The 72,089-nt window shown below is 43.4% G+C and overlaps 1 protein-coding gene across 1 annotated transcript; it reads right to left on the bottom strand.

Annotated features, from left to right (window-relative positions):
- Positions 1–31,179: 31,179 nt before the first annotated feature.
- Positions 31,180–60,893, bottom strand: LOC117510049 (calcium release-activated calcium channel protein 1-like). Its single transcript, XM_034169665.1, has 3 exons — positions 60,518–60,893; positions 31,950–33,894; positions 31,180–31,870 (listed from the first exon to the last, which is right to left on the bottom strand). The coding sequence occupies exons 1-2, from the start codon at positions 60,629–60,631 to the stop codon at positions 33,346–33,348; spliced, it is 663 nt and encodes a 220-aa protein (XP_034025556.1). The 5' UTR covers positions 60,632–60,893; the 3' UTR covers positions 31,180–31,870; positions 31,950–33,345.
- Between the last annotated feature and the right edge of the window lie 11,196 nt (positions 60,894–72,089).

Here is a 72,089-nt window from a genome sequence, read left to right as displayed (position 1 = left end):
AACCTCTCACGTCCGGAACGCGAATCAATGGAGACCTACATCCGGGACTCCTTAGCTGCCGGGCTGATCCGGAACTCCACCTCCCCGATGGGTGCTGGTTTCTTTTTTGTGGGCAAAAAGGATGGCGGACTCCGTCCATGCATTGATTACAGAGGGCTGAACGAGATCACGGTTCGCAACCGATACCCGTTACCTCTGTTGGATTCAGTGTTCACGCCCCTGCATGGAGCCCAAATTTTCACGAAATTAGATCTTAGAAACGCGTACCACCTGGTTCGGATCCGGAAGGGAGACGAATGGAAGACGGCATTTAACACCCCGTTAGGTCACTTTGAGTACCTGGTCATGCCGTTCGGCCTCACTAACGCCCCCGCGACGTTCCAAGCTTTGGTAAATGACGTCTTGCGGGACTTCCTGCATCGGTTCATTTTCGTATATCTGGACGATATACTCATCTTTTCCCCGGACCCTGAGACCCATGTCCAGCATGTACGTCAGGTCCTACAGCGGTTGTTGGAGAACCGGCTGTTTGTGAAGGGTGAGAAGTGTGAGTTCCACCGCACTTCTTTGTCCTTCTTGGGGTTCATCATCTCCTCCAACTCCGTTGCCCCTGATCCAGCCAAGGTTGCGGCGGTGAGAGATTGGCCCCAACCAAGAAGCCGCAAGAAACTGCAGCAGTTCCTCGGCTTTGCAAATTTCTACAGGAGGTTCATTAAAGGCTACAGTCAGGTAGTTAGCCCCCTGACTGCCCTGACCTCCACCAAGGTCCCCTTCACCTGGTCGGATCGGTGCGAAGCCGCCTTCAAGGAGTTGAAACGCCGGTTCTCGACTGCACCAGTTCTGGTGCAGCCTGATCCTGATCGCCAGTACATAGTGGAAGTGGACGCCTCTGACTCAGGGATAGGAGCCGTGCTGTCCCAGAGCGTGGAGGCTGATAAGGTTCTCCATCCTTGTGCCTATTTTTCCCGCAGGTTGACCCCAGCTGAACGGAACTATGACGTCGGCAATCGGGAGCTCCTCGCGGTGAAGGAGGCTCTTGAAGAGTGGAGATGCCTGCTGGAGGGGGTGTCGTTGCCTTTCACAGTTTACACGGACCATCGGAACCTGGAGCACATCCAGACCGCCAAGCGGCTGAACCCCAGGCAAGCCCGCTGGTCTCTGTTCTTCGGGCGCTTTGACTTCCGGATCACGTACCGCCCCGGGACCAAAAACCAAAAATCGGATGCGTTGTCCCGGGTGCACGAAGAAGAAGCCAAGGCAGGGCTGTCGAACCCCACCGAGACCATCATCCCCGAGTCCACTGTAGTGGCCTCCCTCACCTGGGACGTGGAGAAGACCGTCCGGGAGGCCCTGGCAAGGAGGCCGGACCCGGGGACCGGCCCCAAGAACAGAATGTACGTCCCACCAGAGGCCAGAGCTGCCGTATTGGACTTCTGTCACGGATCCAAGCTCTCCTGTCATCCCGGAGTGCGTAGGACCGTGGCAGTGGTCCAGCAGCGCTTCTGGTGGGCGTCCCTGGAAACCGACGTTCGGGACTACGTCCAGGCCTGTACCATCTGCGCCAGGGGCAAGGCAGACCATCGAAAGACCTCGGGACTCCTCCAACCCCTGCCGGTGCCTCACCGCCCCTGGTCTCACATCGGCCTGGACTTCATCACGGGCCTCCCGCCGTCCCAGGGCAACACCATCATTTTCACGATAGTGGACCGGTTCTCCAAGGCGGCCCACTTCGTGGCCCTCCCGAAGCTCCCGACGGCCCAGGAGACGGCAGACCTCCTGGTCCACCACGTCATGCGGCTGCATGGGATACCATCGGACATCGTATCAGATCGTGGTCCCCAGTTCTCTTCGCAGGTTTGGAGGAGTTTCTGTAAGGAGCTGGGGGCCACCGTGAGTCTCTCGTCCGGGTACCACCCCCAGACAAACGGCCAGGCAGAGCGGGCTAACCAGGAGTTGGAGCAGGCCCTTCGCTGCATCACCTCCGCGCACTGGTGGCCTGGAGTCACCATCTGGCCTGGATCAAGTACGCCCATAACAGCCAAGTCTCGTCTGCTACCGGCCTCTCCCCTTTTGAGGCATGTTTGGGGTACCAGCCCCCATTGTTCCCGCTGGTGGAGGGAGAGGTCGGTGTGCCCTCGGTCCAGGCCCACCTCAGGAGATGCCGCCGGGTGTGGCGGACCGCCCGCTTTGCCCTGTTAAAGGCCCAGACGAGGGCCAAGACCCATGCGGACCGCCGGCGTTCCCTGGCCCCCACATACCAGCCCGGGCAGGAGGTGTGGCTTTCGACAAAGGACATCCCTCTCTGTGTGGACTCCCCGAAGTTGAAGGACAGATTCATAGGACCCTTCAAAATCCTCAAGATCATCAACCCGGCCGCAGTGAAGCTCCGACTCCCAGCTTCACTGCGGATCCACCCTGTGTTCCATGTGTCCCGCCTCAAGCCACACCACACCTCGCCCCTCTGTGCTCCTGGACCTACGCCGCCTCCTGCCCAGCTCATTGACGGGGAGCCTGCTTGGACAGTCCGCAGGCTCCTGGACGTCCGTCGTAAGGGCCGGGGGTTCCAATATCTGGTGGACTGGGAGGGGTATGGACCTGAAGAACGCTCCTGGGTGAAAAGGAGCTTCATCCTGGACCCGGCCCTTCTGGCCGATTTCTACAAGAGACACCCGAACAAGCCTGGTCGGGTGCCAGGAGGCGCCCGTTGAGGGGGGGGTCCTGTTATGTGGGCCGCTGAAGAGGAGGTACTGCTGGCCCACCACCACCAGAGGGCGCCCTGCTTGGAGTGCGGGCTCCAAGCACGAGAGGGCACCAGACCCAGAAGAAGTGACAGCTGTCACTCATCACACCAGCTGTCACTCATTTACACCATTACATAAGCCGGACTGCAACTCCACCTCCCCGCCGAGAAATCAACTACCAAAGAGGTAATATTCTCTGCTGTGACTATTCATTATTATAACAGTGTTCTGTGTGCAGCCGTGTTCCTGCGGGCTCTATCTGAAGCTGGGTTTGCGGATAGTGGGAGTGCAACGGTCCTCGCCTCTCACTCCATCCAGGGAAGAGACTAGCGGGAGCTGCACGGGTGAAAGTGTTTCTGGAGGTGGAGGTTTCCCCTCCTAACTGAGTGCAGACTGTGGATTACTGAGTGTGCGAATTCACACTCATCCATCCTGTCTTTGTTTTCTGCCAGCAGTACCAGGGTCGACAGCCGAAGACAGAGGCCACCTGGGGACTCGGGACTTGGTGGCTCCAGTGTTCTTCAGGCCGTTGGTGGTGGAAGCCGTGTGGGACGCGGCTCATCTCTTGTCGGGGGTCTTCTATCTTCGAGCCTGCCCACACGTCACCTGGTGTTAATTGTCTATTCATATCTTGTGTGTTTAGTTGTGTGTTGTCACAACATTAAATTGTTACTTATTGGCTTATTCATTGTCCGTTCCTTTGCGCCCCCTGTTGTGGGTCCGTGCTACGACACCTTCCCAACAGTTCTTGGTCCAATGAGACATCGGCATAAACTTGACCAGCTAACACTTAGCCTAGACTCGTGTCATACATCACACTGACAGAGTGAGGAACCTTGGGGTAATTTTTGATCCTACACTGTCAACTGACAGGTGGTGAGGACAAAGAGATCCGGGATGGTGCAGGACGAGCCCGCTCAACCCTGACACAAGCAGGTGATAACACGAGGGAAACACAACGCTTCACACCCACACATCAGGATGAGAAGGAAACATCGATCCATGCACACCTGCTGGACACATCACACATACACACCAACCGACAGAAACAGATAACACATAGGGAAACCCACATATGCAGGATGTGGAAAGAGACTGAAGGACCGAGAGGACATATGCGTATAGTGTGGGAGGACAGCCAGCAGAACCACGCATTCCCACTTACACGACTCACACCAATCCATCCATCCACATATGTCCAGAGCGCGCACACGCACACATAAGGACAGGAAGGCAGGTGTGACGGGACACACCCATTCATCTATCCACACACATCAAGAGCACTCACACGCACACAGAAAGACACGAATGAAGGTGCGACGGGACACACCCATTCATCCATCGACACACATCGAGAGCACTCACAAGCACACATCCACAGACCAACGGCGGACAAACTCGATCAGGTGGACCCAGAGAGAAATCATACCAAACACCAAAACCAACCCGACTAGGCTGGCACCTAACAGAACCCCTCCCCCAGGGCTGGCACCTGACAGCCAAAAACAACCCCCCCCCCCCAAAAAAAAAAAAACAAAAATAAAAAAAACAAAACCACCCAACTACAAAAGGAAAAACCAGGGGCAGGAGACAAACATAGGGAGAAAAACCTGAGACCCCCCAAAAAAACCACAACCACCAAACAAACACACTGGATGTGAGGCGGGGGCTGGACAGGTGGTAACGCCTCTAAACCAGGGCTCACCACCCCGGAAACCCTGAGTCACAAACCTGTGAAACATAACATCATACAGAGAAAGCAACAACTGACCACCGCCAAAAGCGGAAACCGACGGCAGGCCAGAGGACCGTGCAAAACCAAACACTAAACCCGGCCGGACGGGACCGGCTGAAAATCTCAAAACTCACAGAAGATCGGCACGTAGGCCGATCAGAACCCACCGACATGGTTGCAGTTCAGCCCTGTGGCCGGCAGGTGTCCTCAGCAGTGGAGATGATTATCCCTGCTGCACTGATGTCTTCAGAAACAGAGGCACTTTGCTCCCTTCCAGCTACGTGGTCAAGTACGGGGACATCCAGCCCCACCCCTCCTTGGTTGTCACTCCCGGAGATGTCCAGTCCTGCCTGGGTGATGTCACCAACCTCGAAGACTGGTGACACCGCAGTGGTGCAAGCAGCAGTGACAACAGCAAAATCCACTACATCTCCTGGCAAGGGAGGTGGCTTTCCTGTGCCGGCATTTCCTGCGGAAGCGGCTGCAGTCATGACCACATGCCCAGATGCAGGAATGGCGGACTCCCCTGTAGCCATGACCGGTCCGGAGACAATCGGCCTCCTCGTGGCACCACCAGCAGCCGGATCACACCACTCCGCTCTGCCTGGCTTGTCTCCGGGCACATCCTCTGTCCTGAAAAACATGCCACAGCAATTAGAAAGCCCCACCCCATTCTCTGAGCCCAGAGGCTGCACCGCAGAGAGCTCCGGCAACCCCTTGGTAACATCTTCAGGGGCGGAGACAGGGAAATCCTCCATGATGGCTCCGGAGGCAGAGACAGGGAACCCCTTCATAATATCCCCAGGGGCGGGGCAGTCCTCACTCGCCTTCGCCAATGTAATACGGGACCCCTGCTCAGACCTGTAAGAGAGCATAAAGCCATTAACCCCCTCACCCATGCCCACCCCGGAGTAAAGGGAGACATCCTCTGGGAGGGCAAGTGACTCCTCCTACCCCGGTTCCGAACTTGGCACCATCAGGGTAGCTGGAGCCTCGGTGAGAGCCGTTTGAAGCTCTTGGGTTCCGGTCTTGGAGCGGCCCTTCCTTCTCTTTTTCCGGGGTGCACCTGCACCACTAAGGATTTCTGGAGAACACAGAGATCTGGGGAGAGCCGCTGGACCCGCTGGTAGTGGGGCAGAGGAGTCGACTGACGGGCAGCTACATGAGAGATGAGCTGGCTGCTGACTGTCCAAGAGATCAGGAGGCGCTGTTGATCCAGGGCAAGACTCCAACCCAGGTGTGCCGGACTGAGGGATTACTAGGGGGGAGTGGCTGAATGAATGATACTAAGTACTGAATGAAATGTGGACAAAAATAAGGTTATGGTGACCGGATCTGGCATGAAAGCAGGGGTCTGCAGTTTAGGTACTAGTTTACGCAGAGTTGCAGTGTCATGGAGAAGAGACACCAAATCAATAGACATAATGTGCTGTGCGGAGGCGATTAGTGGCTGCACAGCAGTAAGGAGGGTGGCACCAGACAGATCACTCAAGTCAACTTCAATGGAACTAGCTTCCAACCGGCTCTTGGAAGGGGGGACCCCTGGTGAGAGTGCACTGTCCTCTCGGTGGTGTTTGACCAGCGAAGGATCTGTGTCATCTGCAGCACTTAACTCAGAGGCCAAAAACCTGCCGGGTTATAAACCCACTCAGGAAGATTTTCTTGTTTAAACAAATTATCTAAGGAGTTCAGCTCAGAAAAGTGGTCTAAGAACCAATGATTGGTTTCCAGTAAGCCCCACACCTCACTCATGAAGTCCTCTTTCTTTCTTTGATCTGAACAGCAGTGTACACATGTGTAGAAGAGTGTTGTGTGGGCCGCTGAAGAGGAGGTACTGCTGGCCCACCACCAGAAGGCGCCCTGCCTGAAGTGCGGGCTTCAGGCACGAGAGGGCGCTGCCGCCTCAGGAACAAGCCGTGGTGACAGCTGTCACCCATCATCCGTGACAGCTGTCACTAATCAACACATCTGGTATAAAAGCAGGAAGACACCTCCACCAAACTGCCGAGATATCATCATCATCTGGAGGTAATACTCTCAGCCCTTTTTGTGAGATTTATAAATCTGTTATTGTGAGTGTTCGCAGGAGAACCGGTCGTTTTGCGGAGGCTGTGCAAGACGGCGCTCCTTTTCATCTGAGACCGCTGCAACGTGTTGAGTGAGAGGTGGAGGTGGCATTCCCACCATTGTTACTGGGTGTTCACACACCCACCCTTTGACTGTCTTTTGCTTTCTGCCAGCAGTACCAGATCCGACACGCCGGGAAGGTGGCCACCCGGGGACTCTGGGACTTGGCGGCTCCAGTATTCCTCGGGTTCAGGTGGCGGTGGAAATCGTGTGGTTCCGGTTCGTTTCCAGACGGGCGTCTCTTATCGTCGAGCCTGCCCACACGACACCTTTATTAATTGACTGTTGCACATTCTGAATCTGCTGTGTTTGGTTGTGACATTCACAACAGTAAAGTATTATAATTTGACTCCTTCCATTGTCCGTTCATTTACGCCCCCTGTTGTGGGTCCGTGTCACTACACTTTCCCAACAAAGAGTCTTAATTGTTCACAGAAGGACAAAAACATGGGGAAGTTGGGGAGGCTACCTGCAGAGTCCATTTTGTGGCTGGTCGTTCTGTTATGGTTTAGTCCACTAAGACGGTAGGACCCCAAAAACGCAGAGTAGCCAGACACAGGAAGGTTGAGTGAAAAAACAAGGTGTTTAATGTTCCAAACTGGACTGGTGACCAACAGAGGTATTAATAACTGAGTGACCAAAAATCCCAACAGAAAAAGAATTCTTTTCAACATTAAACAATGGTAACAAAAAACAACTGTCACAAAAACTGACAGTAACCAGCTACGGTACTTACAACATGATGATCAGAGGAACAGATGGAAACAAAGTTGGAGCAGGAAACGTGCAAACACTGGGAGATAAACATTAATGACCAGCCAGGGAAAACAAACGGGCGTGACATAAATAGACACTAATGAATTACACTGATACAAATACAAATACAGGTGCTCTCAAACGTGAATGTAGTAGCATACCCTGAACACAAGAGGGCGACAAATCATTATCTACATAGTGGACTGAACGTAAAGCATGACAGTGACGTAATATTACCAAGGAAACCAAAGACATGGGTGCAACCTGAAAACACCAGAGAACACTGTACAAAACTGAAAGGCAATAAGCCCAGAATGGCAGCAACAAATCCAAACATCACATGAACTGACATCCTGTGAAGAACGGAGCCTTAGGAAGAGAAATAATAAACCACCACCACGAGTAACCCCGAACACATACACACCAACACACAGAAACAGATAACACATAGGGAAACCCACATATGCAGGATGTGGAAAGAAACCCGTGAAGAGACTGAAGGACCGAGAGGACATATGCGTAGAGTGTGGGAGGAGAGCCAGAGGAACCACGCATTCCCACTTACACGACTCACACCAATCCATCCATCCACATATGTCCAGAGTGCGCAAAAGCACACATAAGGACAGGAAGGCAGGTGTGACGGGACACACCCATTCATCCATCAACACACATCGAGAGCACTCACACGCACACATCCACAGACCAAAGGGGGACAAACCCGATCAGGTGGACCCAGAGAGAAATCATGCCAAACACCAAAAGCAACCAGACTAGGCTGGCACCTAACACATACTCGCACATAACATACATACAAGCACGTAATATAGAGACACACATGTAACATACAGACACACGTAACATACATACACACACATTATAGACACCTACACATAACATACAGACACGCATATTACATACAGACACACAAACATAACATTCATACACAAACAAAACATACAGACACATAACATACAGACACACACAAAGAACATACATACACGCACATAACATACACACATATAACATACAGAAACGCACATAACACACATACACGCACAAAACATACACACAACATACAGACATGCGCGTAACATTCAGACACACACATAACTACATACATACACGCACACTTAACATACACTCAACAAAAATATAAACGCAACACTTTTGGTTTTGCTCTCATTTTGTATGAGATGAACTCAAAGATCTAAAACTTTTTCCACATGCACAATATCACCATTTCCCTCAAATATTGTTCACAAACCAGTCTAAATCTGTGATAGTGAGCACTTCTCCTTTGCTGAGATAATCCATCCCACCTCACAGGTGTGCCATATCAAGATGCTGATTAGACACCATGATTAGTGTACAGGTGTGCCTTAGACTGCCCACAATAAACGCCACTCTGAAAGGTGCAGTTTTGTTTTATTGGGGGGGGGGGGGGGATACCAGTCAGTATCTGGTGTGACCACCATTTGCCTCTTGCAGTGCAACACATCTCCTTCGCATAGAGTTGATCAGGTTGTCAGTTGTGGCCTGTGGAATGTGGGTCCACTCCTCTTCAATGGCTGTGCGAAGTTGCTGAATATTGGCAGGAACTGGTACACGCTGTCGTATACGCCGGTCCAGAGCATCCCAAACATGCTCAATGGGTGACATGTCCGGTGAGTATGCCGGCCATGCAAGAACTGGGACATTTTCAGCTTCCAAGAACTGTGTACAGATCCTTGCAACATGGGGCCGTGCATTATCCTGCTGCAACATGAGGTGATGTTCTTGGATGTATGGCACAACAATGGGCCTCAGGATCTCGTCACGGTATCTCTGTGCATTCAAAATGCCATCAATAAAATGCACCTGTGTTCTTCGTCCATAACAGACGCCTGCCCATACCATAACCCACCGCCACCATGGGTCACTCGATCCACAACATTGACATCAGAAAACTGCTCACCCACACGACGCCACACACGCTGTCTGCCATCTGCCCTGGACAGTGTGAACCGGGATTCATCCGTGAAGAGAACACCTCTCCAACGTGCCAAACGCCAGCAAATGTGAGCATTTGCCCACTCAAGTCGGTTACGACGACGAACTGGAGTCAGGTCGAGACCCCGATGAGGACGATGAGCATGCAGATGAGCTTCCCTGAGACGGTTTCTGACAGTTTGTGCAGAAATTCTTTGGTTATGCAAACCGATTGTTTCAGCAGCTGTCCGAGTGGCTGATCTCAGACGATCTTGGAGGTGAACATGCTGGATGTGGAGGTCCTGGGCTGGTGTGGTTACACGTGGTCTGCGGTTGTGAGGCTGGTTGGATGGACATGCCAAATTCTCTGAAACGCCTTTGGAGACGGCTTACGGTAGAGAAATGAACATTCAATACACGAGCAACAGCTCTGGTTGACATTCCTGCTGTCAGCATGCCAATTGCACTCTCCCTCAAATCTTGCGACATCTGTGGCATTGTGCTGTGTGATAAAACTGCACCTTTCAGAGTGGCCTTTTATGTGGGCAGTCTAAGGCACACCTGTGCACTAATCATGGTGTCTAATCAGCATCTTGGTATGGCACACCTGTGAGGTGGGATGGATTATCTCAGCAAAGGAGAAGTGCTCACTATCACAGATTTAGACTGGTTTTGTGAACAATATTTGAGGGAAATGGTGATATTGTGTATGTGGAAAAAGTTTTAGATCTTTGAGTTCATCTCGTACAAAATGGGAGCAAAACCAAAAGTGTTGCGTTTATATTTTTGTTGAGTGTATATACACGCACATATACAGACACACATAATGTACAGACACACACACAACATACAGACACACACACAAGACACAGTCACACACACAAAATACATACACACACACAGCATCCAGACACGACATAACATCCAGACACACACATAACATACATACACGCATATAACATACAAACAGGCACATAACATACATATACGCACATAATATACAGACACACACCTAACATACAGACACACATAACATAAATACAAGCACATTACATTTGGACACACAAACATAACATACATACACAATCATAACATACAGACACACGAAACATACATACACGCACATAACATACATACAAGCACATTACATTTGGACACACAAACATAACATACAGTCACAATCATAACATACAGACACGCATATAACATACAGACACGCACATAACATACAGACATGCACATAACAAATAGACATGCACATAACATACATACAAGCACGTAACATACTCGCACATAACATACATACAAGCACGTAACATACATACCACATTGTAGACACATACACATAACATACAGACACACGCACATAACATACATACACGCACATTACATCCAGACACATAAAACATAACATTCATACACAAACATAACATACAGACACACATAACATACACACACATAACATAAAGACACACATAACATACAGACAGGCACATAACATACATAAAAGCACATAATATACAGGACACCCATATACATACAGACACACATAACATACACACACATAACATAAAGACACACATAACATACAGACAGGCACATAACATACATAAAAGCACATAATATACAGACACCCATATAACATATAGACACACATAACATACACACACATAACATAAAGACACGCACATAACATACATAAAAGCACATAACATACAGACACCCACATAACATATAGACATACATAACATACATACACACATGCACATGGACTGCATTTACGATATAGCGCGTTTCCATCTGCATCAGACGCTCAAAGCGCTTTACAATTATGCCTCACATTCACCCGATGTCAGGGTGCTGCCATACAAGGTGCTCACTACACACCGGGAGCAATCAAGGATTAAAGGCCTTGCCCAAGGGCCCTTAGTGATTTTCCAGTCAGGCGGGGATTTGAACCCATGATCTTCTGGACTCAAGCCCAACACCTTAACCACTAGACCATAACCTCCCCCAATAATATACAGACATACACATAACACACATGTAACATACAGACACGCACATAGCATACAGACACACACACACACACACACACAACATCCAGACACGCACATAACATCCAGACCCCCACATAACATACATACATGCACATAGCATACAGACACACACACACACACAACATCCAGACATGCACATAACATCCAGACACACACATAACATACAGACTCGCACATAACATACAGACACATGTAACATACACACACATAACATACATACAACACACCACTAAACATACAGACACACATATAACATACATACATGCACATAACATCCAGACACAACACATAACATACATACACACACATTTCCTTACCACTGTGCTCTGGGGGTTGGTAAGGTTAGACCTTACCTGTGTGAAGCGCTTTGAGGCAACTCTGTTGTGATTTGGCGCTATATAAATGAAAAAAAAAAACATACAGACACGCACATAACATACAGACACATACACATAACATACAGACACGCACATAACATACAGACACACATACATACACACACACATAACATACAGACACATACATAACATACAGACACACACATAACATACAGACACACGTAACATACATACACGCACCTTACAGACACACACATAACACACATACATGTACACACATAATATACAGACACACACATAACCTACATACATGCACATTACCATACAGGCACACAAAACATGCACATAACATACATACGCGCACATAGCATACATACATGCAACATAACATACAGGACACACACACACATTACATACGCGCACATAACACATAGACACACACACTTTACATATGCGCACATAAACACATAACATACATATGTGCACACAACATCCAGACACCCACATAACATACAGACAGGCACATAACATAAAGACACAAGTACATACACACACATAACATACATACATGCACATAACATACCGACACACATATAACATACATACATGCACATAACAGACACGCACATAGCATACAGACACACACACACACAACATCCAGACACGCACATAACATCCAGACACCCACATAACATACATACATGCACATAACATACATACACACAACATACAGACACGCACATAGCATACAGACACACATACACACACAACATCCAGACACCCACATAACATACAGACAGGCACATAACATACATACACACAAACATACAGACACGCACATAGCATACAGACACACATACACACACAACATCCAGACACCCACATAACATACAGACAGGCACATAACATACATACACACAATATACAGACACGCACATAGCATACAGACACACACACACACACACAACATCCCGACATGCACATAACATCCAGACACACACATAACATACAGACTCGCACATAACATACAGACACGTAACATACACACACATAACATACATACACGCACATAACATACATAGGCACAACATACAGACACACACACATTACATACGCGCACATAACACGTAGACACACACACATTACATATGCGCACATAACACATAACATACATATATGCACACAACATCCAGACACCCACATAACATACAGTCAGGCACATAACATACATACACACAACATCCAGACACGCACATAACATCCAGGACACGCACATAACATACATACATGCACATAACATACATACACACAACATCCAGACATGCACATAACATCCAGACACACACATAGCATACAGACTCGCACATAACATACAGACACATGTAACATACACACACATAACATCCAGACCACACAAACATACATACACACACATTTCCTTACCACTGTTGCTCTGGGGGTTGGTAAGGTTAGACCTTACCTGTGTGAAGCGCTTTGAGGCAACTCTGTTGTGATTTGGCGCTATATAAATGAAAAAAGAAAAAAAAAACATACAGACATGCACATAACATACAGACACATACATAACATACAGAGACACACAACATACATATATGCACATAACATACATACACGCACACAGCATCCAGACACACACATAACATACAGACACTCACATAACATAAATATACACACACAACATACACACACATAAAATACAGACACGCATATACATACAGACACATGTAACATATAGACACACATTACAGACACACACACATAACATACATACATGCACACATATAGATGAATAACATCAAAGATGCTACGCCTACAAACAACTACAAACTACCTAAGCTGGATCCTCATTCCATTCTCGCCTCACCTCTTCTGTTGGAAAACCCTCTGCATCATCAGCAGGTATCTCAGGGTCACAGGTGTTTCGCCCCTAACCTGTACACCTCGCCTGAGTGGGGCTGCGGAGGCTGGCTAGCCTTCGCCTGCAGGAGGGTTCCAACTTTGGGCCCTCATCAGCCACAGCCACCTTGAGCTTAACTCCGCCATGCTGGCTATTTCCCTAATGGCTTGCTTCAACTGTTTCGACTCCAGACCCACTCTCTGAAAGAAGTAGCGCACCGATTTCGCTGGAATCCGCGACAACCTACTTTCAATCGGAAAAAAAGTTGCATGCCATCCCTTTAACACTGCTTCATCCACCAGATCCTGATACTTGGTCTTTTTTAGATGGTGGGACGTGGCTAGCCTCTCCTCCCAAGGCACAGTCAGCTCTGCCACGATAATGGTTTTTGCTCCCTAGACAGGAGGACCATATCTGGTCGAAGGGTAGTTGCCACTACGTCCTGAGGGAAGACGAGTTTCCTCTTACCCTCCACGCTTAACTCCCAGTCGGAAGCCTTCTGCAGGATACACGATAGATTTTTGTGCTATTCGGCTCCTTAAGGACCTTGCTGCCCTCTCTTAGGAATTTTACACCAATAGATGGCAGACTATGGTTATTGTTCATCTTAATCCTCTGGTTTTCCACACACTTGGTGATAATATATATATATAATATACAGACACACACATAACATACAGACACACAAACATAACAGACACACGTAACATACAGGTACGCACATAATGTACATACACGCACATAACAGAGACATACACATAACATACAGACATGCACATGACATATATACATGCACACAACATACAGAAACGCACATAACATACATACACACACATAACTCTGATGGCATGCTTTTTGTCACTAGTCGTATTGACTATTGGTAATGCCCTGCTTTCTGGTCTTCCTAAGAAGAATATCTGGTCTCCAACTCTTGCAAAATTCTGCAGCTTGTGTTCCGACAAGGACTACAAAGCGGGAGCATATTACACCGGTTTTAAAATCGCTGCATTAGCTCCCCGTGTCTTTAGGATTGATTTTAAGGTTCTTTTAATGGTTTTTAAATGTCTTAATGGTCTTGGCCCTTCTTATCTTTCAGAATGGCTTTTACCATATGAACCCTCACGCTCTCTGCGCTCCTCCGGCAGCAGACTGTTAGTCATTCCCAAAGTCAGAACAGACAGTCATGGCGAGGCGTTCTTTTCTGTTTTACGGTCCTCGTCTTTGAATAGTCTGCCGGAGGGCTCAAGGCTGCAGAGAATGTTCAGGTTTTTAAAATAGGCTCAAGACTTATCTTTTTATAATGTTTATTTTTATTATCTTGTTTAAATTGTTATTGCCTTTTATTCTCTTATTCTTTAACGTGCCGTGTGTTGTGGTGAGCGGTGGTGTGTACGACGTGGATTTTTGTGGGTTGATGTTTTTACATGGGTCGATAGTTCAATGGTACTGTTTTTACTTTGTGAAGCACTCTCTGTTGCATTTAATTGTATGAAAAGTGCTCTATAAATAAAGTTTGATTGATTGATTGATAACATACATACACACACATAACATACATACATGCACTTTACATACAGACACACAAACATAACATACATACATGAATCAGGTGTGAATCAGGTGTCCCCTATTTAAGGATGAAGCCAGCACCTGTTGAACATGCTTTTCTCTTTGAAAGCCTGAGGAAAATGGGACGTTCAAGACATTGTTCAGAAGAACAGCGTAGTTTGATTAAAAGTTGATTGGAGAGGGGAAAACTTATACGCAGGTGCAAAAAATTATAGGCTGTTCATCTACAATGATCTCCAATGCTTTAAAATGGACAAAAAAAAAACCAGAGACGCGTGGAAGAAAATGGAAAACAACCATCAAAATGGATAGAAGAATAACCAGAATGGCAAAGGCTCACCCATTGATCAGCTCCAGGATGATCAAAGACAGTCTGAAGTTACCTGTAAGTGCTGTGACAGTTAGAAGACGCCTGTGTGAAGCTAATTTATTTGCAAGAATCCCCTGCAAAGTCCCTCTGTTAAATAAAAGACGTGCAGAAGAGGTTCAATTTGCCAAAGAACACATCAACTGGCCTAAGAGAAATGGAGGAATATTTTGTGGACTGATGAGAGTAAACTGTTCTTTTTGGGTCCAAGGGCAGCAGACAGTTTGTGAGATGACCCCCAAACTGCTGTGTGCTGGGGTGTTTGGCTGGCTTGGTTTTTGTTTTCTGTTTCTCCTACCAGGTGGTATGCATTCAGGACTGAGTGGCTGAGCATCAGGACCTCACCCTGAACACCTGAGGCTGTTTTCACGTGCAGGTCATCAGGACTCACAGCTGTGGTGTATTTTGTCTTGATCAGAGATTGCTGCACTTAAACCTTGAATGCACAGTGTGTGATGGCCAGAGACTCGACCTTGTGAGCAGACGTGTGAGATCGACGTCAGGAGAACAATCTCACCATACGGACGCAGAGACCGCTCCAGGTTTGACGGCCACAGTCTGTGAAGGAGGATTGGGTGAGGTCTCACGCTCTTCAGCACACTTCCTGAGGTAATTTTGGTTTTGGTGACTTTTATGAAGTGATGACAGTGGATTTGGTGTCCCTCACACCTTGTTGTATCGAGCTGTCATGTTATGCTAATTGTCTAATCAGCTTCTGCTGCAGTGGAGATTTGAACTGAGTTGTTCCGTGCCTGCAGGGTGAGAAGCTGATGTATAGATTTAAGCCAGGAAGTGTTTGCTGATTGTGTGCACCTTTGAGTTGTGTCTCTCTGTGTGGAGTTGGACTCACCTCCATGTTTCTTCTTCACAGACTTGGTTTGTCGCGGCCACCTGGGGGGTGTCGGCGGGGTCCCTGGGTCCGAACTGCTGTGGATCCGGACCGTTTGCGCTGTTGAGAGCGCGCCGTGTTTCCACCTCACCAGACCGCGGACCTTTTTAGTTGTTTAGCACTTTCACCCACTGTTATGTTTATTAAATTCTGTTTCCTTTTGACCGTGCTCTGCTTATTTTATGCTGGGTCCTCTGACTTCAAGCCACAGTCACACGTGAAGACAGTGAAGCATTCGCTCTCAGACTGCAGGCTTACTTGTAGTTCCTAGGGTTTGTAAGAGTAGAATGGGAGGCAGAGCCTTCAGCTTTCAGGCTCCTCTCCTGTGGAACCAGCTCCCAATTCAGATCAGGGAGACAGACACCCTCTCTACTTTTAAGATTAGGCTTAAAACTTTCCTTTTCGCTAAAGCTTATAGTTAGGGCTGGATCAGGTGACCCTGAACCATCCCTTAGTTATGCTGCTATAGACTTAGACTGCTGGGGGGTTCCCATGATGCACTGAGTGTTTCTTTCTCTTTTTGCTCTGTATGCACCACTCTGCATTAATCATTAGTGATTGATCTCTGCTCCCCTCCACAGCATGTCTTTTTCCTGGTTTCTCTCCCTCAGCCCCAACCAGTCCAAGCAGAAGACTGCCCTCCCTGAGCCTGGTTCTGCTGGAGGTTTCTTCCTGTTAAAAGGGATGTTTTTTCCTTCCCACTGTCGCCAAGTGCTTGCTCACAGGGGGTCGTTTTGACCATTGGGGTTTTTACGTAATTATTGTATGGCCTTGCCTTACAATATAAAGCGCCTTGGGGCAACTGTTTGTTGTGATTTGGCGCTATATAAATAAAATTGATTGATTGACGTATCGTTATCTTTGGCTGCTTTCAGTGATGCCGGTATTTGGTTAGGACTCTTTCTCTCGATTGTTCTGTCTGAGTTATTTTCATTAGTTACTTCATCCAAACCATCAACATGTTTATTAGGACCCCATTCCTACCAGGCTGCTCAAGGAAGCCCTACCATTATTTAATGCTTCGATCTTAAATATGATCAATCTATCTTGTTAGTTGGCTATGTACCACAGGCTTTTAAGGTGGCAGTAATTAAACCATTACTTAAAAAGCCATCACTTGACCCAGCTATCTTAGCTAATTATAGGCCAATCTCCAACCTTCCTTTTCTCTCAAAATTCTTGAAGGGTAGTGTAAAACAGCTAACTGATCATCTGCAGAGGAATGGTCTATTTGAAGAGTTTCAGTCAGGTTTTAGAATTCATCATAGTACAGAAACAGCATTAGTGAAGGTTACAAATGATCTTCTTATGGCCTCAGACAGTGGACTCATCTCTGTGCTTGTTCTGTTAGACCTCAGTGCTGCTTTTGATACTGTTGACCATAAAATTTTATTACAGAGATTAGAGCATGCCATAGGTATTAAAGGCACTGCGCTGCGGTGGTTTGAATCATATTTGTCTAATAGATTACAATTTGTTCATGTAAATGGGGAATCTTCTTCACAGACTAAAGTTAATTATGGAGTTCCACAAGGTTCTGTGCTAGGACCAATTTTATTCACTTTATATATGCTTCCCTTAGGCAGTATTATTAGACCGGTATTGCTTAAATTTTTCATTGTTACGCAGATGATACCCAGCTTATCTATCCATGAAGCCAGAGACACCACACCAATTAGCTAAACTGCAGGATTGTCTTACAGACATAAGACATGGATGACCTCTAATTTCCTGCTTTTAAACTCAGAATAAAACTGAAGTTATTGTACTTGGCCCCACAAATCTTAGAAACATGGTGTCTAACCAGATCCTTACTCTGGATGGCATTACCCTGACCTCTAGTAATACTGTGAGAATCTTGGAGTCATTTTTGATCAGGATATGTCATTCAAAGCGCATATTAAACAAATATGTAGGACTGCTTTTTTGCATTTACGCAATATCTCTAAAATCAGAAAGGTCTTGTCTCAGAGTGATGCTGAAAAACTAATTCATGCATTTATTTCCTCTAGGCTGGACTATTGTAATTCATTATTATCAGGTTGTCCTAAAAGTTCCCTAAAAAGCCTTCAGTTAATTCAAAATGCTGCAGCTAGAGTACTGACGGGGACTAGAAGGAGAGAGCATATCTCACCTATATTGGCCTCTCTTCATGGCTTCCTGTTAATTCTAGAATAGAATTTAAAATTCTTCTTCTTACTTATAAGGGTTTTGAATAATCAGGTCCCATCTTATCTTAGGGACCTCGTAGTACCATATCACCCCAATAGAGCGCTTCGCTCATTCAGACTGCAGGCTTACTTGTAGTTCCTAGGGTTTGTAAGAGTAGAATGGGAGGCAGAGCCTTCAGCTTCAGGCTCCTCTCCTGTGGAACCAGCTCCCAATTCAGATCAGGGAGACAGACACCCTCTCTACTTTTAAGATTAGGCTTAAAAACTTTCCTTTTTGCTAAGCTTATAGTTAGGGCTGGATCAGGTGACCCTGAACCATCCCTTAGTTATGCTGCTATAGACGTAGACTGCTGGGGGGTTCCCATGATGCACTGTTTCTTTCTCTTTTTGCTCTGTATGCACCACTACTGCATTTAATCAATTAGTGATCGATCTCTGCTCCCCTCCACAGCATGTCTTTTTCCTGGTTCTCTCCCTCAGCCCCAACCAGTCCCAGCAGAAGACGGCCCCTCCCTGAGCCTGTTCTGCTGGAGGTTCTTTCCTGTTAAAAGGGAGTTTTTCCTTCCCACTGTAGCCAAGTGCTTGCTCACAGGGGGTCGTTTGACCGTTTGGGGTTTTACATAATTATTGTATGGCCTTGCCTTACAATATAAAGCGCCTGGGGCAACTGTTGTTGTGATTTGCGCTATATAAAAAAAATGATTGATTGATTGATTGATTGATTGATTGATTGATTGGTGCAAGCATCATGATATGGGCATGTTTCTCCTACTATGGTGTTGGGCCTATATATCGCATACCAGGTATCATGGATCAGTATGGATATGTCAAAATACTTGAAGAGGTCCATGTCTGCCTTATGCTGAAGAGGACATGCCCTTGAAATTGGTGTTTCAACAAGACAATGACCCCAAGCACACTAGTAAATTGGCAAAATCTTGGTTCCAAACCAACAAAATTAATGCCTCGCAGATGTGAAGAAATCATGAAAAACTGTGGTTATACAACTAAATACTAGTTTAGTGATTCACAGGATTGATAAAAAAGCAGTTTGAACATAATAGTTTTGAGTTTGTAGTGTCAACAACAGATGCTACTATTATTGTGAACACCCCCTTTTCTACTTTTTTTTTTTTACTAATAGCCCAATTTCATAGCCTTAAGAGTGTGCATATCATGAATGCTGGTCTGTTGGATTTGTGAGAATCTACGGAATCTACTGGTACCTGGTTCCCATGTAACAATAAGAAATATACTCAAAACCTGGATTAATCGTTTTAGTCACATAGCACTACTATTATTCTGAACACCTACTGTACACGCACACAACATCCAGACACACACATAACATATAGACTCGCACATAACATACAGACAAACATACAGGCAGGACATAACTACATAAACACAGATAACATACATACACACATACAGACACACATAACATACGAGGTTCTATTAGAAAAGTATCCGACTTATTATTTTTTTTCAAAACCATATGGATTGAATCATGTGTGATTGCGTCAGACAAGCTTGAACCCTTGTGCGCATGCGTGAGTTTTTCCACGCCTGTCGGTTGCGTCATTCACGTGTGAGCAGGCTTTGAGTGAGGAGTAGTCCAGCCCCCTCGTCGTTGTTTCATTGCCAGGAAATGGCGGAATGATTTGGGCTTTTTTTCCATCAGAATTTTTTCAGAAACTGTTAGAGACTGGCAGCTGGAAACCATTAGAAAAATTTATCTGGCTTTCGGTGAAAATGTTACGGGCTTCACAGAGAATAAGGACTGTTACTGTTGCTTTAAGGACGGCCCCAGCGGCTGTGGGGCGCGCCGCGCTCCGAAGCCGCCATCAACAGGCTGAACGACCATTTCATTTCTAAACGGATGACTGTCTGTAGTGATGGGATGATGATACCTCAAGGAGTGTACTGACACACTACACAAACTGTGTCGACACTGTGTTGATCGCTCAATAGTGACCCCTGCAGTAGTTATAAAATCATTGCAGGTAAATAAAATGAAAATAAGATGGAAAAGCTAATGTACTGCAAACACAGCATCAGCCTGTGAAATAGTTAATCGCCAGTCCTCTATTTAAAATATGATCTCATCATTGCATAATTTCATGTGCTCAATTTGTGTGTCGAGTTAAGCTGTTCATGAGAAGAGTTTAAAATTTGCTTTGTTTGTGTAAATGCTAAACTGAGTTGGTTTGTAAATATAGCAAATTTGTATGTAATAAAATTCCGAGTTAAAATTTGTAACTTGTGTATGGAAATTTGTTAACTTAAGTGTTAAAGCATATGAAATAAAAGACTAAAAGTAGATTCATTTATGCATTTTTATTGAGGAACAAAGGTTTCTGAAGTGTCTTTGCTCCAAGGCGATTTCTCCTCTTACACACCAGTTCCCCTGCCTTAGAAGAAACTCTTTCACAGGGTACAGATGAAGATGGTGAGCATAAACATTTCAGTGCAAGTTGATAAAGGTGTGGATATGTTTTCTGGTTATTCTTCCAGTATTGTAAAGGAGTACAAACATATGTAATCTTATTTGGTGTCAAAAGATCAAAATTATTCCAGACTGGGGAAACGTCTTTGAACGATCCATGAAGTCAGTGGAACAAGGTGAGGGCAAGAAAACTCCAACAGCAAAACTCCATCCAACAAATCCGCAACATGTCGATACAGTTTGTTTCCTTATAAACACAATTTGGCACACCAATACAGGGTTTCACTCGTGTGCGCGGCACAGTGTTGATGCACCAGTGTTGTTCATCCCATCACTAGCTGTCTGGATCCATGACCATTGTGTGCCATTTCTCTGGTTATGACAGAGGCTGGACATCAACCATTTTCCGGCAGATTTCACTTTAAACAGAGATTTTATCATGGAAAGCCTAGCGGAGGCTTCGCGCGTCACAGGATTTGCTACTGGAGCGAGGACAAAACCACCTCCGTTTTGGTCTCACAGGACAGCTTTGAGATGGTGTTCAGACAGCTGTCGGTGGTTTTTCCATCGAGTGATTATCCGAGAAATTGTGGATGTGCCAGGACATGCCAGACATGTCCTGTGAGGCTTCATCACGGCGTTGCTTTGCGCCATACGGCACTGCCGCAATGCGCGGTGGAATTCCGTCTCAATGTGCTGAAAAAGTGCTGAAAAAGTGCTGATGTCCACGTGTTTTCACAATTCCTGTGCTAGTCAGACGACGTCCCGGATAAAACACAGCATCCAGTTGGAAATGAACGCACATTCCACGGTTACAGGAGTTTTTGTCATGGAAAGAGGAGCGGAGGCTTTACGCGTCGCGGAGGTGCCGCATAGCGCACAGCAACGCCGTGATGAAGCCTCACAGGACATGTTCAGGCATTTTTCTAATGGTTTCCAGCTGCCAGTCTCTAACAGTTTCTGAAAAAATTCTGATGGAAAAAAAGCCCAAATCATTCCGCCATTTCCTGGCAATGAAACAACGACGAGGGGCTGGACCACTCCTCACTCAAAGCCTGCTCCAGGCGAATGACGCAACCGACAGGCGTGTAAAAATCACGCATGCGCACGAGGGTTCAAGCTTGCTGACGCAATCACACGTGATTCAAATCTATATGGTTTTTGAAAAAATAATAAGGTCGGATACTTTCTAATAGACCTCGTATATACATAGTGTATGGTTAACCAATAACTGACTGGTAAGACCCAAATGGGCAGAGGTGTGGTAGACAAGATTTTAACAGTGAAGGGAGTGAATGTACAGTGGATCAGATAATTGTGCAAGATGAATGACGGTCAAACAGAATCCAGGAGGGTGCACCGAGGAGCCACAGCACTGGAGGATAGGACACAAGAAGATGAGATACCCGGTTGTTAAGCGCTGACGTAACACATCATGTGATAAATCTGCTTCCGGGTCCAAAGACCTCCAAGTTGACAATTAAAGTTACGTCTGTTTGATCCTTTTTAAGGATTTACAGTGTTAAGTTTAGTTTGTCTTTACATTGTGTGCAAACCTCCGTCCTCCCTTCTCCGCCTCCACCTCTGTAACACATTTGTCTGGTTCTATGATCAGAACACTTAATAAACTTTTTTCTTTTACTTTACATATTTTATTATGCACAGGTAAAATATACATGTTTTGTTAATAAAAACTTTTGTTAATAAAAATTATTTATTAAAATAACAGGACGTTAAGTGCAAACGTCACTTCTCCCTGACGACATGAACAGGAAGTGATCGCAGCTCGCAGCAACTCCCACTGAAAATAACGGAAAAACAACCTGAGCGTCTGACATTTTTACATAAAACAAACGCAGTAACAAAGTCTAAAAACCCAGTTAATATATCCAGTAGAGTTTTAGGCACAATATACAAAGAGCTTCATGTTGCGATGTTAATGCTGTTGTCCGTGTACACTGATAAGATCGTCTCAGTGCAGTTCTCAATGTTAATGACAGCGCGCCTTTTTTGTTTGGAGCCGGAAGTTGAAAATCACATAATGCGTTATGTCACACTTAACCGGATACCAGCTGCAGACTGCAAGGAATCAGAGGGCCAAGTTAGAAAGTAACATGAAGAATGCAAATAACTAAAAAAAAACAAAAACAAAAAAAATGTTCTAAGGAGTGACCAGTGCAGAGGAGGTGAAAAGCTCAGCCTCAAAAAACATCGACTTCATTACACTGATACACTGAGGCAAGAGAGAAAGCGAGATAGGTTCCATGGGTCCCCTTGTGGATGGAACTGCAGAAGAAGTGACAATTCTTATTCCACTGGGAGATAAAGTCGGAGGACCAGTCAAGGACTGGATTGTGTTGAAGGAGCCAAGGATGACCCAACACAACCGGAGTGACAGAATCATACAACCCCACTTCCAATGAAGTTGGGACGTTGTGTAAAATGTAAATAAAATTTTCAAAGGATTTTCAAATCCTCTTCAACCTATATTCAATTGAATACACCACAAAGACAAGATATTTAATGTTCAAACTGATAAACTTTATTGTTTTGTGCCAATATTTGCTCATTTGAAATGGATGCCTGCAACACGTTTCAGAAAAGCTGGGACAGTAGCAACAAAAGACTGGGAAAGTTGATGAATGCTGAAAGAACACCTGATTGGACCAGTGGCGGTCCTAGAGTTATTTACTACCCGGGCGAAACCCCTGCATGCCCCCCCCCCACACACACACACTAACGTGCCACCACCTCCACCCCACCACCCATGAAAACACTAACTTCGTGCCAGAACACACCACAATCCCACAAATTAACTCACAACAGCTATTTTCAAGAACAAATTTCCAGTTTTAATGACTACTGCAATAACAAACACAAAGAAATTGGCACAGTCTAATGTGTCATCATCCATGGACTTATCTGCAATGATCATCTCAAAAGTTTGCAGGAGGCATCATAATTGTTTGCCACAGTGCTCACTATCCGTGATGTGAATTCCATTCAGTAGGAGCATTTCTGGGCAACCTTGAGCAGCCTGCAGACTCAAGAAAGACATCCTCTTTGTGGATTTTGAGAAAAATGTGGCAAACCCAGAGAGTGATGCAAAAAATATTCTGCACTCAGATAAGCATTTAGCCCCCTGAGACAGAACCAGATTCAGTCTGTGTGCAGAGCAATGCACAAACATTGACCTGGGGGCTGTTGCTTTAACTTTGGCTGCAAACCATTGAGAGCTGAGCTACCTTTCTCCACCTTTTGCACCAAATTAATCTGAGGAGTTGATCTGTCCTGCTGTTTAACTCTAAGTTTTTCTTCGTAAGGAAAACTATCAGATGGCTTCGCCAAAATCCGGTCCACAACAACATTCAAATCGTCTGCCATTATGTGCAGCTCGCTAGCTGGGACTGGCGCGAGGCTCGTGTGAAGTTTGTCCGCCTGTGAGCGCTTTGTGACGGTGGAGGAGCTCAGCAGCACCCGCTGCTCGGTAGGAACAGAACTGTGATAGAAGACAGAAAGAGTGATAGAATCAGTCTCCAAACACAAGCAGCTACAAAAAACCCACCAGAAATATAAGCTCGATTTGTCGCTAGTCGTTTTTAACAAAGAAAATGCCCCTAAGAGGATTAAGAAAGTCTCCGGTTCAACTCAGAACAGAATGAAAATTAAAAAATGCTCCCACGGATGTTTACACCAAAAGATCGCTGATTCGCTTATTTCGCTGTCAATCAAAAAGGGATTCAGCCTCAGACAGATCATCCAATCATCATGCAGAAGCTGAGCGTCCGGGCCGCCGAGGCCCGCCCACTGCCCCATAGACCCCCAGACACGCTGAGCGTCCGATGGGCGGGACAAAGCCCAGCATTTATCCAATGACTCGTCTCGTTTCGCTGCATGCTTTGCTTCGCTATTAAACTCTGTCACACTGTTTAAAGCACTGTGAAGCTGCGGAATGAGTGAGGGGGAAAGCCACCATGGGACAGGAAGGTGGGGGCGCCGCTCTGCCGTAACGTAATGTAACCACGAACCCCCTGTCAGGACAACCCCCCCCCCCCCGTTGTTTTTTTTCTTTTTTCTGCACGGTCGTGTCGCCTTCCCCTGCGATGCCGCCCCGGGCGCCCGGTCAGCCCGCCTCCAGGACCACCCTGGTTGGACCATTACACAGGTGAACAGGTTAATTGGAAACAGGTGAGTATCATGATTGGATAGTCTCAATTATTCTATTAATGTCCAGCGATCAAGGATCCAGTGACAAATTGTTTATTTACTTTAAGAATCAATAAAATGTTGATGTAAAAACTTACAAAGCCTACTTTTAGTACACAGAAAATTCAGAAGAGGTACTGATAAGGGAATCAATAAAGAATCGGATTGATAAGCGGAATCGATAATGGCACTGATAGTGATAAAATCTTATCGATACCCATCCCTAGTCATCTGTGGATTTATTTGCTCTGTACATAAATATGTGGGATAAGGCCAATCTTTTGAAACACTTCATTGTGACGGATGTGAGGGCAACTTGCCGGCAGTTGTTTGGGTTGCTGATGTTTTCTTCAGCACTGGGACAATGATGACTGACTTAAGGCACCTTGACACTCTTTCCAACTCCAGGGACAGATTGAAGATATCATAAAATACCTCAGTCAACTGGTCTGCACTGGTCCTGAGCACACATCCAGGGACTGGTGCTTTCCAGGGGTTAACTCCATCGTAAGATGGTTGAGAAAGGTCTCCAAACCCCTTATGATGTCATTATGACATTACCAAGTGTAAGAAAAGTTTAAATGATTTTTGTGAAAATGACACATTTTAACCCCAATTTTTCCAAGTGAAGGAGGCGAGACAGCCCAAATTTGAGGCCACCCATCACAAGAGAAATGAGCTTTCAGTCAATCACCTTGAATTTGGCTCTACCGCCTTCCTTTTTGGATTAAAGTTTTTTCCCCACGGAGCATTTTTCAAATTCACCAAAAGTGGGAGGGGCTTATTCTCTGGCCAGGAGCTTCAGTGAGCGCCATAGTTGTGGCCTTGGGCTCAGTTAAGTATTGTATTAGTTCACAGTATTATTATTAGATGGCGTAAACTGATATCGACTTTAATCTTTTTAGAGTTCCTTGTGAGATTTATAATCCTAAATGAATTAGTTTATTTGCACAAAGCTAAAAAAAAAAAAAAGTAAGTTCTCTCAATTTTTCTGAAGTCTGATGGCAAAAATTAAATTTCATACCCAAAACATTGTGCAAAAACAAAAAGGGAGTTTTACAACCTTTCAGTTCTGATTATATATATATGTGTGTGTGTGTTTTTTATAATAACCGAAGTGCTCAAAAACAGTCTCACGTGTTTTATTCTTACAACACAATTATGTTCAAATAATCTGTATTACACACACATAAAAAGAACTTCGACAAAAAAGTCAAATGTACTGTAAAACTGTGCAGACACAAACAGAACTTTAAGTGTGTATACAGTAACACTCACCGTGTGAAACAAATAAACCATAAAAACCAAACGACCAACGAGCCGACGTTTATTCCGCTTAAAAATAATAAAAATGATACCACGAACTCCAGATGAGCCGGCCTGATCTTAGAATCCTAACGTCTTCAAACAGACCTGTCAACAACAGTGAAACAGTCTGTAACGACAGCATTACGACCACGCAACAGTCTGTAACGACAGCAAAACAGTCTAACGACAGTCCGTTACGACCACGCAACAGTCTGTAACAACAAAACAGTGTAACGACAGTCCGTTACGACCACGCAACAGTCTGTAATGACAGTACATTATGACCACGCAACTGTCTGTAGAGGCTGCAAAACAGTCCATAATCAGCAAAATGGTCTGTAACGACAGTCCGTTCTGACCATGCAACAGCAAAATGGTCTGTAATAACCACGCAACGGCCACAAAATAGTCTGTAACAACAACAGTCTAATGGCAGTACGTTACGACCATGCAACAGTCTAACAACAACAGTCTAATGGCAGTACGTTATGACCACGCAACAGTTTGTAGAGGCTGCAAAACAGTCCATAATCAGCAAAATGGTCTGTAACGACAGTCCGTTCTGACCATGCAACAGCAAAATGGTCTGTAATAACCACACAACGGCCACAAAATAGTCTGTAACAACAGTCCGTTATGGCCATGCAACAGTCTGTAACAACAGTCCGTTACGACCACGCAACAGTCTGTAACAACAGTCCGTTACGACCACGCAACAGTCTGTAACAACAGTCCGTTACGACCACGCAACAGTCTGTAACAACAGTCCGTTACGACCACGCAACAGTCTGTAATGATAGTCCATTATGACCATGCAACAGTCTGTAACAACAACAGTCTAATGACAGTCCATTATGACCACGCAACAGTTTGTAGAGGCTGCAAAAGTCCATAATCACAGCAAAATGGTCTGTAACGACAGTCCGTTCCAACCATGCAACAGCAAAAAGGTCTGTAATAACCACGCAACGGCCACAAAATAGTCTGTAACAACAGTTCGTTATGACCATGCAACAGTGTGTAACAACAACAAAACAGTCTGACAGTCCATTATGACCACGCAACAGTCTGTAATGACAGTACATTATGACCATGCAACAGTTTGTAGAGGCTGCAAAACAGTCCATAATCACAGCAAAATGGTCTGTAATGACAGTCCGTTCTGACCATGCAACAGCAAAATGGTCTGTAATAACCACGCAACGGCCACAAAATAGTCTAACGACAGTCCGTTCTGACCATGCAACAGTTTGTAACAGCTGCAAAACTGTCTGTAATAACAGTGTGTTACGACCTTGTACCAGAATTGCTGACGCCTTGGATTTTAAAATCATTCAGAACTGCAGTCATCAGAATATTTAACACAATGTAAATGGAGTTACTGAACAATTAAGAATACTTTCACGAGGTGGGACGGTTACCAGCACCCTTTGAGTAAATGACATCGGTTTTCTTTGCCTGAATCAGGGGACGGACATATGGACATGTTCTTGGACATCATTTCTATCCTGCATCCTCTGGAGCACCAGTGATGCATTTTTGTCCTCTGGAAGGGACGAGTTTCACAGCTTTACTTAAGAAAAAAAGAAATAAATTGCAACACTGATTTTTCTGGGTTTCAGGAGAACATCGGCTCTGAGCCCATTACTTATCTCCAGATTCCATAGCATCAAACGGACGTGTCACCAGTCTGACACAGGTCGCTTCCCCAGCTGAGGCACCCATTTACATCTGAGTGGAATGAGACAATGCACATTCAGTGTCGGATGCAAACCCAGGTCTGCATAATGTTTTCCACTCATCCACCTGCTCCACGAGCATTTCTACCAGTCATTAAAAAAGTACAAGTAATGTGATACTACACAGTAAATCCACCTGAGTGACCACACAAGACTAGTGAGGGAAGCCAAGACGATACTGAAGGGGTTACAGTCACAGGGTTACAGCTGTGACTGTAGAAACTGCAAAGTGCTACTTTTGTCCAAAACCAGTTGAACTGTTTCACAGCAGAGTGGAACAGAGGAGGGTCTCCAAAAGAAAATGGGTTAAATCTCAGCTCAACGATCCTATGTGCCTTCTGGCAAACGGGTTGGAATTTCACCTCATCTGCGAACGTGATGAGCGTCTCCAAATTCATCAAAGGGTGCCAGTAATGGTCACAAACACATTTATGCATTTGTCATTTTGACCTTTGTGATATTTTCAAGCTGTGGTGTTTGTGAGTCACGTCATCGACACGCAATCACTTCATTGTAGTTACAACAGGACAAAAAAGAAGAAGAAAAAAAAAAAAACACTGTTGCCATAGAAACACAGCATTTCTCTCAAGACTGAATCACCATTTCCAAACTGCCCAACAACACAAATCAAACATTTAGAACAAAAGAAAATATATATTTCCTTGTATCACTTTCATCAGGAGGAGGAACTGAACAGCAGCTCCAAAATTAAAATATCATTTTTCTCACAGTTCGATCAGACAGTTTATACAAAATTAGTCCATTCAAAGATGAAAACATAAAAAAAAAACAAAAAAAAAAACTCCTCCTTCAGGCTCAGAACCTTCAGAATACAGCTTCAATAAATGATTTGGTATAACCTGTCTATTTGTAGGGGCAATCAGTTCTTTAGTCTTTAAAATAATACAATAATCAGCAAAAAAAAAAAAAAAAAAAAAAAAAAAAATCTGCAAATGACTTCTTTTATTGAACATCTCCAAAATATAAACAGAAACAGACAAAAAAAACAAAAAAAACAAACACCTTCATACCTCTGCCTAGGTCACGTTATTCTAAAAACAAATGTTCCTCCGGATCAACTCACAAATGTAATCACTTATTTCATTTATTTATATAGCGCCAAATCACAAGAAAGTTGCCTCAAGGTGCCTCACGCAAATAAGAAATCATAAAAAAAAAAAAAAAAAAAAAAAAAATCAGGCATCAGAAAAACACAGTATAATTTGTCAGCATTAAGCAACAAGAAAAACAGAAGAAATACTAATGTGATCACCAGCGACTAGCCCTAAGCTTCACTAAAAGACAGAATTTAGATAAAGTTGAGGTCGCGGCACGCTCCGTTTACTAATAAAATGAATTTAAGAGAGTAAAAAGCATAGAAACATACTATGCCAGTATCCTAGCCGTACGAAAGGGGAAATAAGTGAGTCTTAAGTCTGGACTTGAAAATCTCCACAGAACCTGACTGCTTTATTGATGCAGGGAGATCATTCCACAGAACAGGGGCACGATAAGAGAAAGCTCTGTGGCCCATAGACTTTTTATTCACCCTAGGGACACAAAGTAGTCCTGCATCCTGAGAACACAAAACCCGGGCCGGTACATAGGGCTTAATTAGGTCAGCTAAGTAGAGAGGTGCCAGTCGTGAATAATTTTATAGGTTAGTAGCAGAAACCTGATCTCAGAGGAACAGGAAGCCAGTGAAGAGATGCATTTTGAACCCATTGGAGAGCCCTAATATTGGACTGCGGTAAACCAGAAAATAGAACATTGCAGTAGTCCAATCTAGACGAGATGAACGCATGGATCAGGGTCTCAGCATCAGCCATAGACAGGATGGGACAAATCTTTGCTATATTTTGCAGGTGGAAGACAGCAGTCCAAGTAAGGCCAAAGGACAACATAGAATCAAAATTTACCCCAAGGTTCCTCACTTTGTCAGTGTGATGTATGACACACGAGCCTAGGCTAAGCATTATTTGGCCAATTTGATGCTGATGTCTCATTGGACCAAGAACCATCATTTCAGTCTTATCAGAATTTAGAAGTAGGATGTTTCTAGACATCCAACTTCTCACTGATGCAAGGCAATCTTCTAAGGATTTTATGTGAATGAGATTACTAACAGTTATCAGCATGTATAACTGAGTATCATCAGCATAGCAGTTAAAGGTAATCCCAAAACGCCACAATATGTGTCCAAGCGGTGCTATATAAAGGGAGAAAAGCAGGGGGCCTAAGACTGACCCCTGTGGAACCCCAAATTTCATGTCACTAAGGTTAGAGGTAGTGTTACTGTACAAAACACAGTGAGAACGACTGGTCAAGTGTGACGTCAGCCATGCAAGGGCACTCCCAGTAATCCCAAAATGATTCACCAGCCTATTGAATAGAATATGATGATCCACGGTATCAAACGCATCACTGAGATCAAACAGCACGAGAACTGTAGTGGTGTCCGAATCCATTGTAAGCAGAAGATCATTCACCACTTCAGTGAGAGCCGTCTCTGTGGAATATTTTCTAAAAGCAGACTGCAGTGGCTCAAAGAGATTATTCTCAGTAAGATAATCCATGAGCTGTCATGACACCACTTCTTCCAGAATTTTAGAGCAAAATGATTGATTTAATATTGGTACATTTCCTTAAATATTATCCTTCTGCTGGCCAAATGTCATTAAAATCTTTAGGTCTTGGTGGAGGTAAAAACCCATTTTTATGATTTTAATCTTTTAAAAACATACACAGAAGATCTCACACTCACAGAACCTGCTAACGTTCAGCCCAAATCTTCAAGAAGTGAATTCAAAATAAAGTGTCAACATTCAGTTGTTGCTATGGGTATATATACCCACTCTTCAATCCCTATCATACACCGCAAGTGACCAGATCCGATCTGTGTGTCCATGTGTCCTCATCTGCTGTCTTACCCACATCAGTTGCTATAGTAATGAAAGTCACACATGCAGACCTCTAGGACACGCAGTATATGGATTACTAAAGGCTCTGGTGACACACACGCACACATTTTAAAAATGTTGCAGAATGAAACCTGGTACAAATCGGACATGCACATAAGTGGGATTTTTACTGGCTGTCTGAACAGGGCCTTCTACAACCAAGGCCGATATTCACGTCCAGCTGGGTGGACTCGGACGATGAATCTTGTCCAAGAACACAAACAGATTTCATAACCATGACTCAAACCCAGGTCCATATGCTGGTAACAACTCATCTACTGGGCTCCCTGCTCTACACATTTTATTTTTTGAAATATCCTGACAGTTCCTGGAAAATGTAGCCATCTGTCCATGTGGGGTCCAACCTTCTCAAAGTTCTGCGATGAAGGGTTTGTTGGTTTTTGAGTTATCCAAACTCTTCACTAACAGATGGCAAGAAAGTGCAGTGGGTGGTTACGGAGGCAACCAACACATTAAAACATCACCTGATGCATCGACCAGGAAGTTATAGAACCTGCTTCTCAGAGGGAACAAAAGCTGCCCACTCTGTCAGGGCCCTGTCACACCTTCACGATTTAGCCGTATGGTGACATAAGAAAAATGCGACAAATACACTATGTCTAATATGTTATGCGGCTGTCACACCATGACGATTTAGCCAGCATATGTTGACAACGCAGTTTCCACAGAGCGATCTGGGTCGGTACTGCACGGTATGATACAGGTCAGGACGGTTACGTCTGGCTTGGTTTGTGTTTCCACCACCGGCAGAATCCTTTGGTTTGGCAGGTGGAACACGTAAATATTAAACACGTCATTGAGCGCACATACACTGTCCCATGGCATCCCTTCTCCACACCGAGGCCAGACAGAGTAATTAAAAAAGAAATTTTTGTTTGTTTTTGTCTTACTGGATCATGGGGTTTATTTTGATGGCGTGCACTGAGAGTAAAAAAAAACCAACACAAAACTAAAACTGATTCTCCTCTGATCAACAATTTGATCAAACATAACATGGGGTGAATAAAAGTATTGATATTTATCATATGACAGGACTATTATTGACATTATAAAGCAAAAATAGTGCCATCTTTTTCTGATTTCTATATATGGGAACTTACACATTAAAGGGTACATAGTGAATAATGGGCATCAATAGTGAAACTGTGACTGGATCCTTTAGTTTATTTCAGTAATATTAGTTTCTAGTCCAGCGAGTCCACATGGTGAATAATCAGATTTGTTAATATATAACAAATCTGAATAACTGAATTTTGTTAGAAAGTTATACCTTGAAATATGCCGGCTTTGTGAGTAAACATGTTTGTCAAAAAACAAAAAAAAGCAAGTTTATATTTCAATTTGCATTGTGATGAAATTATACAAGGCAGAATATATATCCACACACACACACACAAGTGGTATCTACCGATTATTATCTCATCCATTTATTTAATACTGGTGGAGACAACTAATGTACTTTTTAAATCACCCTTGGAAATTTCATTTTAACATATAAAAAGCTCCACCAATAAGGCTCCAAAAAAAAGATAAAAACCACACTAAATTTATTTATTATTATTATTTTTTAGTTACCTGACAAGATGCCTGACCTGTATTTAAAATAATTAAAATTAGACCCAATACTGTAACAGTGTCATGCACATAAATTGTGACTTCTCTCTGTTAAAAATTTTGTCCCCTCCAAGACAATGTGTGGGGACAGATTCAGACAGGACCTCTGGACAGACGAGTCCAACAGCAAATGTTCATTTCTGCTTTTGTTCAAGATTTGTTTCAAAGACGTATTTTCTAAATAAGATAAACTTCATTTTTGACCCTGAGACACATTTTGTGTTTCAAATGTTATTTTTACAATATTTTAATACTTCGTCAGGATGCGATGTCTCCACATGGCCCAACCCTGAACCTTTGACATATGAAAACTGCAGCTGTGTGAAAGCACTCGGTGAAGAAAAACAAAGCCTTTAGATGCCGTTTTAAAATAAAGCTAAAGCCATTGCACGCTAGCGGGTTGTTATCAAGGGAAATGGACCGAGGTCTTCAACTCGTCGTTCTCGGCCCTGTGGTCCAGCTGGTTCTGGAGTTCAATCACCCTCTCCAGCTCTCGGATCTGTCGGTCCGTTTTGTGACTGACGAGCGTACGGTAAAAGTGGACAGCAAACACAATAAAAACGAGTCCAAACGGCACCATGATGCAGGTGGAAGCGATGGCCGCGGCCTCACCCGGAGTTACGGTGCCATTGTTTTGGTCGGTGGGACTTTTGAGAGGCAGAAACTTCACCCAGCACAAGAGCATGACTTCTGTCAGAAAGAGAAGGGTGCCGATGACGGTGGAGAAGGCCCAGGCCAACTCGATGTGGCGGTGCATGCGCTCGTGTGGGGACTCGTTGACAGAGTTCAGGTTGTGAACGTTGCTGACAGCTTCCAGATTGGGCAGGATGCAGGTGCTGATCATCAGAGCAAAAAGATGGACTGCAACCAGAACCGTGGTGCAGGCACTGAAGGCAATCAGCAGTCCTGGAGGATACGAGTGATTCGACTCCAGCTGCACCTCCACCATGGCGACCTGGAACAAACAAACAAACAAACAAACAAGCACACACACCGCTCTTTAGAACTGGAATAAGGTCCTAAAAAATGTCCAGAGCTGCTTTAACAAACAGGATAGTCTTTATCAGTGATGAAAGTGACCACAGAAAAAAAACTGAAAATTTTTGGCAAGGGCCAAAGGCCCAAAGCCCCTGGTGGGGGTCTGGGGGTTCTTAGATGCATTCTGGTGCATTTTCAGGTCTATTTACCTACCAAACCTTTTTTTTTTCCAAAAAATGTAATTTTTTTCTTGGGTCAGGTCAATTTTCCCACCCCAGTCTCTCACACAAATTTACATTTTGGCCCAGAAAAGTACACAGTAATAAAGCAAATGACAATTCAAAGAACTCAAATAATTCTCAGAACCAATTCAAATGGAACAATAGATATGGCACAAGAATGCATTTATGCACACAAACCTGTATTTCTGAGCACATCAAAGAGATGTTTGTTTTGGATCTGAAAAGTTCATAAGTGAAAATGTCCCACATCATCTCTGTATACAAATTCTGCACAGATGTCACACCACTACACATCAAAGTGTCCAGTCCATGACCTTAGATCATGAAGAAAAAGAAAGGATGAGCAGTACTTTGGTTGTGTGAAATGCAAGAATTACATCTGCAGAAAGCACAGCTACATTCTGTCTGCAGAACACTGAAAATGTTGAACGTTGAAAATCTGGGAAAATGGGGCAAGTTAAATGGGAAAAAAGTGTTCATTAAAGTATTAACTTTAACTAAATTATTAAATGTAGTGTTGGAATTAAAAATGCATGTCTCTAAGGGCCCTTCACACACAGTGCAGCGTTTGAAGTGTGCAAGAAGGAATTGTGTGCAAAAAGTGTAAAATCATCCATGAATCGAATGCCTTGTACACTTGTTGCTACAACTATTTGCACAAACCAGCGGCTGAAAGAGAGTGATGGCAGGTGTCGGCCAAATTCCAGGTGACATATGCGAACATCTAACACCGCTCACTTGGCACTTAGAAAATGTGTGGCCATTCGCACTCTTGGCACGACAACAGACTGCAGACAGTCGCTATCGTGGTGGCAGTGAAATTTGTCTCAGTACCCCACGAGTGTGGCATGGGGGGGGGGGGCTATACTGACAGAAGGTGCGTCTGCCCACTGAAGTGGCTGTGGAGATCCGTCATTTTGGACATCCCAGCTGGACAACGTGTACTGTGTTTGGACAGACATGGACTAACAACAGCTCACGCTGACGCGTGTATCCGTTTGCTGTCATCATGTAGACATAAATAAAAACATCTATCGCTGCGGCGATATATGCTGTGGGCTCCAGCATACACGCGCTCCTTCACTGCACCCCATTGATATGCTGCCCCCAGGCTGAAATGGACCATCAGATCAAAACATGCAGCAGATGATCTGACTTTCACGTCACCCATGTGAGCTCTGTTCCATATGACGCGGTGTCAGTTCTGGCACGCCGTGCACAAGATGTGCGTGGGCTGGCTGTACACGCGCCAGCAGATGTGGACATGAGAAAATCAAACTGCTTCTCATTCATGCCATTTCATGATGACCATGGGTCATCAACAGTGGAACAGACAGATCATATTTTTATTGCCCATTTGATAAGAGGGATTCAATATAAAATGCTGTGTTTTTATGGTTTTTTTTTTTTGTTTTTTTTTTAAATACGTCAATCTCTTTGTTGATGTCAGGCATTTTCCCCGCACCGTTTACAGGCCAGTGACGGCAGCTCAGTGGTAAAGTTTCACGCAGGCAATCAGTAAAGTGCAGGTATGAATCCCGTGGGTGGTATGTTTTTGTATTTTTTATTTATTCCACATCAGCGGCACAATGTGGTTCCAAAGGCATCAGCTCATTTTTATGTTTTATTCCACTTCAGTGGTGTGATGTGCACCTCACACTGTGTTCCTGCTCGAAAGACACCGTTGTGTGCACAGACCCTCACACCGGGATCATGCACGCCTGCCCGTCAGCGCGATGTTTCATGGTGCGCAAATTCGAACTGCGCTGTTTTACCGTATTCTATGGTAACAGAATTATGACGACGGGAAAATCTGGCCATATTTTAGCTCCCCATTTAAAATGTGCTCCAATTGTAATTCTGTTACCATAGAATCGCCCAACTGATCCATGATACTTGGTATGCGATATATAGGCCCAACACCATAGTAGGAGAAACATGCCCATATCATGATGCTTGCACCACTATGCTTCACTGTCTTCACTATAAACTGTGGCTTGAATTCAGAGTTTGGGGGTCGTCTCACAAACTGTCTGCGGCCCTTGGACCCAAAAAGAACAATTTTATTCTCATCAGTCCACAAAATATTCCTCCATTACTCTTTAGGCCAGTTGATGTGTTCTTTGGCAAACTGTAACCTCTTCTGCACTTGTCTTTTATTTAACAGAGGGACTGAGTGGGGGATTCTTGCAAATAAATTAGCTTCACACAGGCGTCTTCTAACTGTCACAGCACTTACAGGTAACTCCAGACTGTCTTTGTTCATCCTGGAGCTGATCAATGGCTGAGCCTTTGCCATTCTGGTTATTCTTCTATCCATTTTGATGGTTGTTTTCCGTTTTCATCCACGCGTCTCTGGTTTTTTTGTCCATTTTAAAGCACTGGAGATCATTGTAGATGAACAGCCTATAATTTTTTGCACCTGTGTATAAGTTTTCCCCTCTCCAATCAACTTTTTAATCAAACTATGCTGTTCTTCTGAACAATATCTTGAACGTCCCATTTTCCTCAGGCTTTCAAAGAGAAAAGCATGTTCAACAGGTGCTGGCTTCATCCTTAAATAGGGGACACCTGATTCACACCTGTTTGTTCCACAAAATTGAGGAACTCACTGACTGAATGCCACACTACTATTATTGTGAACACCCCTTTTCTACTGTTTTTTTTTACTAATAGCCCAATTTCATAGCCTTAAGAGTGTGCATACATGAATGCTTGGTCTTGGATTTGTGAGAATCTACTGAATCTACTGCTACCTTGTTTCCCATGTAACAATAAGAAATATACTCAAACCTGGATTAATCTTTTTCGTCACATAGCAATACTATTATTCTGAACATACTGTATAGAAAGACAAAAAAAAAAAAGAAATTGCCATTCTTGTCTTTTTCCTCTAACCGCTGCCATCTAAACTTGTTCTTCACGCTCTTATCACAAGACAGGCCGTCCCCTCTTTTCAGCATTGTGAAATCTGCGATTATGTTTGAATTTTTCACCCCAAAACTTCAGAACCCTGTGTCCAGAAGAGCCATAAAACACAGATTTAGCAGGCTGGAGTTTGCGTGGAGACAATTTGAAGTAAATTCTTCCAAGGCAGATTCTGAAGCGTAAGATCAAAGACTTACCTGAGTGTTTGCTTTTCTGTATAAACAATGATTTAAAAAAAAGTCTGTGCCTGTTGTGGTCCTTTGGCTCAAACCAGCTCCATTTTCTGATGAACTTTAAATCATCTCACGCAGCAACAACAACGTTTCATCAATTAATTTTGTCATTTCAGCGCAGCACGCAGCTCACAGCAAGATCAGAAGGTCATCTCTCATCCGCTGCTTTGTAACATTAATCCTTCAGTCTTGGGTCATGATGTGAAAACATCAAAGTTAACATCCACCGTGGCGTCTCATCAGAGATGTTTCCAAATGATTTTACAAACACAAACTTTGTGAAGTCAGCCACATTAAATCCGACCAGGAAAACAAACCAACGGGGAGGGTTACCACCACCAATTGTTTGCATTCACCACGTGAGTAAAAACCTGGACCCGGTAATTTCCGAAAAGACTTTCATCACTGTTTATTAACATTCATGCTTTCTGAAGGAACACAAAATCCATGAATTTCAATAAAGAACAACAACAAAATGCTAGTTACCAGGACACAGAGAGCCACCTAGTGTGGACTTTTTACAGAAATGGAGAAATATGTTCATGCACAGCAGAAATGTTGAAGCGGCAGCAGTAATACATTTATGTCAAATTCAGAAGAGATGTGTCAGAGATAAGGAAAAAAACAAAATACTGAAGCCACGTTCCTGTGCCAAAACACCAGGGCCGTGCTGCCAGATACATCTGAGGGTTTCCAGCCCAAAAAACCACCCAGAGTACTAGATCAACACTTTCTTCAGTATTTTAGCTGCCACTGTTGCTTAAGCTAGTGTAATCATTACAAAAAAAGTGTATCCGAAACATACATCAGTAAAACGCAGCAGCCAAATCTCATCTACAGGTCACAGGTACAACCCCTGGCAAAAATTATGGAATCACCGGCCTCGGAGGATGTTCATTCAGTTGTTTAATTTTGTAGAAAAAACCAGATCACAGACATGACACACAACTAAAGTCATTCAAATCGCAACTTTCTGGCTTTAAGAAACACTATAAGAATCAGGAAATAATTGTGGCAGTCAGTAACGGTTACTTTATGAGACCAAGCAGAGGGAAAAAAATATGGACTCACTCAATTCTTGAATGAATGAATTAGTTTTTCAGTGATGCTGAAAAACTAATTCATGCATTTATTTCCTCTAGGCTGGACTATTGTAATTCATTATTATCAGGTTGTCCTAAAAGTTCCCTAAAAGCCTTCAGTTAATTCAAAATGCTGCAGCTAGAGTACTGACGGGGATTAGAAGGAGAGAGCATATCTCACCCATATTGGCCTCTCTTCGTTGGTTAATTCTAGAATAGAATTTAAAATTCTTCTTCTTACTTATAAGGTTTTGAATAATCAGGTCCCATCTTATCTTAGGGACCTCGTAGTACCATATCACCCTAATAGAGCGCTTCGCTCTCAGACTGCAGGCTTACTTGTAGTTCCTAGGGTTTGTAAGAGTAGAATGGGAGGCAGAGCCTTCAGCTTTCAGGCTCCTCTCCTGTGGAACCAGCTCCCAATTCAGATCAGGGAGACAGACACCCTCTCTACTTTTAAGATTAGGCTTAAAACTTTCCTTTTTGCTAAAGCTTATAGTTAGGGCTGGATCAGGTGACCCTGAACCATCCCTTAGTTATGCTGCTATAGACGTAGACTGCTGGGGGGTTCCCATGATGCACTGTTTCTTTCTCTTTTTGCTCTGTATGCACCACTCTGCATTTAATCATTAGTGATCGATCTCTGCTCCCCTCCACAGCATGTCTTTTTTCTGGTTCTCTCCCTCAGCCCCAACCAGTCCCAGCAGAAGACTGCCCCTCCCTGAGCCTGGTTCTGCTGGAGGTTTCTTCCTGTTAAAAGGGAGTTTTTCCTTCCCACTGTAGCCAAGTGCTTGCTCATAGGGGGTCGTTTTGACCGTTGGGGTTTCACATAATTATTGTATGGCCTTGCCTTACAATATAAAGCGCCTTGGGGCAACTGTTTGTTGTGATTTGGCGCTATATAAAAAAATTGATTGATTGATTGAATTCTGAGGAAAAAATTATGGAATCACTCTGTAAATTTTCATCCCCAAAACTAACACCTGCATCAAATCAGATCTGCTCGTTAGTCTGCATCTAAAAAGGAGTGATCACACCTTGGAGAGCTGTTGCACCAAGTGGACTGACATGAATCATGGCTCCAACACCAGAGATGTCAATTGAAACAAAGGAGAGGATTATCAAACTCTTAAAAGAGGGTAAATCATCACGCAATGTTGCAAAAGATGTTGGTTGTTCACAGTCAGCTGTGTCTAAACTCTGGACCAAATACAAACAACATGGGAAGGTTGTTAAAGGCAAACATACTGGTAGACCAAGGATAACATCAAAGCGTCAAGACGGAAAACTTAAAGCAATATGTCTCAAAAATCGAAAATGCACAACAAAACAAATGAGGAACGAATGGGAGGAAACTGGAGTCAACGTCTGTGACCGAACTGTAAGAAACCACCTAAAGGAAATCGGATTTACATACAGAAAAGCTTCTTCTTCATCATCTTTATTTAACCAGGTAAAAAACTCATTGAGATTAAAACCTCTTCTTCAAGAGTGACCTGGCCAAGATGGCAACACAGAAGAAAAGTAGTTACATCAAACACAAAACACAAACATTCAAGAAACAGAATTGCAATACATAGTTACAGCAATTACACAGTCCAATTGTCCTCAACTCTCTGTCCTTTATGATTGTTTTAAATTCTCCCAAAGTTACAAGATGTGTCAATTTGAGGTCCTTCTGCAAAATATTCCATGTGGACGGTGTAGCAACTTTAAAAGCCTTTTTGCCCAATTCAGTTTAACTCTTGGGACCTGCATCAGTATAACGTCCTGAGAGCGCAGGCTATAAGCACTGAGGTTTCTACACATATATGAACACAAATATGAAGGCAGAAGTCCAAGAATACATCTATAAATAAAAATCAGCCAATGAGAGTGTCTACGAACAGACAAGGATGAACAATGTGCAGCGGCATATAGTGAGCAGTGATGTACACAATAACTGCAGCCAGTAATAAAACGTAAAGCACAATGGTATACAGCATCCAGTTTCAATAAAAACTGATGAGCATTCATAAAAAGCAAGTCTCCATAGTCCAACAAGGGCAGAAAGACTGTGGTAATCAGTTTTTTTTCTAGCTTGCAATGAAAAACATGATTTATTTCTAAAAAAGAAACCCAGTTTCAATTTCAGTTTAAAAACAAGTTTATCAATATGCGATATAAAAGACAAGTTCTCATCAATTAAGATGCCCAAGTATTTGTAAGATGTGACTGTTTCAATTTCTGCTCCGTAAATGGTTGACAACTTAGGAAGGGAAATGGAAGCTGCTTGCCATTTGAAAACAGCAAAGTCTTGATTTGTCTGCATTCAGCACCACTTGAGCTGTTTCAAACGGAGCTGAACAGTGTCAAAGGCCGACTGCAACAACTCGAAGGATTTTATTGCTGAGGAAGCGAAATAGTAAATTACAGTGTCATCAGTATAAAAATGTGACGCAGCATCAGACAAATCATCGCAAAGATTATTTACATAAATTGTAAACAACAAAGGCCCCAGTATAGAGCCTTGAGGTACTCCATTTTGCACGGGGAGGAAAGAAGAAAAAGACCCGGCAGCCTGAACACACTGCGTTCTCTCTGATAAATAATTGGAGAACCAGTTTAAGGCCCAGTTAGATAACCCAATCTTATGGAGTCTATCCACCAGGACAGCATGATCAAAGAAAGGCTCAAGATTGTCAGGTCCTGCAGGTTTGGATTGATCCAATTGTTTTAGAGCCCTAAGGACCTCAGCTACATCAAATGGAGTCAGACCAAATCCTGAAGCAATCGTATTAATAGGTGGGGATTGAGGGCAAATCCCTTGCACATTAAGTTGATGTGGATGCAATGACTCAAACAGGGATCCTGAAGAAACAAAGTGCTCATTAAGATGATTAAGAATGGCTGTTGTGTCAGCTAGAACATGTGCATCTTTTACTATGCAAGCAGGCAGTTCATCTATAGTATCATCCCCAAAGGAAGACTTGACTACTTTCCAAAATTTCTTAGGATCATTTAAATATCGAGTAGTTTTGTCCATATAAAAATCAGACTTAGCCTTTTTAACCAAGCGATTTCTGAGCTGTTTGAAAATCAATCAATCATCTGGGGATTTAGATTTTCTGGCCTTAGCCTAGGCATCATCATGTACTTTAAGGAGACTGGAAAGCTCAGGTGAAAACCAAGGGTTATTTCTACCTTTCACTCTAAATTTGCGTAGTGGGGCCTGTTTATTAATAATACTACTAAAAGCTTCATAAACGTAATTGCAAGCAAGTTCTACATCATTAAAAAGTGTGATCTTGGACCAGTCATAATGCCATAACTCATGATAAAAACCCTGTTCACAAAAATGTTTAAAATCACGTTTCATAATAATACATAGCCTTGCTTTTGGGAGCTTTGCTCGTCTAATAGTGGCTATGACACAATGATTGCTCAAATCATTTGCAAAAATACCAGTGTCTGAGTATTTATGAGGAGCATTAGTTAAAAATAAAATCAATAAGAGAGGATTTCTCTGGACACTTAAGGTTTTGGCGTGTTGAACCATTAACTAATTGTGTTAGGCTAAAAGAATCACAAATAGATTTAAAACCATCCAAAACAGAGGAAAACCAATCTAAGTTCAGATCTCCTGTTAGTAGAATCTCATTGAAGCTTAAAATCGAAAGCTGATCACTCAATGATGACAAAGTCTCACTACTAGCAGATGGCGGTCTGTAGCAGCCTACAACAGTGAGAAAGTGGCCATTTTGAAGCTCCAACTTCAGAGCAAGAAATTCAAATTGGTTGGGGCGGGAAATAGATAAATGAACAGTAACTTTAAATTTTTGTTTAACATATATTGCTATGCCACCACCTTTTCTGGGACGGTCACAACGGTAAACATTATACCCTTTAATAGCAATTTCTCTATCTGCAATGGATTTTTTTAACCAAGTTTCAGATTAGTAGATTTAAGCTAAACGAAAGCCATCATTAACACCTAAACAGAAAAAAAAAAACAAGGTTACAATGGGCTAAGGAAAAGCAATCATGGACTGTGGATGACTGGATGAAAGTCATATTCAGTGATGAATCTCGAATCTGCATTGGGCAAGGTGATGATGCTGGAACTTTTGTTTGGTGCCGTTCCAATGAGATTTATAAAGATGACTGCCTGAAGAGAACATGTAAATTTCCACAGTCATTGATGATATGGGGCTGCATGTCAGGTAAAGGCACTGGGGAGATGGCTGTCATTACATCATCAATAAATGCACAAGTTTACGTTGATATTTTGGACACTTTTCTTATCCCATCAATTGAAAGGATGTTTGGGGATGATTAAATCATTTTTCAAGATGATAATGCATCTTGCCATAGAGCAAAAACTGTGAAAACATTCCTTGCAAAAAGACACATAGGGTCAATGTCATGGCCTGCAAATAGTCCGGATCTTAATCCAATTGAAAATCTTTGGTGGAAGCTGAAGAAAATGGTCCATTACAAGGCTCCAACCTGCAAAGCTGATCTGGCAACAGGAGTCAGAGAAAGTTGGAGCCAGATTGATGAAGAGTTCTGTTTGTCACTCATTAAGTCCATGCCTCAGAGACTGCAAGCTGTTATAAAAGCCAGAGGTGGTGCAACAAAATACTAGTGATGTGTTGGAGCGTTCTTTTGTTTTCATGATTCCATAATTTTTTCCTCAGAATTGAGTGATTCCATATTTTTTTCCCTCTGCTTGGTCTAAAAAAGTAACTGTTACTGACTGCCACAATTTTTTTTCCTGGTTTCTTATAGTGTTTCTTAAAGCCAGAAAATTGCCATTTGAAATGACTTTAGTTTTGTGTCATGTCTGTGATCTGCTTTTTTCCTACAAAATTAAACAACTGAATGAACATCCTCCGAGGCCAGTGATTCCATAATTTTTGCCAGGGGTTGTAGCTACTGTGAAGCCATTTGACGTCATGTAGCCTCCCGATTAGGCACTCCCAGGTCCACCTTGGTCTTACTTCAAATTAGCGTTAAGGTATTTTTTAAAAAGTTGCCAAGTGCATCCGAAACCAGGACAAAGCCATGTAAATTCAAAAACTGCCCAATCTGGCAACATGGTGTCAACAACTCATCGTCGTGGTTCTCAGCAAAGTTAGTCTGTGCCCGATTCAGGCATATAGAACTGCATGTACGCTGCCAGGGGACTACGCACTACTATCGAGGATATTCATGACTCGGTTGAGGAGGAACCATTTAGAGTCTTTAATAAACTGGTTATAACATGTTATTAATTTCCTGTAAGAAGTAAGAAAAAACAGCTGCACTGTGCACAGTCTGAATTTAAATTATTTTCACATTCTGCAAAACTGGTTTTATGAAACTTTCACATTACACATGGTTGGAGCTTGATGTTAAACATCTTCACACATCTTATAGAAATTCCAGTACCAGACTTCCTCCAGAAAAAGACCGCTGGACCCCAGGGAGGTAAGAACCTTTGCCATATGGCTTCGTTACAGAATCTCTCTTTGCAAAATTCGGGAGAGACAGACAGCGTACAGAACAGCTGAAGGTTCTAAGCTGTATGCGTGATAAAACATTGGGGGACATTTTTGGGAATACATGAGTCACACCACAGAACAGGAAGCATTTAGCAACAAGTTCAGGCTACATCTGAATACAGTTTTTACTTCAAAATCTTAAAGAAAAAAAAGTATGTGAAGATGCCACACTGCTTTGTTGTGTCATTAAAGACACTGATATTCATTCATTTTCTGCTGCTAACCTGAGTCTGGGTCACAGTGGTAGCAAACCAAGTAGCTCACCCCACACTTACCTATCCTCTGTCAAGTCCTTGTAACTTTCTAGCGATATCCTAAGGGCATTCCCAAGCAAGTGGGAAATATAAATCCCTCTAGTGTGTCCTGGGTCTATCCTGTGGCCTCCTCCCAGCTGGACGTGTCTGGAAAACCTCCTTATGGAGACAACCAGGGGCATCCTCACAACATGCCCAAACCACCTCAGTTGGCTCGGTTCAATGTGAAGAAGCAGCGACTCTACTCAAGTGTCTGACAGTCGAGCTTCTCACCCTGTCCAGGGGTGTAGTAAGCTCAGACACACAATGGCAGAACCTCATTTCTGCCACTTGCATCCATGACCTTATTCTTTCAGTCATTACCTAAAATTTATGACCATAGGTGAGGATAGGAGCATAAATCACTGGTAAATTGAGAGCCTTGCCTTCTTTTAAATTCTGCTAAGACTGAAGTTATGGTTCTTGGTCCAGCGAGGTATCGGCATCAATTTGATCAGCTAGCCCTTAACTTAGGTTTGTGTGCTATACATCATACAGATAAAGTGAGGAATCTTGGGGTAATTTTTGATCCTATGTTGTCTTTTGACCTCCACATTAGAGATATTACGAGGACCGCTTTCTTCCATTTGTGAAATATAGTGAAGATTCATCCCATCCAGTCTATGGCTGATGCTGAGACTATGATTCATGCATTTGTCTCTTCTAGATTGGACTATTGTAATGTTACATTTTCTGGTTTACCACAGTCCAGCATTAGGGATCTTCATCTGGTTTCAAAATTGCTGCTGCAAACTTTGAGAGGAAGCAGAAAGTTCGACCACATTACACCCATCTTTGGCACCTCTCTCACTGCTTCCTGTCCCTGTGAGATCAGATTTTAAAGGTTGTTATTAGTTCATAAGATTGTTCATGGACTTGTACTCCCTATCTGGCTGAATTAGTAAGCCCCTATGTACCAGCTCGGGCCCCTGCGTTCACAGGGTGCAGGACTTCTGTGTGTTCCCAGGGTGAATAAGAAGTCTGCTGGTCACAGAGCTTTCTCCTACCGTGCCCCAGCCCTGTGGAATGATCTCCCAGTACACATACGGCAGTCGGATACTGTGGAGACTTTTAAATCACGTTTAAAAAGACATTTGTTTTATCATTAGTGTTATGATGTGTTTTTATTCTTGTATTCTTTTATGGTTCAGTGTTTCTAAATTTTTAATTCAATTTTTTCTGTTTTTATTATGTTGTGTGAAGCACCTTGAGGCGATCTCATCATAAATTGGCTCTATATAAATTAATAAATCTGAATTTGAATTTGGATCAGTTCCTTCTTCACCACGGCAGTCCATACACTGTAAAACATCAGACGCCACCCCACTGCATCTATTAGTCTCGTGCTCAAACGTACCCCTACTCGTGAACAAGACCCATAGACATTTAAAACTCCGTCACTTGGGACCCAGAGGGAACAGAGGACCATGGTTTCAGATTTGGAGGTGCTGATTCCAGTGATGGGTGGGGGGGAACTGAAAATGTTTGTCAAGGGCCAAAGGCCCAAAGCCCCTGGTGGGGGGTCTGAGGGTTCTCCCCCAGAAAAATCTGAAATCTCAGTTGCATTCTGGTGCATTTTCAGGTCTATTTACCCACCAAAAAATCTAAATAAATACATTTTTTGTTGAGTCAGGTCAAATGTTCCACCCCAGTCTTGTCACACAAGTTGTATTGTGATGGCTGTCTTTAATCCAAAAAAAAAAAAAAAAAACACACTTTGTGGCTCAGTAAAGGAAATGACAATTCAAAGAAATCAAAAATAATAATTCTCAGTAACAATTCAAATGGAACAATAGAGGTACAACCACATTTCCAATGACGGTGGTCCAAAGGGGTGCTCTATCAAAGGGAGAAAAGCAGGGGGGCCTAAGAGCCTGACAGGGTTCATGTCACTAAGGTTAGCAGTAGTGTTGTACAACCCCAATTCCAATGAAGTTGGGACATTGTGTAAAATGTAAATAAAAACAGAATATAATGATTTTCAAATCCTCTTCAACCTATATTCAATTGAATGCACCACAAAGACAAGATATTTAATGTTCAAACTGATAAACTTTATTGTTTTTGTGCAAATATTTGCTCATTTTGAAATGGATACATGCAACACATTTCAAAAAAGCTGGGACAGTGGTATGTTTACCACCACTCATGCATCCACACCCCAAATTTGCAAAACTTTGCCTTAAAACATTTAAATAGGGCTGTTAATCGATTAATTGAAATTGACTAATTAATCGCAAATTTGGAAAAAATTAATCACTATTAATCTCATTTTAAATCAAGTTATAATAAATACACAAAGTCATTAGTTTCACAAAGGTGGCTTTGTTTATTTGTTTTTCTTTATGTCACACTTAAAAGCTGTGACATGAACTTGAAAACTGGCTTCTTTTGCCAAATGTACAACATCTTCTAACCTCAGATCATCTCTTTCCTCTATCAAACATGTAACTTTAAATAACTGAAATTAAATACTACAGCTTACCTGAAAAGCTTAACAAAAGCGCATTGGTGATACATTCATCTTTTGATTTAGAACATGTGCATTAGTGCAATTTATAACCTTGCAAAACATTTTAGTTTAAGTTTGGAAACCAAGTCTACTCCTCCTTTACATTCAGCCAACTACTCAGACACACCAGTCTCTCAACATTTGTAGACGAGAGAGCAGCTCTCTTTTTCTGAAGAATGTGGCCGGAGAGGGAGAATAGCCTCTCACAGGGCACAGTGGTGGCAGGTGATGTGAGATATTTGCGGGCAAGATGTGCTAGTCTAGGGTATGAATCCTTTCTTTTTGACCACCACTCCAGCGGGCACTGATCCGGGTCACTTTTGGATTCTGATTTGTAGCGGTCCAGTGAAGTTTGAACGGACTCAGCTTCTTCATCTCTGTCTGAATCAGATGATGCAACCAAAAAGATGGACATTCTCCTCTTCTTTAGTGGTGATTCCTCTGTAGTTTCACACCCTGTTGTTTCCGCACCCTGGTGCAGGGAGCTTAAGGAATTCCACACTTCACCTCTCTCAGGTTTAGGCAGGCATTTTAAATCCTTAAACCTGGGATCAAGTGCAGTAGCAATCTTGAGCCAAGTGAGATTGGAGTTCTTTCTTTGAGCCAGGTCTTCAGAAAAAGCTTTTTTTGAATTTTATGATGTTGACAGTATCATCATCTGATGGCTCCATGACTCTGAACAAGTGGCAGAAGGCATGTCAGGGCACAGGATATGTTGTAACATGCCCTGACATGTCCAGCTTGTCCACAATTTCTGGGATAGTCACACGACTGAAAAGCCACGGAAAGCCGTCTGAATCTTCCGAATGGTTGACGAGCTGGGAATGTTACAAGACGGAGGCGCTGTTGCTGCACCATCAGCTTCGTGCCGATGAATATTGCCGCCACTTTTTCATGGCAAAATCTTCTTTCACAGTGGAATGTGCCGAAAAAGTGATGATGTCCACCTCTTCCACAGTTTCTCGGATAATCACACGATGGTCCCACATCACCACAGTGTTCATTTTGGAAATGATCCGGTCGTTTCAGCGTGTTGATGCTGATCGGAGCATGGCGCGCCCTCCAACGTTGTGCAGACGTCTTTAAACTGGCTGTACCACTCCTTAATCTGTGTGATGCCCAGAGGATCGTCACCGAAAGCCATGTGAATAATCCGAATGGTTTCCACCTGACTATTGCCCAGTTTGTGGCAAAATTTGATGCAGTCGCTCTGCTCCAGTCGTTCCGCCATTTCCTTGCAAAGAAAAAACGACGAGCGACTACACCCATCCTCACACAAAGGCTGCTTACAAGCAAATGACGCAACCGACAGGCGTGAAAAAAATCACGCATGCGCATGAAGGTTCAAGGTTGGCTCATGCAAGCACATGTGATTCAAATACAACAGGTTTTGAAAAAAATAAAAAGGTCGGACACTTTTCTAACAGACCTCGTACTTCTGCATAGTGGCGCTGTTTGACTTACTCACTGTTAATGCAAAGGATTGTAGACACCAGTTGTCATCAATAAAGTGAGCCTTGACACCCAAATAGTTATCATTGCTAGAACCCTGCTGGTATTCGGCTAATTTAATATAACATCACAAAAATGTCATTATCAGCATTTACACATGTAGACAAAATTCTTGGTACCCTTCTGTTAAAGAAAGAAAAACCCACAGTGGTCAATGAAATAATTTTAAACTGACAAAAGTAATAATAAATAAAATTTAATTCATTCATTCATCTTCAACTGCTTATCCAGGTTCGGGTCACGGGGGCAACAGTTCCAGCAGGGGACCCCGGACTTCCCTTTCCCGGGCCACACTGACCACCTCTAACTGGTGGATCCCAAGGCGTTCCCAGGCCAGTGTGGAGATGTAATCTCTCCACCTAGTCCTGGGTCTTCCCCGGGGTCTCCTCCCAGACTGATGTGCCCAGGGGGCATCCTTACCAGATGCCTGACCAAATCAGCTGGCTCCTTTCAACATGAAGGAGCAGCAGCTCTAGTCCAAGCTCCCCACGGATGACCAAACTTCCCATCTGTCTCTAAGGGAGACACCAGCCACCCTTCCTATGGAAGCCCATTTCAGCTGCTCCATCTACATCTTTCGGTCATGACCCACCCTCATGACCATAGGTGAGAGTAGGAACTAAGCTTGACCAGCAGATCGAAAGCTTCGCCTTTGGCTCAGCCTTCTTTTCATCACAACAGTATGTTAGAGTGAATGCAACACCGTCCCTGCTGCGCAGATTCTCAATTTCAATTTATTTTCATTTATATAGCGCCAAATCACAACAGAGTTGCCTCAAAGCATTTCACACACATTCTCCAGCCAATCTCACGCTCCACTGTCCCCTCACTCATGAACAAGACCCCAAGGTACTTGAACTCCTTCACTTGGAGCAAGACCTCATTCCCTACCCGGAGTAGGCAATCCATTGGTTTCCTGCTGAGAACCACAGCCTCAGATTTAGAGGTGCTGAAACTCATCCCAGCCGCTTCACACTCGGCTGGGAACTGATCCAGTGAGTGTTGGAGGTCATAGGCCGATGAAACCAACAGGACCACATCATCTGCAAAAAGCAGCGATGAAACCCTCCACCCCCGACTACACCTCAATATCCTGTCCATGAATATCACAAACAGAATTGTGACAAGGCGTAGTACTGGCGGAGGCCAACCCCCACCGGAAATGAGTCCGACTTACTGTCAAGCACCAGAACACAGCTCTCGTTTTGTGAGGTAGAGAGATTGATGGGCTTGAGAAGGAACCCCCTCACTCCATATTCCTGCAGCACCTCCCATAGTATCTCCCAGGGTACCCAATCATACGCCTTCTCCAAGTCCACAAAGCACATGTAGGCACCCTCCAGGATCCTTGTGAGAATAAAGACCTGGTCAGTTGTTCCATGACCAGGATGGAACCCGCATTGTTCCTCTTCAATGCTTTGATCAGAGAGAAACTGGGGAGAGCTGACATTTGCCGTTTGGTATGCTTATGTATTGTGGGTCAAGGATGAATGCCGCGAAATCGGGAAGTTGATAGGACTAATATTTTTGGAGGAATTATGTATACAATGAACAATGGATGTTGATATCACCATTAATCAGTACCTGGTAGCCAGACAAGTTCTGAATAAAGGAAATATCGCAGCGTTGCCAGTTGCAAAACATCAACTAAATGTGCCAAAACTTTCTCATTTTATTTTCCTGCACTTTCAGTTAAAATCATTATAGAAACTTTGCATAATTTATTATCACCCTTGAAAAATGTCAGCTACCTATTTTATAAATACGACCCAATCTAGCACCCGTGGATCCCCACAGGCAAAGTGCTGGAGGCTTTTGAACTGTGGTTCAAGAATCTTATTAAAATCAAGAGCTATCAGAGATTTCTGATGTCCACCAATCCAGATCCGGATCACTTCCAAAATTCAGTGGAGTCTTCCATGTCCTAATATCTATCTGTGGCGCAAATGTGGTGAGAATCCGTGCAGTAGTTTTGATGTAATCCTGCTGACAGTAATCCTTTAAAGCCTATATATAAACTGAAACTTGATGTTGTGGTGTCATCCATTTATAGGGTTCAATTAGCTTTTGTGTCTTGTCTGTCCTCTGTGCATTTGTCTTCCTGCTGCATGTTTGAGTCCTTAGTGTATAATCCTTGAATATGCACCTGTTACTCTTGGAATATGTGAGTATGCGTCTATCTCCTCTTGCCCTGTGCGTGTCTGCCATTCTGAATGTGCGAGAACTTATGCACATGCTGGTCTCTATTCCTGCGAGTCCCAGTGAAAATGTGTGTATATGTGTGAGAGAGAGAGTTGAAGCATGCGTGTGTCTGTTCCTGTGGATGTCTGTGGCTTTCCCCTGGCTGGTATGGATGTGGGCGTGTTCCCCGAGGTTCGTCTCCATGTCACTTTCCCCAGTCTTCTGTTATTGTCTTACATGTCTGTTGTGAGTCAGAGTCTGTGTGTGTGGTTTTATGATTTTCCCCTTCCTACTGTTATGGTTCTAACGTTCCCTTCTGTATTCCACTGGTGTAGTTTGTTTGGATATTAATTGCGCCTCTTCTCCCATTTGGATTTTTGTGTTGATTTGCAGTATTCTGTTATTTTATGTGACTTTGTTATTTATCACCTTCTTGTTCAATTTCTTGAGGTTATTCTCACTGGCTTTTCACAGTGTTGTGCATTACTTCTTGATGTGTTTTGTTAGTATGGCGCCCGCTTGTGTTTTAGTTTGTTATCCATATGTCTGCACTAATTACTCCCCCTGGTCTCATCAGCTGTTTATTTAAGACACACTATTTCATTGTTGATTTGCGGGTCTGTTTGAGTTATGGTTTTTGTCTATCTCTATGAGTATTCAGTTTTGTAAGTACACTTCTTTTTGTCAGTGGTGCCTTGAGTTTTTGAGTATTCTGTTTTAGTAACATACAAATAAATTATTAAAAACTTGTGATAAATACATTGTGATTTACGGATTTTTTTTTTTTTTTTTAAAGATTATGTCTCTCACAGTGGACATGCACCTAAGATGAAAATTTCAGACCCCTCCATGATTTCTAAGTGGGAGAACTTTCAAAATCGCAGGGTGTTCAAATACTTATTTTCCTCACTGTATTAAAAATCCAAAATGCGCCCAAACATTTGCCTTCAACAAAGACGGTGCTGGCTGAATTAGCTCTTCGTCTGCCATGCTAAGCTGCAGCTCACGAATGTTTGAAGCACGCAGGACCCTCCCCTCACGGGGACGCTGTAGTACAGAAGCTGTTGCCTGAAACAGTACACACAGCGAGTAAGCAAGAAAATGTTTAAAAAATGCTTTTTAAAAATCGATTCTTGAACATTTTGGATCGATTCAGAATCTTAATAAATAAGAATCGTGATTTGGACGTGAATCGATTTTTTCCGGCACCCCTAATATACGAGGTCTATTAGAAAAGTATCCGACCTAATTATTTTTTTCAAAAACCATATGGTTTTGATTCATATGTTTTTACATTAGCCAAGCTTGAACCTTCGTGCGCATGCGTGAGTTTTTCCATGCCTGTCGGTTGCGTCATTCGCCTGTGAGCACGCCTTGTGGGAGGAGTGGTCCAGCCCCCTCGTCGGATTTTCATTGTCAGGAAATGGCAGAATGATTTGGGCTTTTTTTCCTCAGAATTTTTTCAGAAACTGTTAGAGACAAGCAGCTGGAAACCATTCGAAGAATTTATCTGGCTTTCAGTGAAAATTTTACGGGCTTCACAGAGAATAAGGACTGTTACTACAGCTTTAAGGACGCCCCACAATGGCGCACGGCGCGCCACGCTCCGAGCCACCATCGAGAGGCAGAAAACACCACATCATTTCTAAACGGATGGCTGTGTGGAGCTGGGACCGTCATGAGCAATTTCTCTGGTTATCACAAGAGCTGGACATCAGCCATTTTCCGGCAGATTTCACTTTTAACAAGAGATTTTGTCATGGAAAGCCGCGCGGAGGCTTCGCGCGTCACGACCAATTCGCTGATCGAGGGAGACAAAGGAACACTTCCGTTTCGGAGTGCCAGGGGACAAGTTGGGACATGCCTATCTCGGCTTTCAATGCTTACCAGCCCAGTGAGTATAAGAGAAATTGTGGAGAGCTGGGCATGTGGTGTAAAAAACAGTGAAATACACCACTACCTCAATTTTGATTCATTGATATCTACATTTACTGTTACCTACCTTTTGTGCATACTTTTGTTATAACTGCAAAACAAAGTCTGCATGAAGGACTTCAAATGTGTTTGTCTTTTAACCAAGTAGTTTGGGGAGTCCACCTCTTATAGTTTTGCTGGACAAACTTTAGCCCATTAACTATTATATTTATAAGACATCAGCATTACAAAAACAAATGTTGGGCAATTGTTTTGATTAAAATGATTGGCATTTGGCTTATGTCTATAACAGGTTAAACCCAGGCATCGCCGGGTACCACAGTTAGTGTATATAGTAAGTCCCTTCGGCTGCTCCCTTGTTAGCACTCGGGGTCGCCACAGCAAATCCAAGGTGGATCTGCATGTTGAATTGGCACAGGTTTTACGCCGGATGCCCTTCCTGACGCAACTCCACATTACATGGAGAAATGTGGCGGGGTGGGATTTGAACCCGGAGCCTTCGGAACTGAAACCAAGCGCATTAACCACTTGGCCACCACCTAGCTAGGGGTCTCCCACAAAGCAACAATTTTCCCCAAACAAGCAATGTAGTAATCCAGTAATTCCAGTAATGTTCTCCTCTTTTTGACCAATCAACCACCACTTTTTGTGATTAGAAGCCATCACATGTACCTGTAAAAGAAAATAATGGCACAAGTCTTCTCCTGTTAGGGTGACGTTGTCTTGCCAGCGGAGGGAGAAGAAAATGTGACCTCTAAATCTTATCTGATTGAGTTCAAATTTGGTCTGCACCTATAAAACCCCAAGTGGAACAAAAACAACATGTGGCCGGAAGTCTCTCACAACTTTTATTTTTTCACTATAAACATGAACAGCCCCATATATGTGTGTGTGTGTGTGTGTGTGTGTGTGTGTGTGTGTGTGTGTGTGTGTGTGTGTGTGTGTGTGTGTGTGTGTGTGTGTGTGTGCTCCCGAATTGTTATGGATGGGATGATTTTGAGTTTGTGGATCTTGTGTTTTTTTATTTTATTTTTGGAAAGTCGTGTGATCCACACAGGTGTATATAATTACACCTCTCTGCAGCTTCTCTCCCCCTGCCATCCCCTCATTACCCCATCCCCGTAGAGACGGTGCCTGCTCCCAGACTACCAATAACCAGCAAAAATCTATTTAAGCATAAAAATTCAAAAAGAAAAAATAATATAGCACCTTCAACTGCACCACAGACTAAAACAGTTAAATGTGGTCTATTAAACATTAGGTCTCTCTCTTCTAAGTCCCTGTTGGTAAATGATATAATAATTGATCAACATATTGATTTATTCTGCCTAACAGAAACCTGGTTACAGCAGGATGAATATGTTAGTTTAAATGAGTCAACACCCCCGAGTCACACTAACTGTCAGAATGCTCGTAGCACGGGCCGGGGCGGAGGATTAGCAGCAATCTTCCATTCCAGCTTATTAATTAATCAAAAACCCAGACAGAGCTTTAATTCATTTGAAAGCTTGTCTCTTAGTCTTGTCCATCCAAATTGGAAGTCCCAAAAAAACAGTTTTATTTGTTATTATCTATCGTCCACCTGGTCGTTACTGTGAGTTTCTCTGTGAATTTTCAGACCTTTTGTCTGACTTAGTGCTTAGCTCAGATAAGATAATTATAGTGGGCGATTTTAACATCCACACAGATGCTGAGAATGACAGCCTCAACACTGCATTTAATCTATCATTAGACTCTATTGGCTTTGCTCAAAAAGTAAATGAGTCCACCCACCACTTTAATCATATCTTAGATCTTGTTCTGACTTATGGTATGGAAATAGAAGACTTAACAGTATTCCCTGAAAACTCCCTTCTGTCTGATCATTTCTTAATAACATTTACATTTACTCTGATGGACTACCCAGCAGTAGGGAATAAGTTTCATTACACTAGAAGTCTTTCAGAAAGCGCTGTAACTAGGTTTAAGGATATGATTCCTTCTTTATGTTCTCTAATGCCATATAACAACACAGTGCAGAGTAGCTACCTAAACTCTGTAAGGGAGATAGAGTATCTCGTCAATAGTTTTACATCCTCATTGAAGACAACTTTGGATGCTGTAGCTCCTCTGAAAAAGAGAGCTTTAAATCAGAAGTGTCTGACTCCGTGGTATAACTCACAAACTCGTAGCTTAAAGCAGATAACCCGTAAGTTGGAGAGGAAATGGCATCTCACTAATTTAGAAGATCGTCACTTAGCCTGGAAAAAGAGTCTGTTGCTCTATAAAAAAGCCCTCCGTAAAGCTAGGACATCTTTCTGCTCATCACTAATTGAAGAAAATAAGAACAACCCCAGGTTTCTTTTCAGCACTGTAGCCAGGCTGACAAAGAGTCAGAGCTCTATTGAGCTGAGTATTCCATTAACTTTAACTAGTAATGACTTCATGACTTTCTTTGCTAACAAAATTTTAACTATTAGAGAAAAAATTACTCATAACCATCCCAAAGACGTATCGTTATCTTTGGCTGCTTTCAGTGATGCCGGTATTTGGTTAGACTCTTTCTCTCCGATTGTTCTGTCTGAGTTATTTTCATTAGTTACTTCATCCAAACCATCAACATGTTTATTAGACCCCATTCCTACCAGGCTGCTCAAGGAAGCCCTACCATTATTTAATGCTTCGATCTTAAATATGATCAATCTATCTTTGTTAGTTGGCTATGTACCACAGGCTTTTAAGGTGGCAGTAATTAAACCATTACTTAAAAAGCCATCACTTGACCCAGCTATCTTAGCTAATTATAGGCCAATCTCCAACCTTCCTTTTCTCTCAAAAATTCTTGAAAGGGTAGTTGTAAAACAGCTAACTGATCATCTGCAGAGGAATGGTCTATTTGAAGAGTTTCAGTCAGGTTTTAGAATTCATCATAGTACAGAAACAGCATTAGTGAAGGTTACAAATGATCTTCTTATGGCCTCGGACAGTGGACTCATCTCTGTGCTTGTTCTGTTAGACCTCAGTGCTGCTTTTGATACTGTTGACCATAAAATTTTATTACAGAGATTAGAGCATGCCATAGGTATTAAAGGCACTGCGCTGCGGTGGTTTGAATCATATTTGTCTAATAGATTACAATTTGTTCATGTAAATAGGGAATCTTCTTCACAGACTAAAGTTAATTATGGAGTTCCACAAGGTTCTGTGCTAGGACCAATTTTATTCACTTTATATATGCTTCCCTTAGGCAGTATTATTAGACGGTATTGCTTAAATTTTCATTGTTACGCAGATGATACCCAGCTTTATCTATCCATGAAGCCAGAGGACACACACCAATTAGCTAAACTGCAGGATTGTCTTACAGACATAAAGACATGGATGACCTCTAATTTCCTGCTTTTAAACTCAGATAAAACTGAAGTTATTGTACTTGGCCCCACAAATCTTAGAAACATGGTGTCTAACCAGATCCTTACTCTGGATGGCATTACCCTGACCTCTAGTAATACTGTGAGAAATCTTGGAGTCATTTTTGATCAGGATATGTCATTCAAAGCGCATATTAAACAAATATGTAGGACTGCTTTTTTGCATTTACGCAATATCTCTAAAATCAGAAAGGTCTTGTCTCATCAGGTCCCATCTTATCTTAGGGACCTCGTAGTACCATATCACCCTAATAGAGCGCTTCGCTCTCAGACTGCAGGCTTACTTGTAGTTCCTAGGGTTTGTAAGAGTAGAATGGGAGGCAGAGCCTTCAGCTTTCAGGCTCCTCTCCTGTGGAACCAGCTCCCAATTCAGATCAGGGAGACAGACACCCTCTCTACTTTTAAGATTAGGCTTAAAACTTTCCTTTTTGCTAAAGCTTATAGTTAGGGCTGGATCAGGTGACCCTGAACCATCCCTTAGTTATGCTGCTATAGACGTAGACTGCTGGGGGGTTCCCATGATGCACTGTTTCTTTCTCTTTTTGCTCTGTATGCACCACTCTGCATTTAATCATTAGTGATCGATCTCTGCTCCCCTCCACAGCATGTCTTTTTCCTGGTTCTCTCCCTCAGCCCCAACCAGTCCCAGCAGAAGACTGCCCCTCCCTGAGCCTGGTTCTGCTGGAGGTTTCTTCCTGTTAAAAGGGAGTTTTTCCTTCCCACTGTAGCCAAGTGCTTGCTCACAGGGGGTCGTTTTGACCGTTGGGGTTTTACATAATTATTGTATGGCCTTGCCTTACAATATAAAGCGCCTTGGGGCAACTGTTTGTTGTGATTTGGCGCTATATAAAAAAATTGATTGATTGATTGATTGAATTAAAGCAGCCAGCTCTTTGCAGTGGCTTTTTTTTTTTTGGTCAAAGAGAAACCTTTGGCTTGTTGTTTTTCCTCCATCATTTTTTCAACCTTGCACTGGGTGCACACGCAGAACTGCTGCATTTAAAGTAGACCTGCATTGAAATCAATGTGGTCAGATCTTAGAAAGAAATAGCTGATATTTGGGGCAACTGTTTGTTGTGATTTGGCGCTATAATGACAAATTTGCAGCTAAAATTTGGCCCTCCGTGAAAACTGTTTGTACATCCGGGACATTGCAGTGACGTGAGGGAGAAGACGGAGCGCTAGCGCCTTCAGTCCGATCCCGCATTGAAATTGATTTTATCTGTTAGTAATGTTACTGTTATACACATCCTGGTTTCAACATCCAAAAGTAAGCTGCAATGAATGTGAGATACAGCTCTGCATGCTCAGATCAGCGGCGACATCGACAGCGGCAACATCAACAGCGGGCGACGTTCTTCCCCAACGCCTTGCTCTCACTGCCTCCGATGCTCTTACCGAGTCTGCGGGCTCAGTAAGCACCGCAGCTGGCTACTCACACCGCCCCCGTGTCTGTTGTGCAGCCGGCACCAAGCTGTCTACTGAATGGAGGTGTGGCCAACTTGGCAACAAGTCCAGAGACTACGCTCACTGTTTTGATGCGGAGCGGCCGGTGCCACCTGACTTCTTGCGGAAAAATCCGCAGCACCGCACAGTCTCAGTAATCGCAGCCTTAGAGCTCCGTGGCTGCTGAGAGAGGTTTATATCTTTTTAATCAATCAATCAATCAACTTTTCTCTTGTATAGCGCCAAATCACAACAAACAGTTGCCCCAAGGCGCTCCACATTGCAAGGCAAGGCCATACAACAACCATGAAACACAGTCTACGTCTAAAGCAACATAACCAAGGGATGGTCCAGGGTCACCCGATCCAGCCCTAACTATAAGCCTTAGCGAAAAGGAAAGTTTTAAGCCTAATCTTAAAAGTAGAGAGGGTATCTGTCTCCCTGATCTGAATTGGGAGCTGGTTCCACAGGAGAGGAGCCTGAAAGCTGAAGGCTCTGCCTCCCATTCTACTCTTACAAACCCTAGGAACTACAAGTAACCCAGCAGTCTGAGAGCGAAGCGCTCTAATGGGGTAATATGGTACTACGAGGTCCCTAAGATAAGATGGGACCTGATTATTCAAAACCTTATAAGTAAGAAGAAGAATTTTAAATTCTATTCTAGCATTAACAGGAAGCCAATGAAGGGAGGCCAACACGGGTGAGATATGCTCTCTCCTGCTAGTCCCCGTCAGTACTCTAGCTGCAGCATTCTGAACCAACTGAAGGCTTTTTAGGGAACTTTTAGGACAACCTGATAATAATGAATTACAATAGTCCAGCCTAGAGGAAATAAATGCATGAATTAGTTTTTCAGCATCACTCTGAGACAAGACCTTTCTGATTTTAGAGATATTGCGTAAATGCAAAAAGGCAGTCCTACATATTTGTTTAATATGCGCTTTGAATGACATATCCTGATAAAAAATAACTCCAAGATTTCTCACAGTATTACTAGAGATCAGGGAAATGCCATCCAGAGTAACGATCTGGTTAGACACCATGCTTCTAAGATTTGTGGGGCCAAGTACAATAACTTCAGTTTTATCTGAGTTTAAAAGCAGGAAATTAGAGGTCATCCATGTCTTTATGTCTGTAAGACAATCCTGCAGTTTAGCTAATTGGTGCGTATCCTCTGGCTTCATGGATAGATAAAGCTGGGTATCATCTGCGTAACAATGAAAATTTAAGCAATACCGTCTAATAATACTGCCCAAGGGAAGCATGTATAAAGTGAATAAAATTGGTCCTAGCACAGAACCTTGTGGAACTCCATAATTAACTTTAGTCTGTGAAGAAGATTCCCCATTTACATGAACAAACTGTAATCTATTAGACAAATATGATTCAAACCACCGCAGCGCAATGCCTTTAATACCTATGACATGCTCTAATCTCTGTAATAAAATTTTCTGGTCAACAGTATCAAAAGCAGCACTGAGGTCCAACAGAACAAGCACAGAGATAAGTCCACTGTCCGAAGCCATAAGAAGATCATTTGTAACCTTCACTAATGCTGTTTCTGTACTATGATGAATTCTAAAACCTGACTGAAACTCTTCAAATAGACCATTCCTCTGCAGGTGATCAGTTAGCTGTTTTACAACTACCCTCTCAAGAATCTTTGAGAGAAAAGGAAGGTTTAATGACTTTTAATGACTAAAGTTTTAATGACAAGTCATTAAAACTTGGAATCCAAGTTTTAATGACTTGGATTCTTTGCGGATCCCACATCTGTACCTCGCAACGGTAACACCGGAGGCTAAAGACTGTAGATTTTCAATGCGACACCATTCAATCAAATGGGCGTATGAAAAAGTACCCAAAAATAATTTTCAAGCAAAAATAAAAGAAATGTGTACTCACCAAACGTACCGCAAGACAATATGAAGTTTTGAAAAAAGTTGATCCTCCCGTATAAGACAATAAAAAGGTGCTTTTGTAAGAGATGCAAACTGATGTAAACCCACAAATTACAGTTGTCGTGCGCAATGCATGCTGGGATAGGGTCTTCTCTTTGATGTCTCGGCAACGTCCCGGATGTGCTGACAGTTTTGCGGAGGGTTAAATTTTAGCTGTAAATTTGTAATTTTTAAACAAAGATTTCTCTGTTGAATGACAGATCTGGGCTTGCAGATTTACTTTACTACATCCAGAAAGATCTTATGTGTAAATATACGTCATTTTTTGTCCAAAGATCTGACTGCATTTATTTCAATGCAGGTCTACTTTAATGACTCTGTAACACAGGTGAACTACAGCCTTACGCACAGATGCGCACACGGGCCAGACTGTGTAGGAGTGTCTTTTTGGACTGTGTTTAAAAAGTTCCTCAGCTTCAGAGTACATCCAGCTGCTGCACTCAGCCCACAGAGACGGGACCAGACATTAGAAAGAGCTCAGACAGACATCAAGATCTGCGGCAGCAGGCTGATAACGGCATCCCCTCAGGTGACCACCGATAAAATAATTGCACACCTCCAAAAACATAAAAGCCTTCACGGTCGTCGTCACCAAGATTTCATTTCATTTCATTCGAGCGCCTTGGGGCAACTGTTTGTTGTGATTTGGCGCTATACAAGAAAAAAGTTGATTGATTGATTGATTGATTTCTCACAATATCACTTTCGATCAACAAGAGTTGCCAAGTAATCTGAAGTCATCTTCCCGTACGTTTTCTCACAGCATTTGCTTGGACTCTGGAGTGTTTTTTGTTGTTGTTGTTGTTTTTTGCCTACCAGTACGTGCGCATGCGCGGGAAAGTCGGAAGCAAACAACAACAGCCATCCCTTCTATGGGGGGGGGCTTTAGCCCAGCAGGCCATTGTGTCTATGACGCCCCTGGCCACACAGACTTCATTACTCTGCAGGTCTCAAACAGTTTTGCAGTAAAACGTCAGATTGAAAGCTGAGTGTTTCAGAGTGCTGCTGTATTTTTGAGTCTAATTGTTGGACAGTAATGACATGCGGCTCGGTGGGGTCTATTTACTGCAGCGGAAGCAAACCGCGCGCCGTGTGCGCACGTTTAACGCGCATTAAAAGTTTATTTTGGTCCGTTATTGTCATACTGAAGCAAAAAACTAAAATCAGTTGTTTTTGTTTGTTTTTCAGTCTTTCAACGAACAGTGTTATGTTGTAAAGAAGCTGGTGTGAGTGTCAATATTTGTGCACCGTCAGACCTTTAGAAAGCACTCGTCTGCGTCACAGATTGAGGTTTATCGACTCGATTTCGATCAAAAAGTAAAACGAACGAACAAACTCACCATGGCGAAGCCAGAAAGGAGCGCTGAAGTGCGGCTGGTGGCTTTTAGCTTGGCTCGGCTCAAGTAGAGTTTTCTCCAGGACAGAGCCTGTAAAGAGTGTTCGTTCAAACTCATCCCAGCTCCAAAATATCCTCTGAACGGAACCAAAGTCCACAAACACCGAACCGAGACTTCCACGGAGCAGAAAAGCCCAACAAACCTTTACCATAACATACCCACAATGCACTGCTGCTTTCTGCTGTCACTCAAGTCCTCATAAAAAAGCTCCGCCCCTTCTGTCAAACGCAAAATTCTATAAATAAAAAATAAACAATCATCTCTCTCTCACACACACACACACACACACACACACACACACACACACACACACACACACACACACACACACACACACACACACACACACACACAGCGTCCTTCCCTTGGCCTAGACAAAAAACAAAACAAAAACTGAGGGTTTGGGTTCTTCCTGCACTCTAAAACATTGGATGTTGAACTAAAACATCTAAAATTTGTAAGAGCTCTTTATGTTAAAAAGAAGAAGCAAGTGGACATAACTAAACGTACTGCAATGTTTTAGAGTGTGTGACCTAAAATAACACACAGCTGATGGTTTGCGTCCTTCATGTGACCTAAAACAAAACACTGAAGCTGATGGTTTGCGTCCTTCATGTGACCTAAAACAAAACACTGAAGCTGATGGTTTGCGTCCTTCATGTGACCTAAAACAAAACACAGAAGCTGATGGTTTGCGTCCTTCATGTGACCTAAAACAAAACACTGAAGCTGATGGTTTGCGTCCTTCATGTGACCTAAAACAAAACACTGAAGCTGATGGTTTGCGTCCTTCATGTGACCTAAAACAAAACACTGAAGCTGATGGTTTGCGTCCTTCATGTGACCTAAAACAAAACACTGAAGCTGATGGTTTGCGTCCTTCATGTGACCTAAAACAAAACACTGAAGCTGATGGTTTGCGTCCTTCATGTGACCTAAAACAAAACACAGAAGCTGATGGTTTGCGTCCTTCATGTGACCTAAAACAAAACACTGAAGCTGATGGTTTGCGTCCTTCATGTGACCTAAAACAAAACACAGAAGCTGATGGTTTGCGTCCTTCATGTGACCTAAAACAAAACACTGAAGCTGATGGTTTGCGTCCTTCATGTGACCTAAAACAAAACACTGAAGCTGATGGTTTGCGTCCTTCATGTGACCTAAAACAAAACACTGAAGCTGATGGTTTGCGTCCTTCATGTGACCTAAAACAAAACACAGAAGCTGATGGTTTGCGTCCTTCATGTGACCTAAAACAAAACACTGAAGCTGATGGTTTGCGTCCTTCATGTGACCTAAAACAAAACACAGAAGCTGATGGTTTGCGTCCTTCATGTGACCTAAAACAAAACACTGAAGCTGATGGTTTGCGTCCTTCATGTGACCTAAAACAAAACACTGAAGCTGATGGTTTCCGTCCTTCATGTGACCTAAAACAAAACACAGAAGCTGATGGTTTCCGTCCTTCATGTGACCTAAAACAAAACACAGAAGCTGATGGTTTGCGTCCTTCATGTGACCTAAAACAAAACACAGAAGCTGATGGTTTGCGTCCTTCATGTGACCTAAAATAACACACAGCTGATGGTTTGCGTCCTTCATGTGACCTAAAACAAAACACAGAAGCTGATGGTTTGCGTCCTTCATGTGACCTAAAACAAAACACTGAAGCTGATGGTTTGCGTCCTTCATGTGACCTAAAACAAAACACTGAAGCTGATGGTTTCCGTCCTTCATGTGACCTAAAACAAAACACAGAAGCTGATGGTTTGCGTCCTTCATGTGACCTAAAACAAAACACAGAAGCTGATGGTTTGCGTCCTTCATGTGACCTAAAACAAAACACAGAAGCTGATGGTTTGCGTCCTTTATGTGACCTAAAACAAAACACAGAAGCTGATGGTTTGCGTCCTTCATGTGACCTAAAACAAAACACAGAAGCTGATGGTTTGCGTCCTTCATGTGACCTAAAACAAAACACAGAAGCTGATGGTTTGCGTCCTTCATGTGACCTAAAACAAAACACAGAAGCTGATGGTTTGCGTCCTTCCTGTGGCCTAAAACAAAACACTGAAGCTGAGGGTTTGCATCCTTCCTTTGACCTAAAACAAAACACTGAAGCTGAGGGTTTGCGTCCTTCATGTGACCTAAAACAAAACACAGAACCTGATGGTTTGTGTCCTTCCTGTGACCTAAAACAAAACACTGAAGCTGATGGTTTGCGTCCTTCCTGTGACCTAAAACAAAACACAGAAGCTGATGGTTTGCGTCCTTCCTGTGACCTAAAACAAAACACTGAAGCTGATGGTTTGCATCCTTCCTGTGACCTTAAACAAAACACTGAAACTGATGGTTTGCGTCCTTCCTGTCACCTGAAACAAAACACTGAAGCTGAGGGTTTGCGTCCTTCCTGTGACCTAAAACAAAACACTGAAGCTGATGGTTTGCGTCCTTCATGTGACCTAAAACAAAACACAGAAGCTGATGGTTTGCGTCCTTCATGTGACCTAAAACAAAACACAGAAGCTGATGGTTTGCGTCCTTCATGTGACCTAAAACAAAACACAGAAGCTGATGGTTTGCGTCCTTCATGTGACCTAAAACAAAACACAGAAGCTGATGGTTTGCGTCCTTCATGTGACCTAAAACAAAACACAGAAGCTGATGGTTTGCGTCCTTCATGTGACCTAAAACAAAACACTGAAGTTGATTGTCCTTCTGTAACCTAAAACAAAACACAGAAGCTGAGGGTTTGCGTCCTTCCTGTGACGTAAAACAAAACACAGAAGCTGAGTGTTTGCGTCCTTCTGTGACCTAAAACAAAACACAGACGCTGAGGGTTTGCGCCCTTCCCATGACCTAAAACAAAACAGAAGCTGAGGGTTTGCATCCTTCCTGTGACCTAAAACAAAACACAGAAGCTGAGGGTTTCCATCCTTCCTGTGACCTAAAATAAGACACAGAAGCTGAGGGTCTGTGTCCTTCCCGTGACCTAAAACAAAACACAGAAGCTGAGGATTTGTGTCCTTCCCGTGACCTAAAACAAAACACAGAATCTGATGGTTTGCGTCCTTCCTGTGACCAAAAACAAAATACTGAAGCTGATTGTCCTTCCTGTGACCTAAGACAAAACACTGAAGCTGATGGTTTGTGTGCTTCCTGTGGCCTAAAACAAAACACAGAAGCTGAGGGTTTGCGCCCTTCCCGTGACCTAAAACAAAACACAGAAGCTGAGGATTTGTGTCCTTCCTGTGACCTAAAAGAAAACACAGAAGCTGAGGGTTTGTGTCCTTCCTGTGACCTAAAACAAAACACTGAAGCTGATTGTTTGCGCCCTTCCCGTGACCTAAAACAAAACACAGAAGCTGAGGATTTGTGTCCTTCCTGTGACCTAAAATAAGACACAGAAGCTGAGGGTCTGTGTCCTTCCCGTGACCTAAAACAAAACACAGAAGCTGAGGATTTGTGTCCTTCCAGTGACCTAAAACAAAACACAGAAGCTGAGGATTTGTGTCCTTCCAGTGACCTAAAACAAAACACAGAATCTGAGGATTTGTGTCCTTCCAGTGACCTAAAACAAAACACAGAAGCTGAGGGTCTGTGTCCTTCCCGTGACCTAAAACAAAACACAGAAGCTGAGGATTTGTGTCCTTCCAGTGACCTAAAACAAAACACAGAAGCTGAGGATTTGTGTCCTTCCAGTGACCTAAAACAAAACACAGAAGCTGAGGATCTGTGTCCTTCCAGTGACCTAAAACAAAACACAGAAGCTGAGGATTTGTGTCCTTCCAGTGACCTAAAACAAAACACAGAAGCTGAGGGTCTGTGTCCTTCCCGTGACCTAAAACAAAACACAGAAGCTGAGGATTTGTGTCCTTCCAGTGACCTAAAACAAAACACAGAAGCTGAGGATTTGCGTCCTTCCCGTGACCTAAAACAAAACACAGAAGCTGAGGATTTGTGTCCTTCCAGTGACCTAAAACAAAACACAGAATCTGATGGTTTGCGTCCTTCCTGTGACCTAAAACAAAATACTGAAGCTGATTGTCCTTCCTGTGACCTAAGACAAAACACTGAAGCTGATGGTTTGTGTGCTTCCTGTGGCCTAAAACAAAACACTGAAGCTGACGGTTTGCGCACTTCCTGTGACCTAAAACAAAACACTGAAGCTGAGGGTTTGCATCCTTCCTATGACCTAAGACAAAACACTATAGCTGATGGGTTGCATCCTTCCTGTGGCCTAAAACAAAACACTGAAGCTGATGGTTTGCATCTTTCCTGTGACCTAAAAGAAAACACTGAAACTGATGGTTTGCATCCTTCCAGTGGCCTAAGACAAAACACTGAAGCTGATGGTTTGCGTCCTTCCTGTGGCCTAAGACAAAACACTGAAGCTGAGCATCTGTGTCCCTCCTGTGACCTAAAACAAAATATTGAAGCTGATTGTCCTTCTGTAACCTAAAATAAAACACTGAAGCTGATGGTTTGCGTCCTTTCTGTGGCCTAAAACAAAACACTGAAGCTGATTGTCCTTCCTGTGGCCAAAAACAAAACACTGAAGCTGATGGGTTGCATCCTTCCTGTGGCCTAAAACAAAACACTGAAGCTGATGGTTTGCGTCTTTCCTGTGACCTAAAACAAAACACTGAAACTGATGGTTTGCATCCTTCCAGTGGCCTAAGACAAAACACTGAAGCTGATGGGTTGCATCCTTCCTGTTGCCTAAAACAAAATACTGAAGCTGATTGTCCTTACTGTAGCCTAAAACACAACACTGAAGCTGATGGTTTGCATCCTTCCTGTGGCCTAAAACAAAACACTGAAACTGGTGGTTTGCATCCATCCTGTGGCCTAAAACAAAACACTGAAGCTGACGGTTTGCATCCATCCTGTGGCCTAAAACAAAACACTGAAGCTGATGGTTTGCATCCTTCCTGTGGTCTAAGACAAAACACTGAAGCTGAGCATCTGTGTCCTTCCTGTGACCTAAAATAAAATACTGAAGTTGATTGTCCTTCTGTAACCTAAAACAAAACACAGAAGCTGAGGGTTTGCGTCCTTCCTGTGACGTAAAACAAAACACAGAAGATGAGTGTTTGTGTCCTTCTGTGACCTAAAACAAAACACAGAAGCTGAGGGTTTGCGCCCTTCCTGTAACCTAAAACAAAACGCTGAAGCTGATGGTTTGCGTCCTTCCTGTGGCCTAAGACAAAACACTGAAGCTGATTGTCCTTCCTGTGGCCTAAAACAAAACACTGAAGCTGATGGTTTGCGTCCTTCCTGTGGCCTAAAACAAAACACTGAAGCTGATGGTTTGCGTATTTCCTGTGACCTAAGACAAAACACTGAAGCTCATGGTTTGTGTGCTTCCTGTGGCCTAAAACAAAACACTGAAGCTGAGGGTTTGCGTCCTTCATGTGACCTAAAACAAAACACTGAAGCTGACGGTTTGCATCCATCCTGTGGCCTAAAACAAAACACTGAAGCTGATGGTTTGCATCCTTCCTGTGGTCTAAAACAAATCACTGAAGCTGATGGTTTGCGTCCTTCCTGTGGCCTAAGACAAAACACTGAAGCTGAGCATCTGTGTCCTTCCTGTGACCTAAAACAAAATACTGAAGCTGATTGTCCTTCTGTAACCTAAAACAAAACACAGAAGCTGAGGGTTTGCGTCCTTCCTGTGACGTAAAACAAAACACAGAAGCTGAGTGTTTGCGTCCTTCTGTGACCTAAAACAAAACAGAAGCTGAGAGTTTGCGCCCTTCCTGTAACCTAAAACAAAATGCTGAAGCTGATGGTTTGCGTCCTTCCTGTGGCCTAAGACAAAACACTGAAGCTGATTGTCCTTCCTGTGGCCTAAAACAAAACACTGAAGCTGATGGTTTGCATCCTTCCTGTGGCCTAAAACAAAACACTGAAGCTGATGGTTTGTGTCTTTCCTGTAGCCTAAGACAAAACACTGAAGCTGATGGTTTGCATCCTTCCTTTTGCCTAAAACAAAACACTGAAGCTGATGGTTTGCGTCCTTCCTGTGGCCTATAACAAAATATTGAAACTGATTGTCCTTCTGTAGCCTAAAACAAAACACAGAAGCTGATGGTTTGTGTCCTTCCTGTGGCCTAAGACAAAACACTGAAGCTGAGGGTTTATGTCCTTCCTGTGACCTAAAACAAAATACTGAAGCTGATGGTTTGCGTCCTTCCTGTGGCCTAAAACAAAACACTGCAGCTGAGGGTTTGTGTCCTTCATGTGACCTAAAACAAAACACTGAAGCTGATGGTTTGCATCCTTCATGTGACCTAAAACAAAACACTGAAGCTGATGGTTTGCGTCCTTCATGTGACCTAAAACAAAACACTGAAGCTGATGGTTTGCGTCCTTCATGTGACCTAAAACAAAACACTGAAGCTGATGGTTTGCGTCCTTCATGTGACCTAAACAAAACACTGAAGCTGATGGTTTCCGTCCTTCATGTGACCTAAAACAAAACACAGAAGCTGATGGTTTGCGTCCTTCATGTGACCTAAACAAACACAGAAGCTGATGGTTTGCGTCCTTCATGTGACCTAAAATAACACACAGCTGATGGTTTGCGTCCTTCATGTGACCTAAAACAAAACACAGAAGCTGATGGTTTGCGTCCTTCATGTGACCTAAAACAAAACACTGAAGCTGATGGGTTTGCGTCCTTCATGTGACCTAAAACAAAACCACTGAAGCTGATGGTTTCCGTCCTTCATGTGACCTAAAACAAAACACAGAAGCTGATGGTTTGCGTCCTTCATGTGACCTAAAACAAAACACAGAAGCTGATGGTTTGCGTCCTTCATGTGACCTAAAACAAAACACAGAAGCTGATGGTTTGCGTCCTTCATGTGACCTAAAACAAAACACAGAAGCTGATGGTTTGCATCCTTCATGTGACCTAAAACAAAACACAGAAGCTGATGGTTTGCGTCCTTCATGTGACCTAAAACAAAACACAGAAGCTGATGGTTTGCGTCCTTCATGTGACCTAAAACAAAACACAGAAGCTGATGGTTTGCGTCCTTCATGTGACCTAAAACAAAACACAGAAGCTGATGGTTTGCGTCCTTCATGTGACCTAAAACAAAACACAGAAGCTGATGGTTTGCGTCCTTCCTGTGGCCTAAAACAAAACACTGAAGCTGAGGGTTTGCGTCCTTCCTTTGACCTAAAACAAAACACTGAAGCTGAGGGTTTGCGTCCTTCATGTGACCTAAAACAAAACACAGAAGCTGATGGTTTGCGTCCTTCCTGTGACCTAAAACAAAACACTGAAGCTGATGGTTTGCGTCCTTCCTGTGACCTAAAACAAAACACAGAAGCTGATGGTTTGCGTCCTTCCTGTGACCTAAAACAAAACACTGAAGCTGATGGTTTGCATCCTTCCTGTGACCTTAAACAAAACACTGAAACTGATGGTTTGCGTCCTTCCTGTCACCTGAAACAAAACACTGAAGCTGAGGGTTTGCGTCCTTCCTGTGACCTAAAACAAAACACTGAAGCTGATGGTTTGCGTCCTTCATGTGACCTAAAACAAAACACAGAAGCTGATGGTTTGCGTCCTTCATGTGACCTAAAACAAAACACAGAAGCTGATGGTTTGCGTCCTTCATGTGACCTAAAACAAAACACAGAAGCTGATGGTTTGCGTCCTTCATGTGACCTAAAACAAAAACACTGAAGCTGATGGTTTGCGTCCTTCATGTGACCTAAAACAAAACACAGAAGCTGATGGTTTGCGTCCTTCATGTGACCTAAAACAAAACACAGAAGCTGATGGTTTGCGTCCTTCCTGTGACCTAAAACAAAATACTGAAGCTGATTGTCCTTCCTGTGACCTAAGACAAAACACTGAAGCTGATGGTTTGTGTGCTTCCTGTGGCCTAAAACAAAACACTGAAGCTGACGGTTTGCGCACTTCCTGTGACCTAAAACAAAACACTGAAGCTGAGGGTTTGCATCCTTCCTATGACCTAAGACAAAACACTGAAGCTGATGGGTTGCATCCTTCCTGTGGCCTAAAACAAAACACTGAAGCTGATGGTTTGCGTCCTTCATGTGACCTAAAACAAAACACAGAAGCTGATGGTTTGCGTCCTTCCTGTGGCCTAAAACAAAACACTGAAGCTGAGGGTTTGCGTCCTTCCTTTGACCTAAAACAAAACACTGAAGCTGAGGGTTTGCGTCCTTCATGTGACCTAAAACAAAACACAGAAGCTGATGGTTTGCGTCCTTCATGTGACCTAAAACAAAACACAGAAGCTGATGGTTTGCGTCCTTCCTGTGGCCTAAAACAAAACACTGAAGCTGAGGGTTTGCGTCCTTCCTTTGACCTAAAACAAAACACTGAAGCTGAGGGTTTGCGTCCTTCATGTGACCTAAAACAAAACACAGAAGCTGATGGTTTGCGTCCTTCCTGTGACCTAAAACAAAACACTGAAGCTGATGGTTTGCGTCCTTCCTGTGACCTAAAACAAAACACAGAAGCTGATGGTTTGCGTCCTTCCTGTGACCTAAAACAAAACACTGAAGCTGATGGTTTGCATCCTTCCTGTGACCTTAAACAAAACACTGAAACTGATGGTTTGCGTCCTTCCTGTCACCTGAAACAAAACACTGAAGCTGAGGGTTTGCGTCCTTCCTGTGACCTAAAACAAAACACTGAAGCTGATGGTTTGCGTCCTTCATGTGACCTAAAACAAAACACAGAAGCTGATGGTTTGCGTCCTTCATGTGACCTAAACAAAACACAGAAGCTGATGGTTTGCGTCCTTCATGTGACCTAAAACAAAACACAGAAGCTGATGGTTTGCGTCCTTCATGTGACCTAAAACAAAACACTGAAGCTGATGGTTTGCGTCCTTCATGTGACCTAAAACAAAACACAGAAGCTGATGGTTTGCGTCCTTCATGTGTCCTAAAACAAAACACAGAAGCTGATGGTTTGCGTCCTTCCTGTGACCTAAAACAAAATACTGAAGCTGATTGTCCTTCCTGTGACCTAAGACAAAACACTGAAGCTGATGGTTTGTGTGCTTCCTGTGGCCTAAAACAAAACACTGAAGCTGACGGTTTGCGCACTTCCTGTGACCTAAAACAAAACACTGAAGCTGAGGGTTTGCATCCTTCCTATGACCTAAGACAAAACACTGAAGCTGATGGGTTGCATCCTTCCTGTGGCCTAAAACAAAACACTGAAGCTGAGGGTTTGCGTCCTTCCTGTGACCTAAAACAAAACACTGAAGCTGACGGTTTGCATCCTTCCTGTGGCCTAAGACAACACACTGAAGCTGATGGTTTGCATCCTTCCTGTGGTTTAAAACAAATCACTGAAGCTGATGGTTTGTGTCCTTCCTGTGACCTAAAACAAAATACTGAAGTTGATTGTCCTTCTGTAACCTACAACAAAACACAGAAGCTGAGGGTTTGCGTCCTTCCTGTGACGTAAAACAAAACACAGAAGCTGAGTGTTTGCGTCCTTCTGTGACCTAAAACAAAACACAGACGCTGAGGGTTTGCGCCCTTCCCGTGACCTAAAACAAAACAGAAGCTGAGGGTTTGCATCCTTCCTGTGACCTAAAACAAAACACAGAAGCTGAGGGTTTCCATCCTTCCTGTGACCTAAAATAAGACACAGAAGCTGAGGGTCTGTGTCCTTCCCGTGACCTAAAACAAAAAATAGAAGCTGAGGATTTGTGTACTTCCCGTGACCTAAAACAAAACACAGAATCTGATGGTTTGCGTCCTTCCCGTGACCTAAAACAAAATACTGAAGATGATTGTCCTTTTGTGACCTAAACCAAAATACTGAAGCTGATTGTCCTTCTGTGACCTAAAACAAAACACAGAAGCTGAGGGTTTGCGCCCTTCCCGTGAGCTAAAACAAAACACAGAAGCTGAGGATTTGTGTCCTTCCTGTGACCTAAAAGAAAACACAGAAGCTGAGGGTTTGTGTCCTTCCTGTGACCTAAAACAAAACACTGAAGCTGATGGTTTCCGTCCTTCCCGTGACCTAAAACAAAATACTGAAGCTGATTGTCCTTCTGTGACTTACAACAAAATACTGAAGCTGATTGTCCTTCTGTGACCTAAAACAAAACACAAAAGCTGAGGGTTTGTGCCCTTCCCATGACCTAAAACAAAACACAGAAGCTGATGGTTTGCGTCCTTCCTGTGACCTAAAACAAAACACAGAAGCTGATGGTTTGCGTCCTTCCTGTGACCTAAAACAAAACACAGAAGCTGAGGGTTAGCATCAGCCAAGCGAGTATTGTCACGGACCTGTACTCCTGAACTGGAAACTCTCACCATCCACTGCCGACCATTCTACATGCCCCGTGAATTGTCCTCTATCATAATTACCATGGCCTACCTTCCTCCTGAAGTCAGCGCACAATCAGCCATGACACAGCTGACCGAGATCATCACAAGACACCAGGCAGATCACCCGTTTGCTACTCCTATTGTCACCGGTGACTTCAATCATACTAGTTAAAAGAAATTTATGCCAAATTTCTTTCAACACGTCACTGTGCCCACAAGGGAGGAACGAATTCTGGACCACTTGTACACGACAATGAAAGGCGCCTATAAGTCATACCGTCGTGCTCCACTCGGGGACTCTGATCACAATATGATCCATTTAGTTCCAGTATACCAGTCAAAACTGAAACGTGAAAAACCAGTCAAGCGGATCGTCCGGCAGTGGAGCTCGGAGGCGGATGCTTTGAATGTACTGACTGGGACATTTTCCTTGAGTCATCGGCTTCACTAGATGAATGCACCAAAGTGGTAACAGACTATGTGACCTTTTGTGAAGACCTGTGCATCCCGACCAAAACCGTTGTTTCCTACCCGAACCAGAAGCCTAGGTTTGACTCATCCCTCCGTGCCAAGGTCAAGGCCAAGGCTGCTGCTCATGAGACCGGTGACAAGACCCTATTCAAACAATCCAAGAAGGACTTGTCCCGCGCTATTAGAAGCGCTAAGCGGGTATACAAAGATAAGTTACAGGAAAAACTTGATACAAATAACTCGCGTGAACTTTGGCAAGGTGTTCAGAAAATAGCAGACTACAAGTTCAAATCGGCCGCTAGGGTACCTGATGATCCAGAATTGCCTGATCAGTTGAATACTTTTTACAGTCGGTTTGATAAACCAGAAAATGGGAGTGGTATTTTTAGTGAGACACAGTGCCTAGAAGCGCCCTTCATTGTATCAATGAGAGACACCCAGCGGGCTTTTAGTAAACTAAATGTACGTAAAGCATCCGGGCCTGATAATATCAGCCCGCGACTTCTCAGGATGTGTGCTAATCAGCTATCTGGTATCTTTACTGAAATTTACAATTGGTCTCTGCGCACTCTCCATATTCCGATTGTTTTTAAAAAGTCATGTATTATTCCTGTGCCAAAGAAACCTGTAATTACTTCACTGAGTGACTTCCGCCCGGTTGCGCTCACTCTGTGGGCATGAAGGTGATGGAGTC

Source organism: Thalassophryne amazonica, chromosome 5 (assembly GCF_902500255.1).
Source record: "Thalassophryne amazonica chromosome 5, fThaAma1.1, whole genome shotgun sequence".
Lineage (NCBI taxonomy): Eukaryota > Metazoa > Chordata > Actinopteri > Batrachoidiformes > Batrachoididae > Thalassophryne > Thalassophryne amazonica.
Note: the sequence above shows the minus strand (reverse complement) of the source record. Positions and strands in the feature narration are given on the sequence as shown.

What these genes read in the sequence shown, in the direction of transcription:
- LOC117510049 (XM_034169665.1), bottom strand. Translation starts at nt 60,631, where the DNA reads ATGAGTTTGAACGAACACTCTTTACAGGCTCTGTCCTGGAGAAAACTC. An exon ending in TCCTTTCTGGCTTCGCCATG is followed by an intron (nt 33,895 to 60,517) that starts GTGAGTTTGTTC and finishes TGTTTGTTCCAG; the next exon opens with GTCGCCATGGTGGAGGTGCA.